This window comes from Capricornis sumatraensis, chromosome 6, assembly GCF_032405125.1.
Source record: "Capricornis sumatraensis isolate serow.1 chromosome 6, serow.2, whole genome shotgun sequence".
NCBI classification, from domain to species: domain Eukaryota; kingdom Metazoa; phylum Chordata; class Mammalia; order Artiodactyla; family Bovidae; genus Capricornis; species Capricornis sumatraensis.
Genome location: NC_091074.1, coordinates 74,076,483 through 74,148,571, shown reverse-complemented (window position 1 = coordinate 74,148,571; position 72,089 = coordinate 74,076,483). Strand labels below are relative to the sequence as shown.

Below are 72,089 nucleotides of genomic sequence, written 5' to 3'. Positions count from 1 at the left end.
CTGTCCTAACAAAGGCATCCAGAACATCTGTCAGAATCTCAGCACACTTATGGTGCCTTCACCCTAGAATAACTTGTGACAGCCTATCTACTTACTGGACCTTTACCCTAAAATGACTGGTGGGAAGACTGGTGACTAGTGACAGCCACCTCCTAAGGACAAATATATCCTTTCTTGTGTCAGAGTCCAGCCTCATGCCTTTTGCTTACATAAGCCTCTGACTCTTTCTCTGCCCTAAAACATTCTTGATTTTACCTGAATCTTTGTCTTCCAAACTGCATTTCTTAAGACCCCAAGTAAACTCTCTCCTTTTTTTTTTTAATTGGAGGATAATTGCTTTACAATGTTGTGTTGGTTTCTGCTTTACAACAACTGGAATCAGGCATAACTGTGTATTTATATCCCTTCCCTATTGAGCCAAAAACTTTTCTTATTTATAGGCTTCTGCATTTTGTTTTGTTTTGGTTGATATTAAAGACAAGCTAGCTTTCTTATTTTGTGATTATTAGTCCCTATAACCATATTTCATAAAAAAAGACTAAGTGGTACAGAAAAGGAAAATTTTTTATTTGAAATATTTTTCTGATTTTAAATTGAAATATGCATAATTTGTGAGTATATGAATATATTTATCTATTTTTTAACCTAAAAATTTATATTTTATTTGAAGATTTTCTTTTTCCTTTCCTGTACTCTGTAAAGACAAGTAACAGCCTTTGTGTTTTCTATTATCTGAGTTCCACACTGAAAACAGGATCAAAATTAGAATTTAGATTTAATGATAGCAAAATTAAAAGATGATATTTTTACAAGGTCTCAACATTTCTAAGCATATCGTGTGTCTCACAATAAAATTAATTTCTTTTTCTTGAGTATTCAAAAGGAGACTTTTAAATTCCTAATTCTGGTTTTGTACAATTGTATAATTAATGATGATGATCATATCAAAAGGGTAGATTTATATGTGTGGGGGAGGTGGTGGTGATGAAGAGGCCCAAATAGAAATTATCAATAAAGGAAATAAAGTTTCATTTTTTAGACTTAAAGTACAATCACAATATCTATGAGTTTTGAGTTAGGGATGTGTCACTTATAAAGAAAGACAGGCTTCTGGATTGGAAGACTGAAGCTAAACTGAATTTATTTTATAGCTAAAGAATGTGTAAATCAGAAGAGGAATTGATGGGCCTTTTAAACAAAAGAAAAGGAAACTTCCTAAAGAAAAATTTGGTCTGCTCATTTAACACTGCTCAGGGGAAGAAACTTACTTGGAAAATTTTGGAAATCACTTTCCTAGAGAAAATCTGACTTAATTTTGAAAGTGACTTACCAGTAATCGCTCAAGTTAATGTATTCCTTTTATTTTATCTCCATGTCCCCTATTCAGCCTTGTGGTCATAGTTTTTCTTTCTTCCCATGGAAAAATGCCTATAAGATAAGGCATAACAGGATAAGTCTTATCCATAACTGGATAAGACTGTGCTGGGTTTATTGCCTTGAGTGTTCTGGGCTCTGCAGCAGGTCTATTTTTTTGTTTTTCTTTTTTTTTTCTATTTTAGAAATCCAAACATTGACACTCAGTCTTTGGGCATTAGCTCCTTTGAGCGTGGTTAGTGAAAGCTTGCTCTAAGCCTGCCTAAGCTAACCTTTAAGCATTCAGGGGGGATGAATCAGACCCTGCAGGCACCTTAGTAAAGTTATCAAGGTAATGGCACAAATTACGTGCATTTTTCCCTCCAAAGAACTCTGCATCATAGTTTCCTTTCAAAACATCAGCACAGTTGTTGCTCATCTCATGAATCCACTGAAATATAGTACAATGATATTTATGGAAAGCTTTTTCTCTTAAGGTTCCCATTTATTACTTCACAGAATCAAAATAATAGGAACTCAAATAATTTTCTTCTGCTCTTTTAAAATATCTTTCTGTCCTGCAGATGAAGTGACCTCTAAGATGGAAAAAGAAACTGTATCTCTAAAATGGTTTTAAAAATTAGATGAAGATAAAATTGATGGAATATTCAAACTCGTGAGAACTATGGAAACTCCACAGAGAAATCAATTATTTGGGAGGTAAGGTTTTGAAAAGCATTTAAGTGTTTTGAAACAAACAGATGAGCAATAGCAAAATCAAATTATTTTGCAATTACTGTATAGAAAATTTAAGATTATTTTAAATATATTCTATATGTATCCCAATGGCTAATATTAAAATGTGAATCTTTTATAATAAATTGTACTCTGTGTGAAAACAATAGGTCTGTTCATTGGATAAAAAGTAAATTTGTCAGAAGTTATGTGGAAGTGCAATGGTAATATTACTATTTTACCATAAATGGTAAAATGAAAGAAGTAGCAATAATATGAATTAACATTTAAAATTAATACACCCTTTCAATGGACATGCACACCTGGATAGCCAATAAGAACCTACTGTATAGTACAGGGAACTCTGCTCAATATTATGTGGCAGCCTGGATGGGAGAGGAGTTTGGGAGAATGGATATGTATGGCTGAGTACCTTCACTGTTCACCTGGAATTGTCACAGCATTGCTTTTTCATCGGCTATATCTCAATACAAAATAAAAAGTTTAAAGAGTTAAAAAAAAAATAATGCTCCCTGTCTTTATTTGTCTCAAAAATTTGGTCTTTCCAACAGTCCTTACTGACATGTGAGACACCAAGGACCTGGAAAGGTTAAGCTGCCCATAATGCTAAAAAGTGGTGGACCAGGATTCTCACCTACAGAGCTTAGCTCCAGAGCTTCGTCTCACCATTAGTACAGTATGTCCCAGAGAACTGATGCTTACTTGAAAATGCAGCCTTTTGAATGTAGGTTTTGTTTGCGTTATGTAAGAGAAGTCTAGGTAAAGAATTGTTCACTGAGCTGTCAAGTGCAGATACAGTTTCAAGAAGGAACTTGAATACTTTCTGACTATCCTTTTGTAAAAATTTTTGGCTGCACCAGACCACCAGGAAAGTTACCTTCTGACTATCCTTGATGACTGTTGGTAAATCCATTCAAATGCTTTATATTTAATAGTACAAATATATGTGGTTAAAGTAAGTTTGAAGTCAGGAATGCCATATTAATTTCCTTCTCTATCCCTGTGCTCCCTTTCACAGCTAAGATTTTCACCAGAGCACTGGAGAATTCTTTTCTAAATATGTATTCCACAAAACATTATTCTCATGAAATTTTAAAATGCTTAATCAATAATTTTGGTAAATGGTGGACTAAATGAAAGAATAAAATATTGAACTATGCAGCATTTCCTATGTTTATTTAATCATGCAGGCCTTTCTTCAAATGAGCATCTTGGGGTTTAATGTTCCCCCAAACACCTTATTAAGAGCTGCCCTAAGCCAATTTTTAAAGCACAGTTATAAGGTTCTTTTTGGTAGATTCATGTAGCATTTATTAGTTAGAGTGGATGAAGACTAACTATGCCTCCTTAACCTAGATAGCATATTGAAAAGCAGAGACATTACTTTGCCAACAAAGGTCCGTCTAATCAAGGCTATGTCATATATGGATGTGAGAGTTGGACTGTGAAGAAAGCTGAGCACTGAAGAATTGATGCTTTGGAACTGTGGTGTTGGAGAAGACTCTTGAGAGTCCCTTGGCCTGCAAGGAGATCCAACCAGTCCATTCTAAAGATCAGCCCTGGGTGTTCTTTGGAAGCAGTGATGCTGAAGCTGAAACTCCAGTACTTTGGCCACCTCATGCGAAGAGCTGACTCATTGGAAAAGACTCTGATGCTGGGAGGGATTGGGGGCGGGAGGAAAAGGGGACGACAGAAGATGAGATGGCTGGATGGCATCACCGACTCAATGGACACGACTCTGAGTGAACTCCGGGAGATGGTGATGGACAGGGAGGCCTGGCATGCTGCAATTCATGGGGTCACAAAGAGCTGGACACGACTGAGCTACTGAAATGAACTGAACTGAACTGAAACTTGCCACCAGATTATAAGAAAAGCAAGTCTGGCACATAATTATGAAACATTTGCTAAACAGAAATTCATTATTAATAAAACATGCATGTGTGCTAAGTTGCTTCAGTTGTGTCTGACTCTTTGTGACTCTATGAACTGTAGCCCACCAGGTTCCTCTGTTTATAGGATTCTCCAGGCAAGAATACTGCAGTGGGTTGCTATGCCCTCCTCGATCTTCCTGACCCAGGAATCCAATCAGTATTTCTTATGTCTCCTGCATTGGCAGGTGGGTTCTTTACCACTAGGGCCACCTGGGAAGCCCACAATAATAAAGCATAAGGTAAATCTCAATAAAGTTCAGATCTCTGCTCTTTTAAATGCACTGATCACAGCATGCATGAAAGGCTCACTCAAGGCAGAACAATACAGGCAGAGTTAAGTTCAACTTTTGGACTCAAGATCTTTTACAGATCAAGCCTCAAGTACAATCCCTAAGGTTAGTGGCTACACAGTTTGCTAGATTTTATTTCCTGTTCAAAGAACAGAAGGGATTGTCTTAAAATATATCTGCCACATCAAAAGGCTTGAACAACACTTGTTTCACCAATGACAGTAAAATCAATTAGCATACTTTTATGTCACCTTGTCTATAGTGAATTATCTTAAAATCATTTCAGACATTGTTACACACACATTGGGACATGCCGTATGACATCAGTTACCCTAATTTGCATCTTAGAGCAATGTGGCTGTGGTGTGAAATTATGTAAGGGGAGAAGGGAAATAGCTACATCATCAACAATGTTGCCAAATGTGGTCTATGAAACAACTGCATTAGAATCACCAGTAGTTCTCTTTTGAAATGAAGATTACTCCAAGTAATTACATGTACACCCTATCTGAGAGTCACCGGCACTGAGAATCAGCCTAAATCTTCTGGAAATGGCTTCAAATTTTTGTATCTCCTCCACTTTTGGAGCCATTTTGTGCCGAAACAAAGGGAATATGACAACAGTGAAGATCTATAAAAATGTTAAAGGGTTACCTACTGGTAGATAAACTTACATAATTCAAGAAGGTCCCACAGTTTTCCTTTTCTGTATGTTGCCACCAGGAATAAGAGCCACGAGATTTAATAACTGATATGGCAATGGGAAGCTTCCCTGGTGGCTCAGAGGATAAATCATTTGCCTGCAAAGCAGGAGACCCGGGTTCGATCCCTGGGTCGGGAAGATCCCCTGGAGAAGGAAATGGCAACCCACTCCAGTATTCTTGCCTGGAGAATCCCATGGACCGAGGAGCCTGGTGGGCTACAGTCCACAGGGTCACAAAGAGTCGGACACAACTGAGCAACTTCACACACACACACACACGCACACACACACACACACACACACACACACACACACACACGGCAATGGGCACCAACCAACCAGAACTGATGCCTTCCAGCTTGCAGGATCAATGACTGGCAACTTCTTGTTCCTGTACATTATTAGCCCACAAATAACAATCAACCTCCCTGGCTGGCATACAGATAACTGCATATAAATAGTGGCAGGGTGATTTTTTTCCCTTTTTCTTTATAACTTTCATGTTGTGTTTTCTTTATTGGACTTGCTGTATACTAACAATTGGTCGGTTGGATAGAGACAGTAATGTCCTTGAACCAGGTCTTACTGACTTTGTAAAATCAATTGTTAGCATCTTTTCCAAACTCTACATTCAGTGATATCACACTGTTGCTTGAACTGGATCATTGTGGGAGTGTTTCTATCAAAGTGAGTACTACCAATATGCCTCCCTTGCATAACTGGTTGTTATACATTTTGCAGCACACCGCTGGAGAGAGAGATTATTTTTTTCACACCATTACTGTAATACATATAAATATATTAGATATAACATTTATCATTTTAAGCATTTTAAATGTACAGTTAAGTGGCCCTAAGTATGTTCACACTGTTGTACAACACCATCACCTCCATCTCCAGAATTATTTCATCCTTCCAAACTGAAACCTTGTACCAACTAAATCACAACTCCCCAGCCCTGGATAACCACTGTTCTACTTTCTATGAATTTGTCTATTCCAGGTACCTCAGAGAAGTGGCATGCAGTAATTGTCTTCTCATGTCTGACTTCTCTCACTTAGTGTAATGATTTCAAGGATCACTCATGTTGTAGCATGTTTCAGAATTTAATTCCTTTTCAAGGCTGAATAATATTCCATTTTATGTATATACCATATTTTGCCTATCTGTTCATATGTTGATAGATGTTTAGACTGTTCTATCTATGCAACTTTACTGAGGCATATTTCACATGTAACAAAATTATACATTTTAGGGCATACTGTTTGATACACTTTGAAAAATGTATACATCCATGCAAACACAACAAAGATACAAAATAGTTCCGCCACCCCCACCATGCTAGAAAGTTTCCTCCCTCACCTCTTTTTCTAATACTTAGTTATTTGCCTGCCTCGGGTCTTAGTTGCATTGGGCGGGCTCTTCCTCACCTAGTATTTGCAGTGCATGGGCTTAGTTGTTCCACAGCACGTAGAATCCTAGTTCCCTGAACCTGTGTCCCATGCATTGCAAGGAGAATTCTTAACCACTGGACTGTTAGGAAAATCCTTCATCCTTTACCTCTGTAGTCAACATGCCTCAAATCCCCTGTCTCAGGCAACTGCTGATGTGACTTCTATTAATACAGATTTATTTTGCTTGATGGAGAATTTTCAATAAAGTCAGACAGTATTATATTTGATTTGGGCTCGGCTTTTCCACTCAGCATAATGTTTTCAAGATTCTTTTGCACTGCTGTGTGTCTCAGTGATTCATTCCTTTTCATTGCTGAGCAGCATTCCACTGTCAAGGACTGTGAAGAATCTGAGATTTTATCCTATTTGCAAGCAAACAAGTTAGGCTGCCTCGGATTCATGCTTGTACCAGATCAAATATGATTTTGTTGCATGTAAATTATGCCTCAATAAACTTATACAGGTAAAAACAACCCAAATGTCCACACATAGTAAATCTTGAGTCATAGCTGAGGAACCCTAAGCTTAGAAAATCTCAGTCTTTAATAAGAGGCTGCAAGAAAATCTGCCCAACCTTTGTTCCCAGAAGGAGACATTATCTTCACTGTACTGGACTCCAAAAAACTTGCCCTCTGCTCCAGATGGAGAAACTGTATTTTCCAAGGGTATCTGCTATGCAGGTGTTTTTTTGAGAAGATTGTCTGGAGCAAAACCGTCAGTGCCTCTGTTCATAAGACGTGTGGAAACACAAGGGACCCATGGAGAATCATCTCCCATGTCTACTGTGTGAATGAAGTGGAGTAAAAGTGACTCAGTGTCTGACCCTTTGTCACCTCATGGTCTATACAGTCCATGGAATTCTCCAGGCCAGAATACTGGAGTGGGTAGCCTTTCCCTTCTCCAGGGGATCTTCCCAACCCAGGGATCAGATGGAACCCAGGTCTCCCGCTTTGCAGGTGGATACATCTGTTTGTGAAAGTAATGTTTGTGAAACATTTGTGTGGGAATACATTTGTTTATTCACTCTCCTATTGATAAACATCTGTTTATTCATCTCCTATTGATGAACGTAATTCACTCTCCTATTAATGAACGTGGAGATTGTTTACACTTTGGGCCATTATGAATAAAGTTGATATGAACATTCTTATACACACGTTTTGGCTCTCTATGTTTTAATTTCTCTTGGGTAAATACCTAGTAGTGCAATTGCTAGGTCATATGATAAGTCTATGTTTAACATTATTAAAGCATTGCCTGGTTTAAAAAATAGTCATAATTTTTTTACTTCTACCATTAGTGCGTGACAGCTCCAGGCGCTCCTCCTCTTTGCCAGTAAATATTAACATTTTATCGACTCTACTTTATTATTATTATTTTCTGTCTTTCTCTATACACCTCATCCCCACTCTTTCAGAGACAGTTGCAGATACGACAGCTCTTTACCCCTAATGTTTTGATGTGTGTTTCTTAAAAAAGACTTATATAACCACAGTACTATTACTAAAGTCAGGAAGTTAATATTGATACAATAGTGTTATCTAACTTAGAGATTTTATTCAGAATTCACCAACTTTGCCCACAAGGGCCTATTTTGCAAAAGAAAATCTGATATTATGTGTCATTTAATTTTGATTCTTAATAGAGTGATTTGTATTAGTTTTTACGTTAGGAGCAAATGGCCCTGTGATGTTAATCTCTTTATGCTTTTTTAGGCATTATGATCTCCATTCTAATCTTTATTTTTATTTATTTAATCTTTATTTTTAACAATTAACTAATTAATTACATAAAGCAATACATTCACGTGGCTCAAAATTTTTAAGGCATAAAGTATTCAAAGGGGAAAATCTCCTTTCCACCCTACTCCCAGGTTCCCAATTTCTACACTCCCCGAATAGGAATTTGTAACCCATCCCTAATTGACTATGTATACTTTTTTTTTTCACACAAATCTGCTGACTATTGTTTGCCAAACACTTGAGGAGGAAGAGCTCATTTTCTTTTAAAGCAATGAGGTAATCTGGCAATGAAGAGAAAAAGGATTGCTGTAAACCTACTTCCTCTTTCAAATTAAATTGATCTAATTCAGATTAAGAAGCTATTTCCTACTACCTGTCTGCTTACTTCTCCATCTCCCCCAGGAGACAGTCTCTGAGTGGGAATGTGTCACCAAGACCTGACACTGAAGCTTGTCGCAGGTGAGGGACTTGGTAAATGTGCACTGAAGGAAGAAAGAAACAGCTTGATCCACCCAGATGATTCTTCAAAAAATCCAGAACATCTTTGCCTTTCTCCTCTTGTTCTTTTGTTACTTGGGAGAAAGATTCTAGAGGACAGAACTACACAAGGACCATGTCTAATTTCTGGAGGAAGACCTTCTTGAAGGCTCTGGACTAGGACCCTCTGGGGTCGGTGACAGTGTTTTAGGCAAGATTTGCCTTGTATTCTGAGAATGGTAGCGTGGTAATGGTAAAATAGTTAAGTGTCACAGGCATTGGCAGCGAAGACCCAGGTGCACAGATGAGTCTTGTCACTTGCCCCTGGGTATGACTGTTATATTTTCCAAATACAACATATAAACCTGAAAGAAACTTTCCCAAATAACTGAATTTACTTATATTAAAATTTCCAGTAGGATAACCATTATATATAGCTATTTGTAGGTTGTTTATCCATTATTGGAAATCTTCTTACACTCTTATGACCTACTTGCTTTTTTAAAAAAAACCAATGGGTCTACTAGTTTTTTTCTTTTTCTTTTTAAGATTATAATATAGAAAATTTCACACACAAAAAATAGAACACAAATCTCTATATTCTCTGATCCTCCAGCTTCAACAGCTTTCAGCTCATGGACAAACTTTTTCTATTTCTGCTTGATCCACCTCACCCCCCAACCCCTCATAGAGATGATTGAAGCAAATCCTAAGCCAAAGCAAAGCAAATAATCTTATATCATTGTTTCATCCATAAATGTTTCAGCATGTTTTCTTAAAAGGCAGTAAGTCTTTTAAAAAATAATTAAAATTCCTTTATCATTATCCATGATTCCTTAATATTATCAAAGATCTAGTGTTCATATTTCCTTGATTGTCATAATATATAATTTAGTTTCTTTGTTTAAATCAGGGTTCTTGGTTGATGTATCACTTAAGATTCTCTGATCTTTAGCTTCCTGCTGCTGCGGCTGCTGCCAAGTCGCTTCAGTCGTGTCCGACTCTGTGCGACCCCACAGACGGCAGCCCACCACGCTCCCCCGTCCCTGGGATTCTCCAGGCAAGAACACTGGAGTGGGTTGCCGTTTCCTTCTCCAATGCATGAAAGTGGAAAGTGAAAGTGAAGTCGCTCAGTCGTGTCTGACTCTTTGCGACCCCATGGACTGCACCCTACCAGGCTCCTCCGTCCATGGGATTTTCCAGGCAAGAGTACTGGAGTGAGTTGCCATCGCCTTCTCTGTTAGCTTCCTACTCAATCTCTTTTTTGAGGAGGGTATTTATATTGAAGCATAGTTGATTTACTTCCCTGGTGGCTCAGCGGTAAAGAATCCGCCTGCAATGCAGGAGACACAGGAGACTTGGGTTCAATCCCTGGGTGGGGAAGATCCCCCGGAGGAGGGCAGGGCAACCTACTTCAGGATTCTTGCCTGGAGAATCCCGTGGACAGAAGAGCCTGGTGTTCTATAGTCCACAGGGTAGCAAAGAGTCAGACACCACTGAAGAGACAGAGCACGCATGAGCACGTAGTTGATTTGTTTCAGTATTACAATATAGTGAATCAGTGTTTTTATAGATTATACTCCATTTAAAGTTATTATGAAATAATGACTATATTCTCCATGCTGTAGAATATATCCTTGGGGCTTATTTATTTTATACACGGTAGTTTTTTATTTTAATTTTTTAAATTATGAAAGTACAATAACACGTTTACAGGAGACTGGGAAAATACAGAACAAGATTACATATAGCTATACTGTATGTTACAATTATTTTTTAAGAAGATAAATTAAGATTTTTAGTTGGAGTTTTAGTATCAAACCCTCAAAAATTAAGAGAATGAATATATAGAGAAATCGATATACTAGACCTGAAAAACACTATGAACCAATTCAATATAATTAAGACTTATACAATTTTTACAGAAAAGTAAGACACAAATTCTATTCAAGTTCCCATAGACTGTAAACTAGGAGACCCTGGAACTTATCCACGGACATAAAACAAGGTGTAAAAATTTCATGGTCTTAAAGGCATTGGAATCACACAGGGTCTGTTGTCTTATCACTGTGGAATTCTGTTAGAAACCAATAAGAAAAGATATTTGAAAATAACCCCCATCATTTCGAGTGCAATGTGACAATTACCAAGAGAGTTACTCAGTCTCTTTTCATTCCTTCAAATCAGCTTCTCCCCAGAAGAAACCAGGTGGTTTGTCTTGTTTCCTGCATCCAGAAGGTGCTGATTACATTGCCAGGGTGTCGTTTCTGCCCTTAATTTACATACATTCCATAGATCTAGGCTTGATCATATTCAACTTTGAATTTTTTGGTAAGTCTTTTATAAAGATAGTATTGCATTCTTTAATAAGGTATGTAAAGTTTGTTTCACCCTCCATAATTTAAAAGCTGTTTATGATCATTACCATTTGTTTACTAAGGGCTTTTGAAAATGGTGATGTTTTAATCCCTTCATTCCTTCTTCATTTATTAGCTGGAATATTTCTACCAAAAAAAAGTTCTCTGATCAACTTTTTGGTCTGATCCTTCCACTGAAGATTTCCCCACATCCCTAAATATTCTTAAAAGTATTTTTAATTTTTATTTACTTATTTATTTGGCTGTGCCAGATCTTAATTGTAGCACATGGGGTTGAAAGTGCTCTCCTGCATTCGGATAGTGGAGATTTAGCCACTGGAACACCTGGGAAGTCCCAAAAATACTTCAAAGAAAGGCTTCAGTGTATTCCTTCCTAAGGATTTACCATGCTTTCTATAACCGTTCCCTAACTGCTGCACGTTTAGACTGTTTCTGATTTTCCACTCTGTAAACATTGGTGGGACCAACAATCTTGTACATAGCTTATACATAAGCCTCTATTTATGTGTCTGGTTTTTCTTTTAGAATGGAGTCTTAGCAGTGGAAGTCTCAGAGCTAAAGTGTTGTAGTTTCTTACTGCATAGTGAAAAGCACCAGCTATTGTCTCCACAGATGAGAGGGCTGGTTTTCCTCTCTGTCCTAACCATTCTCACACACATTTACTATAAGCACAGCAGGAACAATCAAGGCTTGTTATTTTATTTTATAGAATGTAGAGAAGTAAGAAAAAAGCCATTGCTCACATTAGAAAAAATTAAAAATTAACCTGTACAGTTTCAAAACCGTGGAGAAATGTTGAAATATTGTTGGTGACACTCATGCTTACTCACCTATTGTTTTCAGAAACTAATGGCAAATATAGAATAGCTGTGCATGTGTGTGTGCAATCATTGTAAAGTTATGGAAATAAAGTTTTAAAAATGTAAATTTCTGACTATAGTATGTTAACTGCAAAATGCTGTTTTACGGGATAATACTTTGGAAATAATGCCCCAGGCTCTGTAACAGCCATTTGTTAATTTTAACATTTTCTCTAGTTGAGTATAATACGGAAGACTGTCTCATTTCTTTCCCTGTAAATTTAGGGGTTTTGATATCCGGATTCAGAGTTTATAGTTACCTAGACTTCATTTTCACTTTTCACTTTCATGCATTGGAGAAGGAAATGGCAACCCACTCCAGTGTTCTTGCCTGGAGAATCTCAGGTATAGAGGAGCCTGGTGGGAGTCGGGGTCGCACAGAGTCGGACATGACTGAGGCGACTTAGCAGTAGCATAGTTACATACACATCCTTGTATCTTAGTTTCCTCAGGGTTGATGTTCACTTGGGAGGCACTAGGCTGGCTGTCTTGGTATTTTGAAGCTGGGCCTCTGTGTGGATTGTCTGGTGTTGAGCTGTGTCATTTGTTAAAACTTTTGAACTGCCATCCTATCATCCTTGGGAATAAGAACGTTAACCTGGTGCTTGTGCCTTCTGACTTTCAACACAGAATCAAGGATACCTGCAGAGCCCTTTATTTACTCTCTAGCTGTGTATGAGGAGAAGGCAATGGCAACCCACTCCAGTTCTCTTGCCTGGAAAATCCCATGGACGGAGGAGCCTGGTAGGCTGCAGTCCATGGGGTCGCTAAGAGTTGGGCACGACTGAGCGACTTCACTTTCACTTTTCACTTTCATACATTGGAGAAGGAAATGGCTACCCACTCGTGTTCTTGCCTGGAGAATCCCAGGGACGGAGGAGCCTAGTGGGCTGCCGTTTATGGGGTCACACAGAGTCGGACACGACTGAAGCGACTTAGCAGCAGCAGCAGCTGTGTATGTGTGTGTTAGTTGCTCAGTTGTGTCTAACTCTGTGCAAGCTCATGGACCATAGCCCGGCAGGTTCCTCAGTCCATGGGATTCTCCCGGTAAGAATATCCCACAGAGCTCTTTATTCACTCTCTAGCTGTGGAAACTGCAAACTTTTCCAGTTTAGCAGAAGTAGTGAGAGGGTCAAAAGTGACATCCAGATGTGGAAAAATATTTACCGAGAGTGTGAAGATGTATAGGATTTGTAAGGTAACACTTTAACCTCTATGATGATTCCATGACTTTTTCAAAAAGTTTTGTTAAAGAATGTACTTTCTTACTTAAGTGGTCTGTTTGCTTTCTAGCTTTACTATAAATTTACTCATTTGGCTGCATCAAGTCTTAGTTGTGGTGGTTTAGTCACTAAATTGTGTCCAACTCTTTGTAACCCCATGGACTGCAGTCCACCAGTTTCCTCTCTGTCCATGGGATTTTCCCAGCAAGAATACTGGAGTGGGTTGACATTTCCTTCTTCAGGCATTTTAAGAGACAAAATTTTGATTAAGATGAATCTTCTCCAGAACTTTGTAATGGGACTTACAGATGTGTTGTTAGAGGGCATGCTAATGTCTCAAGTTTGGGGATATGGTTAAGTAAGCATTTAAAAATCAATGCTTGGACAAATAATGCACGATTCCACATACATGAGGTCTCTAAAACAGTCAAACTTCGAAAAGCAGAAAACTGAATGGTGGTTGTCAGGGGGTGGGGAGAATAGGAAATGGGCAGTGATATCAATGAGTATAAAGTTACAGTTATGCAAACAGATCTGCTGTACAACATAATGCCTATAGTTAGCAATTTGCTGTTGTGCATTTAAAAAGTTGCTGAGAGGGTAGATCTCATGTTAAATGTCCTCATCATAATATTTTTGTAACTTGAAAAAAATGTAAAGGGAAACAGGGAAACTTTTGAAAGTGATGAATATGTTTATCACCTTGTTTGTTATGTTTGTACCCTGGATACATGCATATATCCCAACACATTGTATTGCATACATTAAATATCTGTAGGTTTTTGTATGTAAATTATACCTTAAGAGAAAGTGAAAGTAAAAGTTACTCAGTCATGTCCGACTCTTTGCAACCCCATGGACTATACAGTCCATGAAATTCTCCAGGCGGAATTCTGGAGTAGGTAGCCTATCCTTTCTCCTGTGGATCTTCCCAACCCAGGAATTGAACCAGGGTCTCTTGCATTGCAGGCAGATTCTTTACCAGCTGAGCTATCAGGGAAGCCCAATACCTTAACAAAACTAAAAAAAAAAAAAAAAAAAAGTATCACTTCTTGTAGTAAAAACTGCTGAGGTCCAAAAAAAAGCTGTACCTGAGTTGATAGTATTATACCAATTTCCTGGTTTCAACAATATACTATGTTAAAATAAAAAACAGAACAGTGCTTAACCTTATGGTGTTAAATATTACTTTATTTAACTTTTTGATAACCTTTTTGATCCTTTCAATCATCTCTTTATGCTATTTCCATATCACTCTTTCCCTCTGGTTCTCCCAAGTAATTAATAACATTCTGACTTTTTTTTCATATTTTTCTCCATGTTTATGTGGTCATACACAAATATAGACATATATTGATGTTTATATTTTTGGTTTATTTCATAACAATGTGATTAGATTATATACATTTTCTTACTTGAAAATACATTTAAAAAAAGTCTCCAAATTAACTGGTATAGATGGAACTGAATCTTTAAAAAAAATATTTATTTACTTATTTGTCTGTGCTGGTCTTAGTTGCCATACAAGGGATCTTCAGTTGAGGCATATGGGATCTAGTTCCTGACCAGGCATGGAACCCAGGCCCCCTGCATTGGGAGCTCAGAGTCTTAGCCACTGGACTACCAGAGAAATCCCTTGATGGAACTGAACCTTTTCAATGGTGCCAAAAATATCAGTTATCACCGTTCATTCAATTATTCCCTTTTGATTACACGTTCATTTTTTTCCTAGTGCTTTGTTACTCAATTTTTGTTGTAATAAATATCTCATAAGTATATACTTCAGACTGGTGCTTTTGTATCTATGGGATAAATTCTCAGGGGATATAATTACTAGGTTGAAAGAGTATGAATTTAAAACCTTTTAAAAAGATATTTCCAGACTCCTTTCCAAAATGGTTGCAGTATTATATATTTCCAACAAAGTATGAAAAACAAAGCAGGGCATGAGAATACACTTCTCTCTTCATTCCTATCAGCAGTTGGCATTATTTTATCTTATAATTTTGCAAATTTGATAAATGAGGTGTTATAATCCACTGTTATTAATTTTACCTTTCCTTGACAACAAGATTGAACAGTCTTGCAAAGTTTATTGATCATTTGGATTTTTGGTGAGTAAATCATTAATAGTTTTCACCTTGTTTTCAATTGAATTCTTTTTGTCATTTTCTTGATAAGTTGTCAGAGCTCCTTGTATATTGCAGACATTAATAATTTACCTTTCGTATATGTATAGAATCTTTCTCCTAAGCTACTTTTTGCCTTTGGTTTGTATTTATGGCATCATTTGCCATACTGTGTGTGTGAAGTTGCTCAGTCGTGTCCGACTCTTTGCGACCCCATGGACTGTAGCCTACCAGTCTCCTCTGTCCATGGGATTTTCCAAGCAACAGTACTGGAGTGGATTGCCATTTCCTTCTCCAGGGGATCTTCCCGACCCAGGGATTGAACCCAGGTCTCCCACATTGTAGACAGACACTTTACCGTCTAAGCCACCAGGGAAATATATTTTCTAACGTTGTGAAATAGATCTATATTTTTCTTCAGTGACTTCTGTCTCCTATCTTCTTAATGAAAACGTCCCCAATCCCTTAATTATACTTGTACTGTATAAATTTTTTTCTTATACTTTTGTTATTTTGTTTAATGATTTACAGTTTTCATGGGGTTGAAGTGCTTGATTACTAAGCTACCTTCCCTTGGCTTCAAACCTATCCCTCTCTACTCTGCTTTGTACCTCTAGATACTCAGTTCAGTTTAGTTCAGTTGCTTAGTCGTGTCCGACTCTTTGTGACCCCATGGACAGCAGCATTCCAGGCCTCCCTGTCCACCATCAACTCCCGGAGTTTACTCAAACTCATATCCATTGAGTCGGTGATGCCATCCAACCATCTTATCCTCTATCGTCCCCTTCTCTGCCTGCCTTCAATCTTTCCCAGCATCAGGGTCTTTTCAAATGAGTCAGTTCCTTGCATCAGGTGGCCAAAGTGTTGAAGTTTCAGCTTCAACATCAGTCCTTCCAATAAATATTCAGGACTGATTTCCTTTAGGATGGACTGGTTGGATCTCCTTACCATCTAAGAGACTGTCAAGAGTCTTCTCCAACACCACAGTTCAAAAGCATCAATTCTTCTGTGCTCAGCTTTCTTTATAGTCCAACTCTCACATGCATACATGACTACTATAAAAACGATAGCCTTGACTAGATGGACCTTTGCTGGCAAAGTAATGTCTCTGCTTTTTAATATGCTGTCTAGGTTGGTCATAACTTTCCTTCCAAGGAGTAAGTGTCTTTTAATTTCATGGCTGCCATCACCATCTGCAGTGGTTTTGAAGCCCCCCAAAATAAAGTCTGCCACTGTTTCCACTGTTTCCCATCTATTTGCCATGAGGTGATGGGACCAGATGCCATGATCTTTGTTTTCTGAATGTTGAGCTTTACGCCAACATTTTCACTCTCCTCTTGATGAAAGCCTCCTTTCATCAAGAAGCTTTTTAGTTCCTCTTCACTTCCTGCCATAAGGGTGGTTTCATCTGCATATCTGAGGTTATTGATATTTCTCCCAGCAATCTTGATTCCAGCTTGTGCTTCATCCAGACCAGCATTTCTCATGATGTACTCTGCATATAAGTTAAGTAAGCAGGGTGACAATATATAGCCTTGACGTACTACTTTTCCTATTTGTAACCAGTCTGTTTTTCCACGTCCAGTTCGAACTGTTGCTTCCTGACCTGTATACTGGTTTCTCAAGAGGCAGGTCAGGTGATCTGGTATTCCCGTCTCTTTCAGAATTTTCCATAGTTTATTTTGATCCACACAGTCAAAGGCTTTGGCACAGTCAGTAAAGCAGAAATAGATGTTTTCTTGGAACTCTCTTGCTTTTTTGATGACCTCTAGATATAGGACTCTGCCAACCCCATTTCCGCTTTGTCAAGTAGCTCCCTGCTGGGCTCTCAGTGACAAGTGAAGAGTGAGACTGGAAAGATACAAAAGGAAAAGACTTGCTTACTCCTATTTGTCCTGCATTGCTGTCAACATCACTGCAGTATTTGGTCTTCATCCAGTGGCAACTAGCTTCAGAATAGCATCCCAATTTGCAGTTTTCCCAATACTTGGAAAACATCCATATCACACCACCACAGAGATACCAGTTAGGTGGCACCACAGAGATACCAGTTAGGTGTCCTGACCCTCTCTGTGGGTCTGACCTCCAGCTCACTGGGCTCCATATCCATCCTTGTAAATTTCAATAATCCCCACTCTCTCCCTCTTTTCCCCATCCCTTGGTGTGGTATCTGTTTCCTGCAGTTATTCTCCTAGGATATCTCAGATTCTCTTTCTGCCTTTTAATTTCTTTAGTACTTGGTTAACAGTTCTTTATATTAAATTCTCTCTTAAAATAACTAACTTGATTTTTGTTTCCTGATTTGACCCTGAATGATGCTGTTGAATTTTTAAATCTTTTCCTTTGGATTTTTTGTATGTTATGGCATGCTTTTGTTGTTAGGAATTTTCCAGAGGCTAATCCCACTTCCCTCCACCCCTTAAAGAGCTCATCAGTTGTCCTAACAGTGATCATTATGTAACCCATCTTTTTCTACTGTTTTTGTTTAAAATATTTTTGATATATAGACCTTAACAGCTTTTATGTCCAACTCAACAATTTTTTTTTTTTGGTCACTTTTTTCCTTTGCTTTTATGCTTTGAGAAGTCCTTTCCACCTAGAGATCCAAAAAAATACCATGTGGTTTTTCTTTCTGCACTATTGTTGCCTCAGTTTTTGAGCTTTTAAAAAGTTGAGAACCACTATAAGAATGTATTTTGCTTTGTCAATGAATATACATATACAGGTTTATATAAAACTGAAACAAAAATTATATCACAAAACCATGTTTGAGGTGGAGGATTTTACTACTTACAGAATATCTTTCACATTTCTCAGCTCCTATACAGTTAGTAGCAGTCTGAATTCTAGCCAAAGGCATGTAATCAGAAATACTATATGCAACTTCCAAGAAGTGTCCTTAAATGGAGAGACCATATCCTTCTTGTTCCTTTACCTTCACTTGCTGAAATATGAGTGTGATGGCTGGAGCTAAAACAGCCATCTTGAATCATGAGGTGACCTTGAGTCTGATGAAACAATAGACAAGTGGCCTGTGTTTGAGGGATTGCTGGTACAGAGCCACCTGAAGACTGGACTGCCTACATCTTGACTTTAATGCCAGGAATTAGCAATTATACTTTAATGTGAAAAAGTAAATAGTCATCTTGTGTTTTACTGTTACTTCCATCAAACTTAATTCTCACAAATACATCTTCTGTAGAGTTTATGCCAATTTATGTTTCCACCAACAATGTATGAGAGTGCTGCTTCTCTACAGTGTCAACTGTAGAGAATAGATGTGGTGTCAAAATTTGGATTTTGGGGCTTCCCTGGGGGCTCAATGGTAAAGAATCCTAGTGCAATCCTAGATCTGGGAAGATCCCACATGCCGTGGAGTAACAAATTCTGTGCACCACAACTATTGAGCCTGTGCTCAGAGCCTGGGAACAGCGACTACTGAGCCCATGTGCCGTAGAGCCTGTGTTCTGCAACAAGAGACTAAGTTCTAAGTAAGCTCAGTTGCTCACTCATGTCCCGACTCTGTGACCCCATGGACGGCAGCATGCCAGGCTTCCCTCTCCATCACCAACTCCCAGAGCTTGCTCAACTCATGTCCATCGAGTCGGTGATGCCATCCAACCATCTCATCCTCTGTCATCCCCTTCTCCTCCTGCCTTCAATCTTTCCCAGCATCAGGGTTTTTCAAATGAATCAGTTCTTCGAATCAGGTGGAGCAGCTTCAGCTTTAGCATCAGTCCTTCCAATGAATATTCAGGACTGATTTCCTTTAAGATTGACTGGTTTGATCTCCTTGCAGTCCAAGGGACTCTCAAGAGTCTTTTCCAACACCACAGTTCAAGAGCATCAGTTCTTCGGTGCTCAGCTTTCTTTACAGTCCAACTCACACATTCACACATGACTACTGGAAAAAGCATAGCTTTGACTAGACAGATCTTTGTTGGCAAAGTAATGCCTCTGCTTTTTAATACGCTGTCTAGGTTGGTCATAGCTTTTCTTCCAAGGAGTAAGAATCTTTTAATTTCATGGCTGCAGTCACCATCTGCAGTGATTTTGAAGCCCCCTCAAATAAAGTCTGCCACTGTTTCCACTGTTTTCCATCTATTTGACATGAAGTGATGGGACTGTATACCATGATCTTAGTTTTCTGCATGTTGAGTTTAAAACCAGCAAGAGAAGCCACTGCAACGAGGAGCCCACACACTGCAACTAGAGAGTGACCTCTGCTTCCCACAGCTAAAGCAAAGCCCGCACAGCAACAAAGACCCAGCACTGCCAGAAGGTAAAAAAGAAATGTTAAAAGAAGTTTGGACGTTGATAAGCGTAAAAGTGAGGGGAAAAAATCTTATTTTAATTTATATTTCTCTTTTGTGAATTAGGCTGAATATCTTTTATGTAACAATGATATTTATTTCTTTTCCTGTAAACTGGCTGAAAATAAATATTTTTCTAATGAGTCCTTGATTTTCCCCCGTTCGTTTCTAGGAATTCTTTGTATATTAAGAAAATTAATCATTTACCTATGATATGAGTTGCAATTTTTTTTTCAGTATTTGTCTTATCTTTTGATTTCTTTCTCTCTCTCTTTTTTTTATGGTCGTAAAGAAGATTTCTAAAGGTTTTGGGAAAAGCCTGTAATCAAATTTTAAAAGTTTTCCCCTGGTATTTAAGTTTTAAGTTCTAGAAGAAATCCAAAGTTGTAAAATGATACACTCATTTTGTTTGCTGGTACTTTTATGGATTTGTTTTTTAAATTTACATCTTTGAATGTAATACATGAAATATGAGCCCAACTTTATGTTTCATTAAGTGGTTGGCTCCCTATATGCAAACTGATTATGTTTATACCATTTATATGAGGTGTTATCTTTATAATGTACATATAAAAATTTTTTAATTTATAAATTCTCAAGTTTATTTGGTTCTATTTCTAGATTTTGTATTTTGGCCCACTGGTTTGTCTATTCGTATGCCAAAACTATGTTTGAATCACTGAGGTTTTATATTTCCATATCCAATAAGGTTGGTCCTCCTCATTGCTTTCCTTTTAAAAAAATTTGTTGGCTATCCTTACTTGTTTAATTTTTCATATAAAAATTTTAATCAGTTTGTGTAGGTCTATAAAAAAACCCTGGTGACATATTTATTGGGATCTCATTCAATTTACCAATTAATTTAGGGACAACAGGTATATTTGCTGCTAAGTCGCTTTAGTCATGTCCAAGTCTGTGCGACCCCAGAGATGGCAGCCCACCAGGCTCCCCCGTCCCTGTGATTCTCCAGGCAAGAACACTGGAGTGGGTTGCCATTTCCTTCTCCAATGCGTGAAAGTGAAAAGTGAAAGTGAAGTCGCTCAGTCGTGTCCAACTTCTAGCGACCCCATGGACTTCAGCCTTCCAGGCTCCTCTGTCCATGGGATTTTCCAGGCAAGAGTACTGGAGTGGGGTGCCATTGCCTTCTCCAACAACAGGTATATTTAGGAAGTTAAATATTCTAATCAAATTTTTTATTCAGTTCTAGGAATTTTATAAGTTATTGCTATTGCAAAAGGTGCCTCCTTTTCTATCCTGTTATCTAACTGGTTATTGTTAGTGTATAAGTGTTAGTTTTATACTGCCTCACAGAGAAGGAAATGGCAACCCATTCCAGTGTTCTTGCCTGGAGAATCCCAGGGACGGGGAGCCTGGTGGGCTGCTGTCTATGGGGTCGCACAGAGTCGGACACGACTGAAGCGACTTAGCAGCAGCAGCAGCAGCACCCTTTAAAAATTCTCTTATTGTTTTTAGTAGCCTTTCAGTTGATATTTTTTAGGCATACAATTATTTCTAGAAATGTAGATAATTTTACATCATTTTCAGTTCTTGTGTCTTGGACAGATTTTGTAGTGTAACAGTGGTGGTACTCCTGGCTCCTGAGTATTTTCCCTCCTTTCTCTTATCCAAGCCTGGATCGGCAGCCTTTCTCACCTTTCTGTGTTAGTCAACATTCTCTGAATAAATTCCTTTTAATTTAAAGTCAGAACTGGTTCCTTTATCCAAGAAACTTGACTACAAGTTTTCATTTTGCACAAACCCTGTCCAATGAACAGGAAAATCTGTTGCCATTTATTGAAGGCTTGCTGTGTGCCAGGCAGTGTATCAACTCATTTGCATATAATGTATCGATTAATTCCTAGAGAATGCACTTTTCCAGTCCCTGATCATTGTAGCAAATTTGAACTCTTCCTTTTCACATTTCTTCAGAGAGTCTCTGGTTTTGTGTTAGTAGTAGACCTGAAATGTAAGAGCCAGGTTAACATGTTTACGCTTTTATTATCTGTCTTGACATTATAAAAGCTTCCCTGGTGGCTCAGATCGTAAAGAATCTGCCTGCAATGCAAGAGACCCAGGTACAATCCCTGGATTGGTTTCCTGGAGAAGGGAACCGCTTACCCATTCCAGTATTCTTGCCTGGACAATTCTGTGGACAGAGGAGCCTGCCAGGCTACAGTCCATGTGATCACAATTAGTTGGACACAACTGAACAATTAACACATTATAAAATCAAATTTATTAGATTAATAGAGCTTCAACTTTTTTTTTTTAAGCAGAGCCTAGTATACAGAACAAAGAAGATGCAAAGTTTCCGTAGATGTTGTGGTAATAGGTTAGAATTTTGTGATGCTTCTGAGCATAGACAAAGAAAGTAAAGATGTTCAGAAATATAAGCCATTCCTGGACACAGATTTTACTGACTGTTAAAGGTTGAATTGTGTCCCTCTGAAAAGACATGTTGAAGTCCTAACCCCTGCTACCTCAGGTGACTTTATTTGGAAATAAGAGTCTTCACAGAGGTAATCAAGTTAAAATGAGGTCATTAGGGTACGCCCTAAATGACATGTGTCCTTATAAATAGGAAATTTGGACACAGACACACAGGAAAGGAGGACATTGTGAAGACAGAGAGAACGCCATCTATAAGCGAAGAAACATGTAAAGCTTAAGCTTGGAGAGAGGCCTGGACCAGATTCTTCCACTGAGCTCCCAGACATCACTGCTGTTAATCCCTATCCAGCAAACTGAGGCTCACTCCTTATTCGCTTTACTAAGTCTTATAACCTGGTAAACTGTAAAAACAAATTTAAATCAAGTTCTAAAATCCATATCTGGGGCTCCACGCCTCCTGCAAATCTTTGGCAAGGGTATCTTTCAAAGACGCATTGTCTTTGCTTTCCCACTTCCTTTCTAGGCATTCAACTTTCTCTCTTAAATTCTCTGGGCCCACTTGATTTCAGCAGCAGGAACCCTACCTAGTGCAGAGAAACTAAATATTAGATAAAATCCTCAACTAACACTTTCAGACTCCAGATGCTAGGCGTATTTTTCCCTCTTGTCAACTAATTCTTAATTGCTCCATCCAGGTTAAAGTTCCCAGGAATTCTAGGGTTCTTGCAGTCCCAAACTTTTCCTCTTTCTCAATTCAGTTCAACTTATACTCTTATTTGAATGTGGCTCCAGGTCTGAAGAACAGTGTTCTAGCAGGGAGAGAAGACGCCAGCCCTCAACTACCTGTGACCAGGGCGACACCCATCAGTAAATGCACGCCAGGGAAATTCAGGGAGGGTCAAGCTTTGTCCTTGGATCCTGCGCTCTACGATCTCGGATTCCCGGAGCGCGGGGAGCTTCCGGCGCGGGCCCGCCCCCTCCTCCTGGGGGCGGAGCCTGCCGCTCCCGCTCCCGCCTCCCCGGCTGCGCGCGGCTGCGGGCCGTGATCACGTGAGCGCGGCGCGGCGGAGGAGGGGTCCTGATTTCCGGGCGGCGGAAGGAGACGCGGCCGCGTGAGGACGAGGCGATTTGAAAACACGCTTCGGGAGCGAGAGGCTGAGGCCGGTGGCGCCCGCCGTTGCCCACTGGGCTCTTCCTCGCACGTTCTTCCCCTCTGCCTCCGCGCCCGGGTCCCGGCCGGGTCCGCAGGTGAGCGGTCGCCCCCGGTCGGGCCGGGCCCTCCCGGGGCGCGGGACGGCGCGCGGCCGTTGCCCCGGGCCGTTGCCCCTCGGTCCGCGGCCCAGGCGGGTAGGGCGGGCTGGGGTCAGTCTGCGTCCCCCGGGGGCCGGGTCGTGGCGCTCCGACAGAGCAGGGCCTGGGTGCGGAGAGGGGCAGCGCGGGGGCGGGGCGCCCCGCGGGCATTTGAAGCGTTTCAAGTGACTGGGCGGGTTCGCGCGGTTTCGGGTCTAGGAGACTTTTAGGCCGGTGTGCGTTAATTGGGCCCCGCTTCCTGGACTGTGGTCCGGACCGCCTTCCTCTGTGGGAGAAGGAAAGATAGTTTCTTGAAAACCACGGGGTCTTCGCTTATGGGATACGGGACCAAAGTCTGGGGTTGAGGATGCGCAGTCGTCTCGTACTCAATTCGGCCCTCGCAGTCCAGGTGTGGAGTAACCAGCCGAGCAAGTTCAGACCATCGGACGTCTCGAGTGGTCCTGGTCTGGGATATTTGTTCTTTGGAAAGTCAGGTGTCTCCGATTGGCCCCTAGGTAGAGTTTGGAGGAACTCGTGAGCGTAAAGGGTTAGAGAGGAAATTACCAAAGGCCGAGTACAATGTGACTTACTGAGGGTTTTTTTTTTTGGCGGGTGGAAAGAAGTTGGAAATTAGGAGAGGGTAGTGAGGTGGCAGACAAACTAGCTGAAATTCGGTTCGGTTGAAATCCTGGTAGACTAGACTCTCCTTTTTATTGAAATTAGAAAGCCTGTAGTTGGAGCATATGAAATTCATCTTGAAAACTTTTGAGGCTCACCTGCTTCAAGTGATGTGAGAGCTCAGTCCCTGAGGTTGGTGTTCCTACCATCTATTCGATACCAGCTTCTGAAAAAGTGGCTTGTGTTAGCTTCTCAGTTGTATCCGACTCTTTGTGAACCCATGGACTCTAGCGTACGCTCTCCAAGGGATTTTCCAGGCAAGAATACTGGAGTGGGTTGCCATTTCCTTCTCCAGGAATCTTGCTGACCCAGGGATCGAACCGGGTCTCCTGTGTTGCAGGCAGATTTACTCTCTGAGCCACCAGGGAGGCCGTTTGGTTTGCTGTATTATGAAAATCTTGCTTTTAAGCGAAAATAACAGTTGCTGTAGAACTCTGAGTTCCTAGTATAATAATGTTCCCTGTGTACCATAATAATAATCTTATTAGCTTGAAAAGTCAAGGAGAGGCGGTCAGTCTTGTTAGCTTTCCTAACAGAGGGAGAACAGAGTAATTAATACTGAGTGGTGGGTAATGCTTGTACAAGCTTGACTGTGTGTTGGACCCTGATCAGCTAGTTAGTGGCTAAAGATAGCACAGAGAATAAGGGGGTGGAGGGTTAATTGATTCGATTTTTCTGAATATCTTGTTCGACTTGTTTTCATCTCTGGTACTAGATAGTAATTGTAGTGAAAGCTCACAAACTGTGCTTGCTTATTTCAGAGAGGCCAAGTGAGTATTACAGCCCTCTTTGTAGTTTTTACCTACTCGTATTTTAGACCAGAATAACTAGAGGTGTGGGTGGGCTGAAAATTTGATATTGGAATAAATGAAATAAGGCAAGCCATTTTGCCACCTTTCCCCCAATTCTCACCAGGATTGCAGTATATATAGCATAAAGTTGGTTTTGATGAATTCAGTCTTATTTACAAAACCCTCTTTCAAGTCCTTAGTAAAGGACTGACACATCTTTTAAATGGTTTTAGCATCACCCTCCTTGCATGGTCTTGTGAGAACTGAATGCTTTTGTATATCTGCTATTATGCTTGATATGTACTGGTCATGAGACTAAGAAAATACACCTTTGTGCTTATAGCATATCTGTTGACCGTGCCAGGCACAGTTCTGAGTATTTTACACATGAGCTCATTTGCTCCTCATTCATCTTACCTAGTAACAACTCTATGAGGTAAGCATTATTATTAGCCCGGTTTTGTAGATAAAAACTGAGACAGATGGTTTAACTATGGCTATAAAGTGCAAGAGTCTGGATAAGAGCTAGTTGCTCTCTTGTATCTGCTCTTAACCTATGTAGCCAAACCCTAGGTGATAGGGCTCTAATGTGTTAAAACCTTGTAACCATGTGAATTTGAATGTAATGTCATAGGTGATTAGCTTCTAGATTCCTGAAACTTCAAGTTTCTGGTCTTGCACCAGCCATTTTATTAATCTTAAAATAATTCAAACCTTCATTTTGTTCAAATTTCTTGAACTCCCGCGTGTAGCGTTGTGACTTAAAAAAAGTAGCTAGGCATAGGATAATTATGATAGGTCAGGGGAAGTTTTATTTATTCCAGAGACACCTACTCTGGTGGGTATACAGTGCAAGGTAGGGTTTATTATTTTTGTGTGGAAAAGGCTTCAAGAAGGGCTGAGCCAGTTCCAGGTATAGAAGGCTATTTTTTTAGATAGAGGTTAGTTGATGGGAAGATAAAGCTGTAGAGGAAGTTAGGAAGGATCGCTGACCGTCAAACCCAGGTGTTTTTACTGTAAGCAAGTAAAAGCAGCTGAAAGCTTGTGAGCCTTGATCAGATCTGTGTTTAGAAAGAGCCCTTTGGCGATTATCAAATGGACCATGAAGTGGACACTAGTGACAAGGCAGGAATGCTGGTGGGGAAACTTGAACAGTCTTGGGTTGAAATAAAGGATTTAAGCAGGGAGTGGGAATGGGGAGAAGGCACAGATCAAAGATTTTGTGTGTAAGTGGGATAATCTGTGTGTAAATTGAAAGAATATGATGGAGAAAGAGAAGTGCAGTTCAACAGGGTTATACCTGAGTGGTTATAATAGCGGCCTAGCTGGTCTTTGTTCCTTAGCTCTCTGTTACACTGTATTTCCTTTTATATTGCTTTTTTTCCCTCCTCTTTTTGTTTCCGGTTTGTATCTAGTCTGAACTTTTCCTGGTGTTCAGAATGCTAGTACTTTCATTTTTGCCTATACCAAGCTTATCCCCTTTTCTTCATCTCTACTGTTTTCCTTGCTCATGAAATGCCCAGTGCCTGTCCTTGCTGCATATCTGAATCGTCCCCATTTTCAGGCACTCAGCTTAGGTTCATGAAATTTTTCCTAGCTATTACAGGCTGCATTCAGTAATAAAATTGGTTTAGACTTTGTTTTGCTAGAGTTTCTTGGGGGTTTCTGGGGGCCAGGAGCTTCCCAGTAGGTGCAAGGTATACCTGTAGCAACTCTGCTATCTCCCTCTTGTCCTATGAAAACAAAAAATTTTCAGAAGTTTTTTTTCCTTTTTTATTGAAGTATAAATATATTAATTGAAATATACACAAGTTTTCTACTTAGCACATTGCTCGACCCAAGATTCCTATTTAGAACATTGCTTGACAAAAGGTTGCATAGTGAAAAATATCTTAAGTAAACTGACTTTGTTGTTTCTTTATAAAGGTATTTTCCATTTAATGTTTTGATGCATTGGCATGGTTATTGTTGATCTTGATAATGTTAGAGTAATGTAAAGGTTAGAAAATACCTTCTCTATTCTTCTATAATTTATCTTTGGTCTGTATTCATTGTTTTTAAATTAATTCTTTCATCATAGTACTCAAGAATGACCAAAAAAAGAAAACGCCAAGATGATTTTCAGAAAGTAAAACTAAAAGTTGGTAAGAAGAAGCCCAGGTCAGAAAATTCTACTCTTACAAACTTTAAAACGAAGACTATACATCTGCCCGAGCAGCTCAAAGAGGATGTAACACTTCCAACAAACAATAGAAAACTTAACATAAAGGTAAATCATAAACATTTTTTTTGATAAGATAGGATTTTCCTTAAAGTCATCTAGAATGGTGTACTTTTATGGAAAGTTGTTTTAACTTTTGAAAGTGAAAGTGAAGTCGCTCAGTCGTGCCCAACTCTTTGGGACCTCATGGACAGTAGCCAGCACCAAGCTCCTCCGTCCATGGGATTTTCAAGGCAAGAGTACTGGAGTGGGTTGCCATTTCCTTCTCCAGGGGATCTTCCTTACCCAGGGATCAAACCCAGGTCTCCTGCATTGCAGGCAGACGCTTTACCGTCTGAGCCACCAGGGAAGTGGCTGAACATTGGAGTTTATCTGTTTTTCAGAGGTCATGCTGGCACTACAACTTGCCCACTTCCTCCAGAAACACTTGCTCAGCTAAAGTCAAAGTGATTTCTCCCTTGGGTATTCATGTGATAATTTAATACGTCATCTGGAAGTAATTTTTATATCTTTTTGATGTGTCAAGTTTTTGATGTGACAGGTCTTCAGCTGTTTTTATAGCTCATTAGGATAGGACCCTGTCTTACCCATTTTTGAACCTTTACAATGCATCGCTATTCCAGATTCATAGTAAATGTGTGAAATTAATTGAAATTTAAGCAGTATTTTTGCTTAAAAATGTAGCAGCTTTATTGAAATGTAATTTGCACATAATATTTATTATTTAAAGAGGACAGTTCAGTGGTTTTTAACATATTTACATTGTTAGGCTGCTATCACAGTAATCTAGTTTTAAAACATTTTTGTCACTTTAGAAAGAAACCTTATACCTATTAGAAGTTGCTCCCCATTTCTTCCCCACACCAGACAGCCACTAAGCTATCAGTAAAGATTTGCTTATTCTGGACTCTTCATATAATGGAATCATGAAATGTGGTCTGTTGTTACTGGTCTTTCATTTAGCATGTTTTTGATGTTCATCCACGTTACAGCACATATCAAAACAATACTTCATACCTTTGATGTGTCAGATAGTATTGCAGTGCAGAGCTGTGTTATATTTTTTCACTCAGCAGTTGATGGGCATTTGCTTACTCCCACTTTTTGACTCTTATGAATAATGCTGTTAGAGACATTTGTGAACAAATCTTTGTGAAGATACACGTGTTCTAGTTTTGCTTTCTAATGTCTGCAGGTTAAATAATATCAAAAAGATATTTGAAGTTGTGGTTTCTTTACAGATTATATAAATTATTCTAAATAGAATTGCCGTATGTTACACTCTGAATAAAATACACAGACACCCTGAAAGACCACTTAAAATAGGCAGAAAATAGTGTAAATATGTATATGGTACATAGTAGGTCTTTAAGTGATAATGATGATTGCTATCAGTTTAAACGACAGTGTGCCTAATCCTGTGTAATTTCAAAACGAGAAAATACTGACTGAAAGTTAAAACAATTCTTTTATGAAGCCAAAGCTACGTTAAAGCTAAAACTGTTCCTGATCTTAACAAAAGGTACATTTTTCTCAAAGTAACACTTGAAAAATACCTACTGAAGCAGCCCTTGACACCCACTGAAGTGTCACTTTATTAGCATAGTTTCAGTTAGCACTGTTTATTTGAAAATGATGTGTATGTATATGTATATACCTAAAACCTGTATTTTTATTTATAGGATTTGCTGTCACAGATGCATCACTACAATGCTGGGGTTAAACAAAGTGCTCTTCTTGGACTTAAAGACCTTTTGTCTCAATACCCATATATAATTGATGCACACCTTTCAAACATATTAAGTGAAGTGACTGCTGTGTTTACAGATAAAGATGCTAATGTACGATTAGCAGCAGTTCAACTTCTTCAATTCCTGGCCCCCAAAATACGAGCTGAACAAATTTCTCCATTTTTTCCTTTGGTAAGTGCCCATCTCTCTAGTGCCATGACTCACATTACTGAAGGAATTCAGGAGGACTCTTTAAAAGTTTTGGACATTCTGCTGGAACAGTACCCAGCTCTGATTACTGACCGTAGCAGTATATTGCTTAAGAATTTTGTAGAACTTATTTCTCATCAGCAGCCGTCCAAAGGACTGGTAAATAGAGACAGATCCCAGTCCTGGATACTTTCTGTAAATCCTAATCGGAGACTCACTTCTCAGCAGTGGAGGCTGAAAGTCTTAGTGAGACTCAGTAAATTCCTTCAGGCCTTGACAGATGGATCCAGTAGGTTGAGAGAAAGTGAAGGACTTCAGGAACAAAAAGAAAATCCCCATGCCACTAGCAACTCCATTTTTATCAACTGGAAGGAACATGCCAACGACCAGCAACACATCCAGGTTTATGAAAATGGGGGTTCACAGCCAAATGTCAGTTCACAGTTCAGGCTACGGTAAGGATTTCAGTTACGTCCACACTCAGTTTTCCTGTATTGAATTATAACTGCTGACCATTGATGGCTAATGGCGGGAGACACGCAGGTGTCTTCCAAAGTTTCAATAGTTACTCATAATTTAATTTTATTTACTGATGGGAGGAGTCATTTCAAAGTATACTAATTTACTCATTTCTAGCAAAGCCTAATGGAAAGTAAAAATTGATCATCTTTTGGCTTTGTCTTAGAGTTCTGTTTTTCTTGCTAGTGTTGATCAATGTAATTATCAATTCATGGTGCTTCATTTTACTGGTACTTAATATATTTAAGATTTAAATTAAGCAAGGAGTAATATTTTTTAATTAAAAATTTTTCATTCTTACCTTTCCTTGCTAGGTATCTGGTTGGAGGACTAGGCACTGTGGATGAAGGCCTGTCGTGTACTGAAAACTTGAAAGGATTTATTGAGATAATAATTCCATTGCTAATTGAGTGCTGGATTGAAGCTGTGCCTCCACAACTAATGGCTTCTGTTGGAAATGGTATAGAACGAGAACCTCTGCAGGTTATGCAGCAAGTTCTTAATATTATTTCCCTTTTGTGGAAACTCTCTAAGCAGCATGATGAAACTCATAAATTGGTGAGAACTATTGGGTTATTTTCTGAGTAATGCCTTTTATCATAACTGGACAGATTAAAAATCAGTGTATTACTACTAACTGGTTATGCATTTTCCAAAAAATTCCCAAGATTTAACTATAAACTTGTAACATTTGCTCAAAACTGCAAATTAAAATAATTCTTTGAGTTTGTTATCTGTTTTAATTTTTAAGTGAAATGTACAGCAAGGTGCTTGATTTCTTTTTTTATTAACTATAATAATGTTACATTGTATTATTTATGGCAGATTGATTACATAGGAACATTCTAGTGTCTGGAGACCTCTTACTTGATTTAAAAAGTTGGTTATTAAGCAGTGTCTTCCAGTTTGGGCCACGTTACAGAGTTTATGCCAAGAAATGGATGAAACCGAAGATCTCATATCTAACCCTGAGTTGTTTTTAAACTATTACATTTCAGGGAAGAAGCTATATGTAAATTTGCTTGGTGTATGCTTTTTTGTTTTCTTCTTGATAAAGAATGTAAATTGGAAAGCATTTCTTAAAGTTACTTTTACTGTAGGTAAGCTGCAATTGCTGGTATGGTGCAAGTGACGTTAACCTAAGTAATTCCAAGTCATAGAACAGTTTCCAGCTAGCAAACATGTTTCTAGATGAGTGAATTTACCTCCTGTTTGGGGAGATTTTGAATATTGGTGGGCTTTTTAAAGGTGTTTTGTTGTGGGGAATATAATACATAGTCCATGGCACAAGTAAGGAAGAACATGCTTGAGTGATGCTGGATTAATGTGGTTAATCTTAAAAAAGGCAGCTGCTCGAACAATACTTTAAAGCTTGGAGCATCGTTTTATAGGAGAATTTCTGCAATGACTTAACTAGGAAGTTGTGACTCTTTGAAGTTGCCTACATATGTACAGAATGGACAAGGCAGTTTTTTAGTTTTGTTCAGTTCTTTTTATTTCAGGCATTTGGGTGTTTAATTATTCATGGGCACCTTAATGCTTATTATTGCTTTAGTAATATTTGTAATTAGATAGAATGGTAGGACTAAACGCAGATTCATTAATTGTGTAGTTTTGGATCATCTACTGTCATTCAGATAACACTGCTACTGCTGCTGCTAAGTCACTTCAGTTGTGTCGACTGTGCGACCCCATAGACAGCAGCCCACCAGGCTCTGCCGTCCTGGGACTCTCCAGGCAAGAACACTGAGATAACACAGAATCTAAACACTGCCTTAGTTTTATGAATATTTAAAATAGTATGTTTTAGAAATATTCTGTGCTATTACAACTAAAATTATTTATTAGTTCATTAACATAGGATACTAAATTCAGACGACTGTTTTGCACAGACTGTTGAAGGTTATGTAGAATAGTAAAGTGGGATAGTGTATAAAATTGAAGTAAACCGAGGGTGGTTAATTCAAATAGAAATAGTATTTAAAAGCATCCATTGGTAGAATTCTCTAATTTACCATGGCAGATTTGAACTGTAATAACTGAATAAGGTAAATCTATTACTTTGCAGACAGAGTATAAATATGTATGTTACACCAGATGGCATTAAAATGCCTGTTATTTAATTTTTCATTACCATTCCTGCTGTTCCTCTTTCTCATTCACCTTAGTTATAGCTTCGTACTTAAGATGTTGAGCAGTCAAAGTTCAAACTTTAGGAGGAATGAAATGGCATTCCTTGGTCTTCTAATTATGCACCACAGGCTGAATTTTTTTCAGAAAATTCAGAAAATGTGTAGGTTTTCTGTTGATAAATTGGCATCTGTATTTGGGTGCAACCTAAGGGTAACTGACTGCTTACTTTTTAAGTTTTGCTAAATGCATATAGTGTGTTTGTATTTTGCTGCATAATTGAGAGGTTTCATTTTTGTCCAGGTATTTTTTTTTTAAAAACCTTTTTAGGAATTTGAAATCTTTCATTTTTGGAAAGAAATTTCAAGTTAACACTAAATCTTATTTGCAGTGGTTGAGTACTCAGATCCTGACTGAGGTGGTTTATTTCTAATACACTCTTTGTATCCTTAGTATCCTTAATTTAAAGTATACTGTGTTTAATATTTTTAAGACACACAGTTGTTTTAAAATATAATGTAACATTAACTTTTTAGTTAACTTCAGTTTTTGGAGGCCTCTATTAATAACTTTAGGTCAGTATTATAATTTTATACACTACGGAGATTTTGTTGTATCTTAGCTTTGTATTTTAATGCTTGCTACTTTCAGTCTAAATGTTTCTTTATTGTTTCATTTTTACCATGAAGATCAGAATTTGTGAGAAAGAATTGGATGCAAAGGTTAATTGAGCATCTGTAAATTTGGCTGTTTAATTAAAATTCAGTTTCTCAGTAAACAGTGGTCACATTTCAAGTGCTCAGTAGCCTCAGGTGGCAGGTGTGTTGGACAGCACAGATATAAAATAGCTCTGTCACTGCAGAAAGGTCTTTTGAATAGCACTGCTTTGCAGTAAGTTAGGTTCTGTGCTAGACTGGGAATACAGAGATAAACATGACTGACAAGGCAAATACTTAGCTCCTGGTGGGGTTGAGAGATGATGTCCAACAAATAGATGATGTCCATCATGTCATCATTAGGAAGAAAGATGAAAGTGGGATAAGAGAGAACATGTAATGAAACTGCAGGGAGGGGATTGTTAAATAGGTGGTCGGGAATGCCTTCTTAACATCTACATGTCACTGAATGAAGAGAAGGAGCAAGTCTTGTGAAGACCTGTGGAAAGAACCTTCTAGGCACAGGGAACAGCAAGTGCAAAACCCTGAAGTGAGAACAAATTTGACATATTTGAGAAATGGCAGCAAGGCCTATGCAAGTGCGGTCCTGGGACAGTGGTGGATGATGAGGGGGGAAGTGACAGTAGCCACATCGTGTGGTTCCTTGTGGTCTGTGGTAAAGAGTTACAATTTTAACCACATTGGAGGGTTTTGAGCAGAGGAGTGGTATGATCTAAATTATGTTTATTTAACTTTAATATGTCACATTTACAAATAAAACAGTAATAAACTCCCATGTCCTCATTCTCCAGCTCTAGCAAAACTGGGGCCCAACTGAGATCATTGATCCCATGGATGACCTGTCCTTCCTTTATATACATTATCTCGTTTATCCTTTCCTGTAATATTTTGAAGTGTGATTTATGATTTAAACGATCACCCTGGCTGCTGTGTAGAGAATTAAGTTTAGGGGGGCAAGAGGAAAAACATGAGGACCATTGGGAGACTGAAACAGTAATCTTAAGTGAGAGGTGATGGTGGCTTGGAGTCCTACGGTAGCTAGTGGTTGAAGTGATGAGAGGCAGCTGGATTCTGGTGAAAGCAGCTTGAATGCTGGTGTATATAGTAAAGAAAAGAGGAGCAGGAGTGATGCCTGTATTAATGGTCTAAATGATGGTGTGACCACACATAGGAGAGTTCAGTTTATTCATGTTAAATTTAAGATGCCTGTTAGAAGTCCAGGAGTTGTCAAGTACATGTTTTTAGGTCAAGAAAAAGAGAAGAACCTAGTGAAGGTAACTAAGGAGATGTACTGCAATAGCTAGCTATTGATTTATGGTCTGAGTTTGGCCTCCAGTTTTGCTGGAGCTGGAGCTAGCTATTGTAGCATCTCATGTCCCATATCCCAAGCAACCCCTCAGTTACTGGCAGACTGCAATGATTGGTCCTCTGGATAGCAGGAAATCAGTGTTTCAGGTAGGAGAACATGATACATTGAAGAATACTGCTGAAGAATTTTAGACAAGTACAGTGACTTGTGAAGGTGTGAAATGCCTTTAACAAGCAGTAGCATTTCTAGAGAATAGTTACTCTTAAATGGAATACTAGGGAGAAGATTTTCTTGTATATTTTATAAATATTAGTAGTTTGAATGTAGAATTTTAGTAAATCTTAACTTTCTCCCTTTTTTCTCCTTCTAAGTAGATAAATGCATGTAAAAATAAAACCAGCAAAAAGAACTGTGGGTGAAAATTGGATGGCCTAACAGTTTATTCAGATTTTAAGATATTTACATATTATATCATTAGCAGAAGATGTATTATAAGGGTAAATTTGTAAGTGAATATTGACAAGTTGTTGTTTCTGCTTAAAGTCTTATTTGCTATTTTAAGTTATTGTTTCTTATAGATTTTCTAATCTGTGCTTATTTTACTAGGAGTCATGGCTTCGAAAGAATTACCTTATTGATTTCAAACACCATTTTATGAATAATTTTCCATATGCCTTAAAAGAAATAACCAAGCAAAAAAGGAAAGAGACAAATAAAAGGTATTGCCATTCTCTTCCACTGTTTAATCTGACATTTTCAGAAAACAGTCTTAAACTGAACTTTGTACACTGTGAGGTGTTTTTATATAGACTTTGTGAAGTAAAGATAAAAGCTATAGTATCTGATGTTAAGTCACTTTAAGCCCTGGACTTGCAATTTTACTTAACTTTTATTTTTATTTTTAATCTGTAAAGTGAATGTTTTGTGCTAAATGAGTGTCAGCTATCAAATTGTATAGATAAGAATTTAATAAAAATTTGCTAAGAGTGGATAGTTTATTTGTGAGAGGCGCTGTGTAATTACTGAATCTTTGAGAGCATAACATCACTAGTTTCTGCTCTCATTTATATACACAGGGAAGCGTAATATAACTATTATCAGTATCCTGATGGAAGAGAGATAATTGGAGAAAAGTAGCTCTCTTTTTTAAAATAAGTGGAAAGAATGAATTATGGATGAAGTTTCACTGGAAAAGTGTAAGCCTGGAAGTTATTTCAAATGATTACCTGAAGTAAGAGCAGATAAACGTAAAAACAAATTACCCAATAAAATTTGACAAGCAGATACAAGTTAGAAAACTCAAGGTGTAATTCCCCAAATGAGCAAACACTTGAACAGATGTTAAAGTTTGTCAGAAGGTTCTTAAATTTATCAAAAGGAAGAACAGTGAGGAGAATCAGTGAGGCTCTTTGGGCAGAGTTCAGAGGATGTGCTCAGAAGTGAAAAGTATGTTGTAGGCAGATAAATTTCATTCATTCACCAAAGTTTTTTGGTCTCTCACTGTAAGTAAAGTATTATGACAGATAATTAGATGTCCTAACGTATACTCTTTGATCTCTTAAGTGATTTCATAAATTGCAAAAATCAATACAAAATCTTAAAATTGATAAAAATGTGTGTCAGACTCTAGTCATGAGATGGAAATCATACCAGTGATTTTCACAGAGAATTTAATACAAACGGGTTTTAACTAGGTATTACACTAGGTATTTCCTAGTTTGATGGAAAATGGAAACTAGGTATTTCCACTTCATAGTGGAAAGGCGAATGGGAGCAGTACGGTACTGCAGAGGTAGGCCTGCAGGAAGCGGCCACTGCCTCTCGACTGGGAGAACAGAGAGAAGAGGGCAGGTATCTTGAGTCGCTGTCTGGAGCCCAAACTCAGCCCTCTAGGACGGGGTTTGCACTCAGCTGGGACTGATGTCTGAGATCAGGAGAGGGGCCTAGTGGGATAGGGGTACAGGATTCAGCAAAGGGGGTTCTGGCTGGCTGGCACTGGTGTTCCAGGGGCACAATGATGCTGGTTCTGTGTCAGGGAAATACAGACTGGAGCAGACTCTGGCTGCTAGAATGAACTGCTGCTGGCCTGAAGAGTGGTTGGGTTGCACTGGTGGCAAAAGGGAGCAAAAACTAGAAGTAGGAAGCAAACAGAAAGTGCCGCATTTTCCTCTTACAGCTTTCCAGTCTCAAGTACCTCTTTGCTTCCCAGCTGGCTCAGTGGTAGAGAATCCTGCCAATGCAGGGGACAGATTTCAATCCCTCGGTTGGTAAGATCGGCTGGAGAAGGAAATGGCTACCCGCTCCAGTATTCTTGCCTGGGAAACCCCATGGACAGTAGCCTGGCGGGCTGCAGTCCACGGGGTTGCAAAAGAGTCTGACACAGCTTAGTGACTAAACAATAACAAGTACTTTATTGGCAGAGCCTAACAAGAAGCAAACTGTAAAGGAGAAAATGTGACTCACTCCCAGAATCACAAAGTAAGAGTGTGGAAGGGTGGTTTTAAGGCTGAGAAACAAAAGCTCAGTAACTTGCAGGAAGAAAAATGAATCTACATACTTAACACAAGGCATATTTAAATGTCATTAGAACTTTATGATTAAGAAATGCTATAGGAATTCATAGGAGGAGACAGATCCTTGTTAGGATAAACAGACAAAGCAGTGTTGGAGAATAGTGTTTTAACATGAATGTGACTTTAGCAGGCAGAAGTGAAGTGGAGGATGATTGTAGTAATGGAAGGAGATATTACAGGGCATGAGAAAGCCATAGAATGGTGTAATGGAGAACATGGGACAGACCTGCATCACATCAGTTTCTATTGATGAATACCCTTAATGTTGAAAGTCATTTTTTTGTCTCTGACCCTCATTTCTCTTTCATCCTTGGTCCTTTTGGCATTGAAGACTATTGGTTGGATCAAAACCATGTTTTAGGACCATTAATTTAGAGTTTCTGGAATTGGAGGTGACAGAACCAAATAGGGAGATACTTTCTTGAGCAAGTAAGTTGTTAGGGTTTGTTTCCTCCAGATACAGTTTTCTTATTGACACAGAAGTTTTTAATCAGATGCGTGGGATAAGCTTTAGAATATCCTTCAATGTGTGAATATAATTATATGTGTTTTTTATGTTGTCAAGTAAGAGGTTTCAGATATAATTTTTATCAAAATGAGATAGAATAAAAGGATGTTTGGAATTTGGTAGACCATTAAATGTAAGTAAACTAAGATCATGGCATCTGGTCCCATCACTTCATGGGAAATAGATGAGGAAACAGTGGAAACAGTGTCAGACTTTATTTTGGGGGGCTCCAAAATCACGGCAGATGGTGATTGCAGCCATGAAATTAAAAGATGCTTACTCTTTGGAAGGAAAGTTATGACCAACCTAGATAGAGTATTAAAAAGCAGAGACATTATTTTGCCAACAAAGGTCCGTCTAGTCAAGGCTATGGTTTTTCCAGTGGTCATGTATGGATGTGAGAGTTGGACTGTGAAGAAAGCTGAGTGCCGAAGAATTGATGCTTTTGAACTGTGGTGTTGGAGAAGACTGTTGAGAGTCCCTTGGACTGCAAGGAGATCCAACCAGTCCATCCTAAAGGAATCAGTCTTGGGTGTTCATTGGAAGGACTGATGCCGAAGCTGAAACTCTAATACTTTGGCCACCTCATGCAAAGAGTTGACTCATTGGAAAAGACCTTGATGCTGGGAGGGATTGGGCGCAGGAGGAGAAGGGGATGACAGAGGATGAGATGGCTGGGTGGCATCGCCGACTTGGTGGACGTGAGTTTGGGTAAAATCCTGGAGTTGGTGATGGACAGGGAGGCCTGGCGTGCTGCGATTCATGGGGTCGCAAAGAGTCAGACACAACTGAACAACTGAACTGAAACTACTCGAGCATATGGGTGTACTGTCATTATTCACTTTATTGGACACTTAATATGTTGAAGGCACTTAGGAAAAAGAATAGGGTAACAAGAGTATATCAATGTAGTAAGGAGCTGGTCTTGCTCTTTCATGGGGGGCATAGGTCCTAGAGAGGGCTGCCTGCCTAGGGAGTAATTTGTGCCAAGATATAAAAGGTGAAAAGAACTATGAAGAGACTGAGGTGGTGAAATTGTGGAATTCTTAACAAAAGTGGATTGACAGTGGATTGACTATCATAAATTTCCCTAGTGATTTGTTTTGAGGGTCTGCAGGCTGCTCTTACACTTCCATAAGGAAGTGCATTGACTATTTCGCATGTAGCCTTTGGAGGCTATCTACTAAATTCACAAGTTAAAGTTGGAGGAGCCAATGTGGCCTAGGCCAGTGGTTTTCAATTTTGACCTGATGTCTAGATTTTTTTAATCTTGGGTGGAACTGTGGAGTTACAAAAGATACTATTTTCATTGTGGTAGAATGTCGATAGCATAAAATTTAACATTTTGACCATTTTTAAAGTGTACTGATTGGTGGCATTAAGTACATTCACGGTTTTCATGTTACCAAACTGAAACTCACTACACATTAAATAATAACTTCCTATCCTCTTCTTCCCACAGGTACTGGGAACTGCTATTGCACTTTTCTTCCTTTATTAATTTGAGTGTTCTGGGTACCACATACCAGTAGAAACTTAAAATATTGTTTTGTGTCTGGTTTAACTTCACTTAGCATGATATCTTTAACGTTTATTCATGTTGTAGCGCTACTAGCATTTCATTCCTTTTTTTTTAAAAATGGAGTTTAGTTTTTAGAGCAATTTTAGATTCATAGTAAAATTGAACAGAGAGATGGAGTCCTCGTATACTGTACTCCTGCCTCTGTGGATGCATGGCCTCCCTCACTGTCAGCATCCCACACCAGAGCTGTATATCTGTTGTAAAATACGAACTTGACACATCATTTATACTCAGAGTCTTTGGTTTATGTTAGGGTTCACTCTTGGTGTTGTACAGTCTGAGTTTTGTGTAAGACACGGTGTCATACATGGTATTTTCACTGTCCTAGAAGCAAGTTGGGAGAAGGCAACGGCAACCCACTCCAGTACTCTTGCCTGGAAAATCCCACGGACAGAGGAGCCTGGTAGGCTGCAGTCCATGGGGTCGCCAAGAGTCGGACACAACTGAGCGACTTCACTTTCACGCATTGGAGAAGGAAATGGCAACCCACTCCAGTGTTCTTGCCTGGAGAATCCCAGGGATGGGGGAGCCTGGTGGGCTGCCGTCTGTGGGGTCTCACAGTCAGACATGACTGAAGCGACTTAGCAGCAGAAGCAAGTTGCCCTCCAAATATGCAAGTTCTGCATCTGTGGATTCAGAAAACCACAATTCATAAACATGATACCCCATCTGCGGTCAGTTGAATACGTGGATGCAGAACGGTCTGGAGGGCTAACAGTATTCTTCACCACCATGCATTCACAGTTTAAAAGAACATGCCAGTTTCACTTAAAATTGTTCTTAAGTGGTAAAAATTACTAATCTTGTGAAGTCACAGTCCTTGAAAACACATATTTTTAATATTCTGTGTGGTGAAATGGGAAGTATGCCTAAAGTATTTTGGCTGCATACCAAAGAATGATGGTTGTCTCAAGGAAATGCACTTGTCATTCTGTTTGTATTTTCTGTGATGGACATGATTTTAATTTGAATGACTAACTGTGGTTATTCAGACTTGGGTATTTGCAGATGTTTTTCTCAGAAATGAATAAAGTAAGCCTATCAGTTCCAGGAAAATAGTGTCTGAGCTAGAGATAAAATTTGAATCTTTAAGCAAAAATGAATATTTTGGGAGAACTTGTATCCACCATCTGTATATCCTACTTTTTTGCTCTTCATTTTTTTCATCTCTCTTCATTAGGCTTATTTAGAAGCTGCTAGATGGTTTATACACACACACAAATACATATATGTATAATGAAGGAGAATATATGTATTCTCCTTTATTTCCAAGGACTATTTTAACAGAGCACAGTACTTGGGTTTGGCAGTTTTCTTGTTTGAGCATACTGACAGCAACACTTGGCTCTCTCTTGGTTTCCACTGCTGTTAGGAAGTCAGCTATGAGTCTGAACTATTGCTACTTTATAAAAGTTACTCCCCCCTCCCCTCCCATAAGACTTTTCTCCTTGTCTTTTATTTTCTGCAGTTTGATAATGATGTATCCAGGTGTGGTTTTCTTTTTTATTGATTTTCCTTGGAATTCAGTGAGCTTCTTAAATCTGAGATCTTGAATGAAGTGTGTAAACACATCTGAAAAAGATCTCATCTTCAAAAAAATATTTGTGCCATTTTTCTCCTTCCCTTTAAAGATTAATTGAATGTGTATAAGACCCACTTACTGATTTTTCTGTTTCTCTTTATCATTCAAACATATATTTGTTGAATTTGTTTTGTTTTTATTTTTCAGTTCTAGAGTTTCTGTCCAGTTATTCTAGCACCGTTTGTGGAAAAGACTATTGTTTCTATTTTGGATTGCTTCTGCTCCTTTGTCTAAAATCATCAGTTGACTGTACTTGCAGACCTCTCTTGGGGTTCTTGGATTAACCTATGTTTGTCTGTTCGTTCACCAGTACCATACTGTCTTGATTACTGTAGTACAGTATGTCTTGAAATTGAGTGGTTGTGAGTCCTCCAACATTGTTGCGCTTCAGTCTTATATGGGGTAGTCTAGTGTTTGCTTTTGTGTATAAACTTCAGAAATCATTTTGTTGGTAACTATAAAGTAACTGGCTGGGGTTTTGATTGGAATTGTGTTGAATCTATAGATCTAGTTGGGAAAAATTGTTAACTACTGAGGTGATGCATAACTGGGTCTGTTTTATGTAAGAGCTCTCTTTACTTCCAGTTCACCTGTACTCTGAAAGGGAAAGCCCTTAAGGGTCCAGCTTGAAGTAGGAATAATATACCAGAGTCCCTGTGTTTGTCTGGCTCTGGGGTTTGACTTTTCCCTGTGAGGCCTCTGAAAGGTTACTTCAGTTTTTTAGCCTTTTCGTTGGAATTGGCAGCAGCCCTTGGAAGTTGAGTGCTGTGGCCTTGCTTTATTTGGGGGACCCAGCAATTGATCATCATCTTGTTCCTTCTTGAATGCTTTTGAGTTGTTAAAAACTATTTCATCCAGCTTTTAAAGTTATTTTCAGGAAGGGACTCAGTTCTAATTTCCTCCTCTATCATTGCTGAAAATGAGTTTCCCCAGTTTCCTGCCTCCCTCATAGAATTGGTGGTCAGTGTATTTAGACTAAAATTTTGTGTAAATTCTTGGAGGAGCAGGATGAATTCTCCCAACTTTTCTATGTCTGTTGACACCTTCCAGACAGTAATAGGTTATACTGCTTAAGATAAACTAAAGTAGATCTTCAAAAGCTTTACCTGTGGTGAAGAAATGTTGCAGTCGAGCTTTTGTGTGGTCTGGTTAGTAAACAATGTGCCTTGGTTTTGGACACTGAACAGTTGGGCAAAGAACCTACCAGTAGTTTTGGGTTTGTAGTATATATATTGCTAGTCATCTGTCCCAGTTTTCATTCATTCTTCCTCTTTGTTATAGAATTCCCAGTTTTTTGCTGGGCATTTGCTGTGCTGTGCTGTGCTATGCTTACTCTCAGTCATGTCCTGACTCTTTGCGACCCCATGGACTGTAGTTTGCCAGGCTCCTCTGTCCGTGAGGATTCTCCAGGCAAGAATACTGGAGTGAGTTGCCATGCCCTTCTCCAGGGGATCTTCCCAACCCGGGATGGAACCTGGGTATCCCACATTGCAGGCGTATTCTTTACCAGCTGAGGTACCAGGGAAACCCAAGAATACTGGACTGGGTGGCCTATCCCGTCTCCAGGGGATCTTCCCAACCCAGGAATCGAACTGGGATCTCCTGCATTGCAGGCGGATTCTTTACCAGCTGAGCTAAAAGCTCACATGCATGTATGCATTTAAGCAGACTTCAGATCCAGCTAACTTTTATTCTTCCATACATCCCCCTTTCTCCTAGTCTGTACCAGCATTGTTTCTTGAGCTCGTCACGTCTTGCCTGTATTGCTCAAATAGACATACAACTACTTTGTTTAGAGTCTTGTAACTGATTTTTTCTTTTTCATCAGCAGAAAAGAAAGAACTTTTCAACTATGTTACTCCTGTGCTTGCAGAATTGATTTCAGTGTCCTTAGCTTTCAACTCTTTGTGATCTGGTCCCATTTGTCATTCTTAACTCTACATTTGATACCCTAATAACACCAAATGTTAAAAATTTCCCTTCCCTTGTATTTGTGGTTTGTTACTACTGTGTCCTTTCTCATGCTTAATCCAGGGTTAACTTTTTCTTTTAAAATAAGTTAGTTTCAGGTATTTTTTTAGTTTAATCAACTTCCGTGTTTCTGGACATGAAAATAAATAGGCTCTGCCCTGCTGTTGAATGCAGTGTAGCCTGAAATCTACAGTGTTTATATAGTGTTTATGTATCTAGTGGTTTATATCCTTAGTTGCAAACTTTGTTTTTGTTAAGATAATCTGTTAGAACCTTTTTTTGAAATTTCTTTCAAGCTTTGAAAGAAATGTGTTTTATATGGCTAGGAAAAAGTGATTTCAATATGTGAGTGATAAAATTAAGTTGTTTCAGAATCGGGCTTATTTAGACCAGTCTTCACACATAAGGAAATTGTGGTCAGGAGAAATCAGTGATTCTGTTAAGTCAAAATTAGTTAGAAGCAGAATCAAGGTCTATTGTGAGTTTCATCCTAATATAAATATCTGCTTAAAATCTTCAAGTGTGTTGAAGTTTTCAAGTGTTCTTATCCCCACATTACATATAGGATTACCAAGCAGTGTTTCAAGGGCCTGTATTTTTTGTGTGAATAGCAACTTGGGTAATGAACTGAGCAGTATGCATTCTTAATTTATCCCTTAACAACCCTGATTCTGTAATGAATAGTTTACTTACAGTCGCTTTTATATACCTACCTTCTTGGCAATTCATTCTGGGAGGAATGAAGTGAAAGTGAAGTCACTTAGTGGTGTCCGACTCTTTGTGACCCCATGGACTGTACGTAACCTGCCAGGCTCCTCCATCCATGGAATTTTCCAGATAAGAATACTGGAGTGGGTTGCCATTTCCTTCTCCAGGGGATCTTCCTAACCCAGGGATCAAACCTGGGTCTCCCGCATTGCAGGCAGACTCTTTACCCTTTGAGCTACCAGGGAATCTGGGAAGAATAGTTAAGTATTTTAGTGAAGCAGGCATGGTAGATACAACACGTAACAGTTATGTATGTCTTTGTTTTTAGCATCAAGCATTGCACGATTCTCTCGAATAATGTAGATCATCTTTTACTGAATTTAACACTGTCTGATATCATGGTCTCCCTGGCAAATGCCTCAACTTTGCAGAAGGATTCCAGTTGGATAGAAAGGATAAGGAAATTTGTAACAGAAACCCTTGAAGATGGCTCTAGGCTAAATAGTAAGCAGCTGAACAGATTGCTTGGAGTCTCCTGGAGGTTAATGGAGATACAGCCAAACAGAGGTAGGTGTTAATGCTCTGTCCTTATTTAAGAGAGGAGCTCTTATGCATGCTATTAACATTTAGAGTCTAACTTTGAGTTCATAACTGTCAAACATTTCACATAGTCATTTACGTTCAAGCCATAAAAGGTAGCTAGCATAATCATGAAGGAATATCTCCTTGAACCCTGATTGCTGAGAACACCCCTTTTTCAGTGAGTAGGTCCACTCTGAAGCTGATGGGAAGGTTTTCTAGTAGATTATATAGTTGGAGTGAAAGGAGGTATGTTTTATTAAGAGGAAGTGACATTGAGCCTAAGGATGAAGAAGTACTCTTTTCTGATCTAATTTGACTAGAAATTGATCCTTCTCTCTTTACCTTTCTTGCTACTTGAAATTATGTTGCATTGTCAATTTTTACTGTGACTTAATAATTCTTTTCATTCAAAACAGCTTTCCTGGTTGGTTCCTGGCTTATCCACCTTTCTAGTATTCTGTTTTTCGCTGTCCTTTCCTAGGTTTGTTGTCTCTTAGGAATATTTGTACTGTAATCTCTGGTTGGTTTGACTTTTGTATTAGGCCATTGATGTAGGATTTTGATGGTAGTCATCAGTTTGTGGCTAAAATCTGCTTTGTCATAGGAACAAGGTGCTTCTGTGCTTTTTAGAAGAATTATGGTGCTGGTAAAGAAACATTTTGACTCACATGCAGTTGTTTTCTCTTGTTTTTAGAGGCGACAGAGTCTCTCATAAAGGCAGTTTATACATTGTATCAGCAAAGAGGCCTGCTCATTCCAGTTCGGACTTTGTTACTGAAGTTTTTCAGTAAAATCTATCAAAAAGAAGAACTGAGATCTTACAGAATCCGGTACAGTTCCCTATGTTATTTTGCTTTTCTTTTTCTTACCAGGTTACTTTGTAATCTGTATAATAAGATGATAGAGTGATTAAATCTTTGGAGAAATTCTGTCTTTTATCCTTTTTGGTTTCATTAAAAAATTTTTTTTTATAAAGAGGTGTACATAATAGTTCCAGTAACCTTTATACACATAACTGAGAAGGTAAACGTCTCTTTGAGCATATATTTCCACTTGTCTGCTTAACAGCTAAAGGACAATTGGAACCACCTGTAGCAGCCTCAGCTTTTTCTTTTGCTTCCCGTAAATTTTATGGAGGTTTAACCTCTGGCCCTTAGTGACATATTGGGACATATGGTATAAGAATGAGGGCAGTGGAAGAGGAGAAGTGTACAATAGGTGAAGGAGATTAAAAGGTACAAACTTACTTATAAAGTAAATAAGCCATGGGGGTGTAATATACAGCATAAAGAATATGACCAGTAATACTACAGTAACTTTTATTAGGACAGGTGGTTACTAGACTTGTGGTGACCACTTGCAGTGTGTACAGTTGTCAGATTATTATGTGATATATTCCTGAAACTAAGATAATACTGTGTGTCAAAAATGTTTCAATAAATTTTTAAAAATGGGAGTATTTTAAAGTGAGAAAGTTCCTGGCTTAGTTTGGTGCTGTCTGGTGACATAGACAACACAAAGAGTAGAACTAAGGAATCCGTTTTTAGATATGGTGAGTTTGAGGTTTATTTGGGATAGTCTGGAAGAGATGTTTGGGTTAAGATAAGAGATTTGGGATACCTCAGCATACATAGGTAGTTATTAGAACATATTCGAGTCTTTACTGTGAGTCAGGGCTTTTCTTAATTTTTCAGTAATTCTCATACTTCGATGTAGGTACTGTTGGTTATAGAAGGAAGCTTAGGTTAAATAAGTTGGTGAGTGTCATGCTGCTAAAGGGCAGCCAGACTGAGACTTAAGTTCAGGTCTGTTAGACTCCAAAGGTCATGTGTAAATCACTAAGCTCTTGGGGGACAGCAAAAGTGATTGCTGTGTCCGAGATGAGGCATTAGAGAGTTAGCAAGTATAGGAAAGAACTGAAATAACACAAGTTTGAAGCCACTTAATGTGGGGCACCCTATACTGAGTGCATCAATAATAAAATAATTATTACAAATTAGTGTAAATAGTTCACAAGAAGTGAAGTAGAGTTTGTGTCCTTTAAGATAAAACTACAATTTACATAGTGCCCCAAATTACATAAACTTTTCAAATACAGTGGGATAAACCTTAGAGAATGCTATAGCTGAATAAATGATGCCAGCCATCTTATAGGCTCTCAAATGTTTAAATAAATGTGTTGTATTTCTCTTCTCTTTGATGGCCTTAGATACCGTAGTAAAGTGTTATCACGTTGGTTGGCTGGTTTACCACTGCAGCTTGCTCATCTCGGCTCCCGAAACCCTGAACTTTCAACACAGCTTATTGACATTATCCATACTGCTGCAGCCCGAGCAAATAAAGAGCTGCTCAAAAGTTTACAAGTTACTGCTCTCCGAATCTATGGTAAGAGTTTTGTGTACCTGTGTAAGTAGTAATCTGTCTGCCCCAACTTAGGAACGATGTTGCAAAGGGGAGATCTTTAGGTTTTACTTTTGCTTCAAATTAGGCATTAATTATACCATGGTAAAATGAACAAAATATCAACCAGTAAATTCATTTTCAGTAGTATTACTTAATACAATAGTTTTAGAAAATTAAAGGTTGTAGATGTTTCTTCAAATCTTAAATTGTCTTTTAAGCCATGAAACTCACAAATTCAAAACTGATCTGGTATTCTTACAAAATTCTTTTAAAACTTTGGCACATTTTACTTATTTAATCATTATCAATATCTTGTGTGGCTTTCATATATTAATTTTTTATTCACCCCTAAAACCTTTTCATTCTTTAAGCAAAAATATCAATAAAAACATACTGACATATATACATATGTATAATTAGTATTTATTATTGGGACACAATTCATATACCATAAAATTGGCCATTTCACACTGTGCAATTCATTAATTTTTAGCATATTCCCAAGATTGTGCAATAGTCACTATTCTCTTATTCCAGAATATTTTTATCACCTCAGAAAGAAACTCTACCATTAGTAGTCCGTCCCTATATCCTCATTTCTTCCTTCCTCAGCTCCTGGCAACCGCTGCTCACCATTTCTGTCTCTTTGTATTTGCCTATTTTGGTCATTTCTTAGATGAAATTGTATAATGTGGGTCTTTTCAGTCTGGCTTCTTTCACTTAGCAAACCAGGCTGAGAAACAATGGACATAATGTTGAAAAATACTATAGACAATGGACAGCAAGGCTGGACGTCTAGACCAAGACTTTTAGAAGGGTGCTTGTAGGTAATAGACAGTGTTGCACGATTTGACCAGAAAAATGTGCCTGTCAAGCCATAGCTTATACAAAAAAATTTTTCAGCTATTCCTAGGATAAACTAAAGAAGCTAAAAGTAGTATGATGAATTAATAAATTATTATAAGTGTTTGAATTAAAGAATATGAGCAGACAGTAGGAGGGCAAAAGAAGAAATTGATTTTTATAAGTAGGATTTATAAGGAAATAGATTAACATGGGAGTACTCAAAGTCTGCAATAACTGAAAGGCATCTGAAGAATGATCCTATATTTTAGAGACTGAGAAAAGAGGAAAAAGAAGCCTTCAGAGTCAGTTACTTTCAGAAATGACAATGATTTTTACTCCAAAAACATTTGCAGTGTTTACTGCCAACAGAAAGAGAGAACCCAATAGGAGCTAGACAGAAAGTGCATACCTGGGGCACACAATCTTTGGTGTGGTGGAGGTGGCACACGTTCCATTTTCCTCCTCTTTCTCTGAGGGATAAGGTTCATCTGGTCTTTCCCTCTGGAAAGTCACAAAAACGTTTGTGACAAGATTGGGAGGGATGGGTAAGACCTGGACACAGTGGCGGAGAGCAGGTCTTCCTCCCTGCTTACTCCTCTGACTTCATCAGAGCAGCACCTGCCTAGTCTTCCCACCCCTCTCAGAGAATTACAAGGTCTTTAGAACCAGGTGAGCTGCAACACTTTTTCCTCAAGTGGTTTTCTCTGCTGAGTACCCCAGCTGCCAGAAAGGGAAACAGGCAACACCACAGATGCAGGAATCAGTAACACTCAAAATTCTGAAAGCTAATGTGTCACTTTGCTGTCTATCCAGTCTTTATGACCATTGTCTTAGAATCAAGGATTCAAGACAAGATGTGGACAATGACTAGAGTCACTCTGACTCGCACCCCCAGCACTCAGGGACAGCACAAAGCTGTGAGATATGTTCACAACAACTTTGAAATGAAGTTGTTTCAAGTTCATTGAAAGAACCTTTCTACCTGTGGGAGTGCCCAGGATCCCAAGTGTCCAGGATACTATGAACCCAAGATCCTTTCCTATGCATGGTATTGTACAATCTCCTGTTTGCTTTTTTTAAACTATTGGTTTTAAGTAAAGTATGTCTTTTTGCCCTATTGTTTTTACTGAAAGGCAATTTTTAAGTCAAGTTTGTCAGTCTCCAAAACGCACATCATATTGCTATGAAAAATTCCCTGAGATTGTTTATACTACTTGCAAGGTGTTAAGCTTCACAAAAAAATTTTTTTAATTGGAAATACATTTTTTAAATTTTACTTTACAATACTGTATTGGTTTTGCCATACATTGACATGAATCTGCCATGAGTGTACATGAGTTCCCAATCCTGAACCCCCTTCCCACCTCCTTCCCCATATCATCACTCTGGGTCATCCCAGTGCACCAGCCCCAAGCATCCTGTATCCTGTATCAAACCTAGACTGGCGATTCGTTTCTTACATGATAGTATACATGTTTCAATGCCATTCTCCCAAATCATCCCACCCTCTCCCTCTCCCACAGAGTCCAAAAGTCTGTTCTATACATCTGTGTCTCTTTTGCTGTCTCGCATACAGGGTTATCATTATCATCTTTCTAAATTCTACATATATGTGTTAATATACTGTATTGGTGTTTTTCTTTCTGGCTTACTTCACTCTGTATAATTGGCTCCAGTTTCATCCACCTCATTAGAACTGATTCAAATGTATTCTTTTTAATGGCTGAGTAATACTCCATTGTGTATAAGTACCACAGCTTTCTTATCCATTCGTCTGGAAATACATTTCTATTTAGACAAATTTCACTTAGATTTGCAGAAGAGTTTCCAGGAGTACAAAGAGTTTCCTTATATCTATCCTTCATTCAGATTCCCCCAGTGTTACCTTACATAACCATTGCACATTTATCAATACTAAGAAATTAACATTGATACATTACTATCAACTAAATTTTATTTCAATGTAACCCATTTTTCCACTGATTTCTCAAAACCACATACTGCATTTAGTCATCACATTTCTAAATATTTTTTAATCAGACAGTTTATCAATCTGTCTTATTTCTCTTGATGCTTTTGAAGAATACTGGTCAAGTATCTGGTAAAATGTCCTTCAGTTTGGGTTTGTCTATTGTTGTCCCTTGATTAGATGGAGTTTGGAAAAATTGGAGGGAGAACTTATTTTTATAAAAATACAGTTAGGGTGATTTGCCTGTCTCATCACATTTTATCAGAAGATGTATGATGTCAAAATGATTTGTTACTGGCAACCTTAATTTGGTCACTAGGTTAATTGGTGTCTGCCCATATTTTCTGCTCTGAAGTTATTATTTTTTCCTTTCTGTTCTCTATTTATTAGAAGACAGACACGGTCCAGCCCACACTTAACAGAGGGGAATTTACCTTCACCTCCTGGAGAGAGAAATAACAAAGAACTTGCAGACATATGTCACAATCACCATAGTAATTAATAAATATTTGGCATTCATCCATGGATATTGCCTCCAACAATGTAACTGTGATGTTCTAGTGGTAATTTCCGGTTTTCCTCATTCTGCCCACATTTATTAATTGGAATTCTTCTGTAAGGAAGCTTTTTCCCTTTCCCTCTCTTTATTTACCTAGTTATTGGAGACATAATTGAACTCTAAATAGATTAAAGAGCAAAAGTAAGAAGAAAAAAAAAAAGCTAACCTAAGGATAGGGAAAACCATATAAATACACCAAAAACATTAAAGACAATCAACATTTTCAATCAACAGTTGATACCCATAGAGTGTTTTAAAACACTTTAACAGACAGGGAACAACATATATGAAGCATACTGTAAGTTTTTGAGACATATGTAAAAGACAATAAATCAAAGTCTAAAATAGGCAGGAGAAGAAGGGGACAACCGAGGATGAGATGGCTGGATGTCATCACTGACTCGATGGATGTAAGTCTGAGTGAACTCTGGGAGATGGTGATGGACAGGGAGGCCTGGCGTGCTGCGATTCATGAGGTCACAAAGAGTCGGACACGACTGAGCAGCTGAACTGAACTGAACTGAAAATACCCAAAAATTCTTACAAATGAACTACCAAGATGATGACAACAACAAGATGACAACAAATAACAACACAAAAGCAACAAAGTTAAGGAGTTCCTATTTTAAAAAAGCAACAAAGGATATGAATGGGCAATAACAAGAAAACTACTTTAAAATTCCACTTGATAAACTAAGATATGTAAATTAAAGCAATGAGATACAAGGATTCTTGTCAGTCAACCTTGAGGACGTGAGTCACAATATGCATGCGGATCCTCTGTTCTAGCTCAGCTTGAAGAAGACTGTTGACACACAAGTTGGAATGACTCTGACACCCAGCCTTGAAAAACGCTTCAGAATGACAGAATTTCCTTTGTAGGAATGACAAAGGACGTATCAGGGTTTTGCACTTAGACCAACAACTTAAGATTGTTAGCCTAGAAAATTCTGAGAAGACAACTATGGTTCTTGCTTGCGGTTTTTTAATTTCAGTCATCAACATGCACCTCAGGTTGTTTGAACTGGTCAAGAACTACATGAACACAATAGGAAAATATACAGTTAGACAAGGCACAATTTATCCTGTCAGCAAGGTATATAAGAAGCATCAAACTCTTCTTTGCCCATTGCCGAGTTATCATTGCATATCTTGCCACCAAGAATTCAAAGTAGGTGGAAGTGGGTGCATGGGAAAACCTTCAGAAGGAGTGGCTAGAGACTGCTAAGGTGCTCAGACACCATCGAGAGAAATTGGAGGCTAGGAGCTGTGATCACCAGAAGGACTCACCTATGCCAGAAAGATCGGAATGTAGGAGGAAGTTGGCTGAACAAAGTCAAAATTTTAGTCAAAAGAAATCCGTCGGGTCAGAAGCAAAAGGTGTGCCAAAGGTAATCTTGCTGTGTGGGGCAGATTTATTGGGGTCCTTTGGTGATCCCAACCTGTGGAAGAATGAGGATTTCACTCAAATTGTAAGAAAGTATGAGCTCATAGGTATTACTCAGGCTGGAACTGTTGTTCAGAAATTCATCTGTGAACCAGATGTTCTGTGAAAACATCAGAACAACATTCTTCTGGTGAATGAATGGATCACCAATGACATCTTATTCACAAAGACCCAGCAAGCCCTCAGAAGGAGTTAGAGCATTCACTATTTGGTACTAGATCTTGTCCAAGAGTATACTGAAAAGCATAATTTTTATGACTCCAAGAGTGAAGAGAGGCATTTTGGGATGATACTGGCTCCTTCACAGAAAAATAGTGCAGATTCTAAGTCATAAAAAATTCTACAGCATGATATTTTGGATTTCCTTTGGGGAATTTGAGACAATCAAAGTGTTAGTAACTGGGGGAAAGAATTGTGATCCTGTCACTTAAACTAAATATTAAAAGTTTGATAAAAATCAGTAGTAAGTCAAAATCAGTTTTGTCTGTCTATCAGAAGTTGCTAAGGTGAATGTTTTCAATATGGTCTCTCTTTTTCAGGATGTACAAATCCTTTTATCTCTATTTTTGTCTTTCCAGCTGTGTTGGGGTATAATTGACATACAGCACTGCCTAAGCTCTGTATATTGTCACCCTGCTTACTTAACTTATATGCAGAGTACATCATGAGAAACACTGGACTGGAAGAAGCACAGGCTGGAATCAAGATTGCCGGGAGAAATATCAATAACCTCAGATATGCAGATGACACCACCCTTATGGCAGAAAGTGAAGAGGAACTAAAAAGCCTCTTGAGGAAAGTGAAACAGGAGAGTGAAAAAAGTTGGCTTAAAGCTCAACATTCAGAAAACGAAGATCATGGCATCTGGTCCCATCACTTCGTGGGAAATAGATGGGGAAACAGTCAAAACAGTGTCAGACTTTATTTTGGGGGGCTCCAAAATCACTGCAGATGGTGACTGCAGCCATGAAATTAAAAGAGCTTACTCCTTGGAAGGAAAGTTATGACCAACCTAGATAGCATATTCAAAAGCAGAGACATTACTTTGTCAACAAAGGTCTGTTTAAAGGCTATGTTTTTTCCAGTGGTCATGTATGGGTGTGAAAGCTGTACTGTCAAGAAAGCTGAGCACCAAAGAATTGATGCTTTTGAACTCTGGTGTTGGAGAAGACTCTTGCGAGTCCCTTGGACTGCAAGGAAATCCAACCAGTCCATCCTAAAGGATATCAGTCCTGGTTGTTCTTTGTAAGGACTGATGCTAAAGCTGAAACTCCGATACTTTGGCCACCTCATGTGAAGAGTTGACTCATTGGAAAAGACTGATGCTGGGAGGGATTGGGGGCAGGAGGAGAAGGGGACGACAGAGAATGAGATGGCTGGATGGCATCACCAACTCGATGGACATGAGTTTGGGTAAACTCCAGGAGTTGGTGATGGACAGGGAGGCCTGGCATGCTGCAATTCATGGGGTCGCAAAGAGTCAGACATGACTGAGCAACTGAACTGACTGACTGACTGAAGCCTACAGTATAATTATTTAATTTAAATATATCATGAAATGATAACTGCAGTAAGTTTAGTAAGCATCATTTTCTCATATAGATACAAAGTAAAAAGAAAAAAAATAAGTTTCCTTGTGATGTGAACTCTAGGAATTACTCTCTTAATAATTGTCATATATAATACATAGCAGTGTTAATTATATTGATCCTGTTGTACATTACAACCCTTGTACTTTTTATCTTATACCTGGAAGTTTTTACCCTTTGATTCTCTTCATCCAGTTCCCCCATCTCTGGTAACCTCAAATCTGATCTCTTTTTTTAGGAGTTTTTCTGTCTGGTTTTTGAAGTGTAATTGACCCACAACACTGTACGCAATACAGTGATTCAGTCCTTTTATACATTACAAAGTGATTACCATTGCTTTAGCTTTAAAACAAGGGATCAGCAGCACTACAACCAGAAGAACATTTAATCAAACTACAAAAAGAATTCAAAATGAACATCCTGGCTTTACCACATAAGAGAAGCAGAGTGACAAGCACGGGTACATTTAAGATCCTTACTTCAGTGATGAAGAGAACTAACATTTTATGCATACATTTTTCTATGCAGTCTTCCCCCAGGATGACCAAAGAAGTAATTCTTAAAAGAGCAATCTTGTAAAATGCACCACTGATCAGTCATCTCCAGCTCTGCAAAATACAGGCTGTAAGTGCTTCTGGCAAAAACTTTATACCTATAATTTGTTCTCCAGCACACGTCTGAAATCCAGTGAAACTTTGCCAAGACACACTTGCCAGCAGCACCACCTTTGGAGGAAGGGAGAGGGGTCTAAGTCCTTTAGAAAGCTGCACAGGGGTTTTTGTCCCCCTCTGCCTGCACCACCCCAGAGGTAGAAAGCCTCTCCCTTACATGTCTTATGTACATTCTCTTCACACTAATCTGTTGTGGCTCATGTTCTAGTACTGGTCATCCACCATTGGTCTTTAGGATGACATCATCCTTCCTAGAACAGAAGGAACCACAGAGAATGACAGATCTCACTCAAGGATTTTATGAAATATGAATGCTTTTAGCCTTTCAGTTCAGTTCAATTCAGTCGCCCAGTCGTGCCCGACTCTTTGCGACCCCATGAATCGCAGCACTCCAGGCCTCCCTGTCCATCACCAACTCCCGGAGTTCACTCAAACTCAGGTCCATCGAGTCGGTGATGCCATCCAGCCATCTCATCCTCTGTCGTCCCCTTTTCCTCCTGCCCCCAATCCCTCCCAGCACGAGAGTCTTTTCCAATGTGTCAACTCTTCGCATGAGGTGGCCAAAGTACTGGAGTTTCAGCTTTAGCATCATTCCTTCCAAAGAATACCCAGGACTGATCTCCTTTGGAATGGACTGGTTGGATCTCCTTGCCTTTACTGAGAGCTTAATCATCAAAAAGATGAATGGATGTGAGAAATGCCACACTGGCTCACCCTGGAAGATTCTTCAGCTCAGGATTTGGGGCACTGATGAATGACTTGTAGAAGAACAACCAGTGATCTCAATCCAAAACTCTGGAGTTTCTGAAGAGCACTACTATTTCTATTCCAGCTCACTCTGAATCTGCCATTTGTTAATTTACACAGAAAAAGGGTCTCTTTTCTTATGCTTTTTTACTTCTTGTCCTTTTATATAGACTCTAATCAAAGTAGAATTCCCAAATAATAATTAAAGTCATTGTTGTTGTTTAGTTGCTAGGTCATGTCCGACTCATGACCCCATGGACTGTGGCACTCCAGGCTCCTCTCTCCATGCAATTCTCCAGGCAAGAATACTGAAATAGGTAGCCATTCCCTTCTCCAGGGGATCTTCCCAACTCAGGGATCAAATCTGGTCTCCTACATTGGCAGGCAGATTCTTCACCACCGAGTCATCAGGGAAGCCCCAGTTTAGCTTTATACTAAAAACATAAGCTTGTTATATAATTTTCTATTGACTAAAATTTTGTGGAGTGTTCACCAACTTATAAAGCAAGAGGACCAAGTTAGCTTTTTATATACTAGTTTATGTTCATGAAAGTCATTCTGTGATAGAAACAGGACTAAAGTTAAATTTGCAATGAAAATGGAATAATTTACTTTTTTGCAATTTATATTTCATACCTACACCTGATGAAGGGTTTATAATTCTGCAGAGAAAAAAATACTTAAAATTGGGCAATCATATAGTCAGATCTGAATCTATAGTTTAAAAAGAGAAAATGTTAAATAAAGCAAATGCAAAACTAGCAACAACAATGAGCTACACTTCACATCCATCAAAATGACAAATAAGGCCAATAAAGAGGAACTGTGGTTCCTGAGGGACGCTGGATGCAGAGAAACTGAAGATGTAGTTGACCAGATTTTGGAAATAACTACAACAGGAGGTCTGAAAAACAGATTGTTTTTATCTCATCAGTCCTAGATGAAGAGGTCAAGCCATAAGCTTTTGGATTGGGAACATACTCCAAGACCTTAGACTACCAGAGAACTAACCCTCAGTTCAGTTCAGTTCAGTTCAGTCGCTCAGTTGTGTCTGACTCTTTGAGACCCCATGAATCGCAGCATGCCAGTCCTCCCTATCCATCACCAACTCCTGGAGTTCACTCATATTCACGTCCATCGAGTCAGTGATGCCATCCAGCCATCTCATCCTCTGTCGTCCCCTTCTCCTCCTGCCCCCAACCCCTCCCAGCATCAAAGTCCTTTCCAATGAGTCAACTCTGCGCATGAGGTGGCCAAAGTACTGGAGTTTCAGCCTCAGCATCATTCCTTCCAAAGAAATCCCAGGGCTGATCTCCTTCAGAATGGACTGGTTGGATCTCCTTGCAGTCCAAGGGACTCTCAAGAGTCTTTTCCAACACCACAGTTCAAAAGCATCAATTCTTTGGCACTCAGCCTTCTTCACAGTCCGACTCTCACAAACCTAGAGAGTATCAAATAGTGAGAACTCACACACAAAAAAGCCACTCGAATACAAGACCCAGCATCACGCAACCACCAGTAGCACCCTGTGCAGGGCACCTCATCTAAACAACAAACAAAACAAAAATATAAAAAAGTCATCAGAAGACAGGATTACCACCTCACTCAGCCTTGCTGATCAGCGGGGGAAAAAGGAAAACAACAACAACTCAGCACAAATCTCACCCTATACGAAGCTTACACAAACCATTGGACCAATCTTAGGAGGGCAGAAATCAAAGGGAAGAAAGAATTCAACCTTGAAGTCTGGGAAAAGGAGATCTCAGACAAAATAAGTTTTAAAAAAATAATGAAAACGCAGAGAAATACTACACAAATGAAGGAACAAACTAGAAACACAGAAGTCCAAATAAATGAAGAGGAAATAGGCAAATTACCTGAAAAAATTTTCAGAATAATGACGTAAAGATGATTTAAAAAAGAAAAACCTTGAAAACAGAATGGAGAAAATGCAAGAATCAATTAACAAAGACCTAGAAGAATTAAAGAATAAACATACAGAGACAAACAACACAATTACTGAAATTAAAAATACTCTAGAGGGAGTATTCAGAAGAATATCTGAAACAGAAGAACAAATCAGTGAACTAAAAGATAAAATGGTGGAAATAACTTCTGAAGAGCAGATAAAGCAAAAAAAATGAAAAGAACTGAGGATAGTCTCAGAGACCTCTGGGAAAATATCAAACACAGCAACATTTGAATTACAGGAGTACAAGAAGAAGAAGAGAAAAAAAGGTATGAGAAAAATTTTGAAGTGATTATAGGTGAAAATTTCCCCAACATGAAGAAGTAAATAGTCAATCAAGTCCAAGAGGTGCAGAGTCCCATACAGGATAAGCCCAAGGAGAAACACACCAAGACACATACTAACAAAGACTAAACACATAGAAAAAATATTAAAAGCAGCAAGAGAAAAGCAACAAGTAACATTCAAGGGAAACCCCATACGTTTAACAGTTGATCTTTCAGCAGAAACTGCAGACCAGAAGAGAATGGCAGGATATATTTAGAGTCTGAAAGGGAAAAATCTACAACCGAGATTTCTGTACCCAGCAAGGATCTCACTCAAAATTGATGGAGAAATAAAAAGCTTTTCAGACAAGCAAAAGGTAAGAGAATTCAGTACCACCAAACCAGCTTTACAACAAATTTTAAAGGGACTCACAGAGTAAAGAAATACAAGAGAAGAAAAAACTCTACAAAATCAACCCCAAACAATTAAGAAAATGGCAATAGGAACATATATATCAATAATTACTTTAAATGTAAATGAATTAAATGCTCTGACCAAAAGACACAGACTGGCTGAATAAATACAAAAACAAGACCCATATATATGCTATCTACAAGAGACCCACTTCAGACCTCAAGACACATATAGATTGAAAGTGAGAGGATGGAAAAATATATTTCATTCAAATGGGAAGCAAAAGAAAGCTGGAGTAGCAATCTTCATATCAAACAAAATAGAGCTTAAAATAAAGAAGATTATAAGAGATAAAGAAGGACAGTACATAATGATCAAGGGATCTGTCCAAGAGGAAAACATAACAATTGTAAATATCTGTGCACCCACATAGAAGCACCTCAATACATAAGACAAAAAATAACGGACATAAAAGGAGAAACTAACAGTAACACAATAATATCAGGAGACTTTAACACCCAGTCACACCAATGGACAGATCATCAAAACAGAATATTACTAAGGAAACACAAGTCTTAAATGATACGTTAGATGAGATGGATCTCATTGATATCTTCAGGACATTCCATCCAAATGCAGAAGAATGCACCTTTTCAAATGCACATGGAACATTCTCCAGGATAGACCACATCTTGGGTCACAAATCAAACCCCAGTAAATTTAATAAAATTGAAATCCTATTAAGCATCTTTCCTGACCACAACACTATGAGACTAGATCTCAAGTACAAGAAAAAGAACTGTAAAAAAAAAAAAACACAAGCACATGGAGATTAAACAATACATTTCCAAATAATCAACAGGTTACTGAAGAAATCAAAATGGAAATTAAAAAAAGAGTCTACAAACAAATTATGATGAAAACATGACAACTCAAAACCTATGGGATGCAGCAAAAGCAGTTCTAAGAGGGAAGTTTTTAGCAATACAATTGTACCTCAAGAAACAAGAAAACCATTGAATAGACAACCTACCTTTACAGCTAAAACAGCTGGGAAAAGATGAACAAAAAAAAATTAGTAGAAGGAAATAAATCATAAAGATCTGAGCAAAAATTAAAAAAAAGAAATAGAAGAAACATTAGTAAAGATTAATAAAACTAAAAGCTGGTTCTTTGAGAAGATAAACAAAACTGAAAAAACTTTGGCCAGACTCATCAAGAAAAAAAGAGAGAAGAATCAAATCAACAAAATTAGAAATGAAAAAAGAGCAGTTACAACAGATAATGCAGAAATACAGAGGACTAGAAGAGGCTATTATGAACAATATATGGCAATAAAATGGATAACCTGGAAGAAATGGACAGATGCTTAGAAAAGTTCAGTCTTCCAAGACTGAACAAAAATTATGAACAATCCAATTACAAGCACTGAAACAGAAGTTGTGATCAAAAATCTCCCCAAAAACTAAAGCCCAGGACCAGATGGCTTCACAGGAGAATTCTATCAAACATTTGGAGAAGAGCTAATGCCTATCCTTCTAAAACAACTTTCAAAAAATTGCAGAGGAAGGAACACTTTCAAACCCATTCTATGAGGCCACCATCACCCTAATACCAAAATCAGACAAAAACAACACACAAAAAAGAAAACTACAGGCCAATATCACTGATGAACATAGATGCAAAAGTCCTCAACAAAATTTTAGCAAACAGAATTCAGCAACACATCAAAAGGCTCATACACCATGATCAAGTTGGGTTTATTCCAGGGATGGAAGGATTCTTTTAACATAGGCAAATCAATCAATGTGATACACCATATTAACAAACTGAAAGATAAAAACCATATGATCATCTCAATAGATGCAGAAAAAAAAACCTTTGACAAAATTCAGTACCCATTTATGATTAAAACTTTTCAAAAAATGGGCATAGAAGAAACCTACCTCAACATAGCAAAGTCCATAAATGATAAGCCTACAGCAAACATTATTCTCAATGGTGAAAAACTGAAAACATTCCCCCTAAGATCAGAAACTAGACAAGGGTGCCCACTTTCCCCACTATTATTCAACACAGTTCTGGAAGTCTTAGCTACAGCAGTCAGAGAAGAAAAAGAAATAAAAGGAATCCAGATACAAAAAGAAGAAGTAAAGCTCTCACTGTCTGCAGATGACATGATACTGTACATAGAAAACCCTAAAGATAGTATCAGAAAATTACTAGAGCTAATCAATGAATTTAGCAAAGTTACAGGATACAAAATCCATACACAGAAATCACTTGCATTTCTATATAATAATAATGATGAATCAGAAAGAGAAATAAAGGAATCAATCCCATTCACCATTGCAAAAAAAAAGAATAAAATATCTAGGAATAAACTTACCTAAGGAGATGAACTATACAGAAAATTATAAATATACACAGAAAATTATAAGACACTGATGGAAGGAATCAAAGACAGCATAAACAGATGGTGAGATATTCCTTTTTCCTGGGTAGGAAGAATCAATATTGTGAAAATGACTATACTACCAAATGCAATCTACAGATTTAATGAGATACCTATCAAATTACCAATGGCATTTTTCACAGAACTAGAACAAAAAATTTTGCAATTCGTATGGAAACACAAAAGACCACAAATAGCCAAAGCAGTCTTGAGAAAGAAGAACAGAGCTGAAGAATCAACCTTCCTGACTTCAGATTATAGTACAAAGCTACAGTCATCAAGACGGTATGGTACTGGCACAAAAACAGAAATATAGAACAAGATAGAAAGCCCAGAAAAAAAAAATGTGCCTAAGGGTACCATATTTTTGACAGAGGAGTCAAGAATATATAATGGGGCAAAGACAGCCTCTTCAATTCATGGTGCTGGGGAAACTGGACAGCTACATGTGAAAGAATGAAATTAGAACACTTCCTAACACCATACACAAAGATAAACTCAAAATGGATTAAAGGGCTGAATGAAAGGCCAGAAACTATAAAACTCTTAGAGGAAAACATAGGCAGAACACTCAATGACATAAATCAAAGCAAGATCCTCTATGGCCCACCTCCTAGAGTAACGGAAATAAAAACAAAAGTAAACAAGTGAGACCTGATTAAATCTAAAAGTTTTTTCACAGCAAAGGAAATTATAAGCAAGGTGAAAAGACAACCCTCAGAATGGGAGAAAATAATAGCAAATGAAACAACTGACAAAAGATTAATTTCCAAAATATACAAGCAGCTCATACAACTCAATACTAGAAAAACAAACAACCCAATCAAAAAATGGGAAAAAGATCTAAACAGACATTTCTTCAAAGAAGTCATACAGATAGCTAAAAAAACACATGAAAAGATGCTCAACATCATTCATTATTAGAGAAATGCAAATCAAAACTACCATGAGATATCACATAACACCCTTCAAAATGGCCATCAACAAAAAGTCTACAAACAATAAATGCTGGAGAGGGTGTGGAGAAAAGGGAATGCTCTTGCACTGACGGTGGTAATGTAAATTGATACAGCCACTATGGAAGATGGTATGGGGATTCCTTAAAAAATTAGGAATAAAATCACCATATGACCCAGCAATCCCACTACTAGGCATATACCCTAAGGAAATCAAAATTGAAAAAGACACATGTATCCCATTGTTCACTGCAACACTATTTACAATATCTAGAACATGGAAGCAACCTAGATGTCCATTGACAGATGAATGGATAAAGAAGTTGTGTTATATATACACATGGAATATTACTCAACCATAAAAAGGAACACATTTGAGTCAGTTCTAATGAAGTGGATGAACCTAGAGCCTTTATACAGAGCCTATTATACAGAAGTAAGTCAGAAACAGAAAGATAAATATCGTGTCTAACACATACATATGGAATCTAGAAAAATGGTACTGAAGAATTTATTTACAGGGAAGCAATGAAGAAATAGACATAGAGAATAGACTTATGGATATGCAGAGAGGAGAGGAGAGGGTGAGATGTATGGAAAGAGTAGCATGGAAACTTACATTACGATATGTAAAATAGATAGCCAACAGGAATTTGCTGTATGGCTCAGGAAACTCAAACAGGGGCTCTGTATCAATCTAGAGGGGTGGGATGAAGAGGGATTGGAGGGAAGTTTAAAAGGGAGGGGATATATGTATACTTATGGCTGATTCATGTTGAGGTTTGACAGAAAACCACAAAATTCTGTAAAGCAATTATCCTTTGATTAAAAAATAAAAATAAAATAAAATTAATGACATTTAAAAAATGACAAAGAAGATGGATAATGATAATATGTGTTGGCCCAAAATGTGAAGAAGCAGAATTTTTCAAGCCCTTCTATGTGAGTGTAAATTACAGAGCCTTCTGGAAAGGAATCTGGGAAATATTCAATGAAATAAAGTATGTATCCTATGACCAGTGATCCCACTTCTCGGTATGTATGCCAGAGATATTTTTATACAGGTCCGTAAGGAAACATACACAAGGGCTTGGTTTGTTGTGACAGAGAATTTGAAATAATGTGATCTTTAATATTAGGTGAATGGATGGGGGAAATCTGTGAGTGGTGCAAGCTATTGAATACTCTGGAGCAAAGAGCACTAAAGTAGAAGTACATATGGCAACATAGGCAGATCTATAATGCTGAAGGGAAAGGGTAAGATACAGAAAAAGGGTTGTTGTTGCTATTGTTGTTCAGTCACTCAGTCACATCCAACTCTTTGAGACCCCATGGACTGCAGCATACTAGGCTTCCCTGTCTATCACCATGTCCCAGAGCTTGCTCAAACTCACTTGCATTGAGTTGGTGATGCCAACCAACCATCTCATCCTCTGTCAGCCCCTTCACCTCCTGCCCTCAGTCTTTCCCAGCATCATGGTCTTTTCTAATGAGTCACCTCTCCACGTCATGTGGCCAAAATACTGGAGCTTCAGCTTCAACATCGGTTCAGGGTTGATTTCCTTTAGGATTGACTGATTTAATCTCCTTGCAGCCCAAGGGACTCTCAAGAGTCTTCTTCAACATCACAGTTCAAAAGCATCAATTGTTATGGTCCAACTCTCACATCCATACATGACTACCAAAAAAAACATAGCTTTGACTATATGAACCTTTGTTGACAAAGTAATGTGTCTGCTTTTAATATGCTGTCTAGGTTTGTCACAGCACTTCTTCCAAGGAGCAGGTCTCTTAATTTCATGGCTGCAGTCACGATCTGCAGTGATTTTAGAGTCCAAGAAAATAAAGTTTGTCACTGTTTCCATTTTTTCCTCATCTATTTGCCATGAAGTGATGAGACTGGATACCATGACCTTAGTTTTGAATGCTGAATTTTAAGCCAAGTTTTTCACTGTTGTCTTTCACCTTCATCAAGAGGCTCTTTAGTTCCTCTTTGCTTTCTGCCGTAAAGGTATTGTCTTATATCTGAGGTCATTGATATTTCTCCCAGCAATCAGGATTCCAGCTTGTGTTTCATTCAGTCTGGCATTTCACATGATGTATGCTGCATATAAATTAAATGAACAGGCTGACAATATACAGCCTTGAGGTACTCTTTACCTAATTTTGAACCAGCCCATTGTTCCATGTCCAATACTAAGGGTTATACTAATGGAAAATTATTAACATAGATTAAAACCACATGCTCAAAACAATCACATATTTCACAATGCTGCCACCACATACCAAACATTAAAATGAGAGTTTTTGTGGAGAAAGGAATAGAAATAGGATGAGGATGAAGATAGAAAAGTAACGTAAGAAACCACTGGTCTTTTGCATACACAAGATTATATTCAGTTCAGTTCAGTCACTCAGTCGTGTCCGACTCTTTGCGACCCCATGAACAGCAGCACACCAGGCCTCCCTGTCCATCACCAACTCCCAGAGTTCACTCAGATTCACGTCCATCAAGTCAGTGATGCCATCCAGCCATCTCATCCTCTGTCGTCCCCTTTTCCTCCTGCCCCCAATCCCGCCCAGCATCAGAGTCTTTTCCAATGAGTCAACTCTTCACATGAGGTGGCCAAAGTACTGGAGTTTCAGCTTTAGCATCATTCCTTCCAAAGAAATCCCAGGGCTGATCTCCTTCAGAATGGACTGGTTGGATCTCCTTGCAGTCCAAGGGACTCTCAAGAGTCTTCTCCAACACCACAGTTCAAAAGCATCAATTCTTCGGCACTCAGCCTTCTTCACAGTCCAACTCTCACATCCATACATGACCACTGGAAAAACCATAGCCTGGACTAGATGGACCTTAGTCGGCAAAGTAATGTCTCTGCTTTTGAATATGCTATCTAGGTTGGTCATAACTTTTCTTCCAAGGAGTAAGCGTCTTTTAATTTCATGGCTGCAGTCACCATCTGCAGTGACTTTGGAGCCCAAAAAAGTAAAGTTTGACACTGTTTCCACTGTTTACTCTGTACTAAAGAATTTGATTAGCTTGATTTTAAGTAACTGAATGAAATTTTCTTTAATTAGGAAGCTTTATTATACAAATGCCTTAGGGCACAGGAGAAACCAGTACCTAAGGAGAACTGGGTGAAGACGGAAAATCCCACAGAGAGTATATTCACGATATAGATAAATAAAATGTGGTCTAGCCATATAATGAAATATTATTCAATTACAATATGTAATAAAATTCTGAGACAAGCTCCAGCAAGTTGCAACATGGATGACCTCAAAAAAAAGAAAAGGTAAGTAAAAGAAGGCTGATGCTAAAGATCACATATTTAAAATTCCATTTACATGAAATGTCAAAAATAGGCACATCTAAGAGTATATCATGAGAAATGCTGGGCTGGAAGAAGCACAAGCTGGAACCAAGATTGCCGGGAGAAATATCAATAACCTCAGATATGCAGGTTATACCACCCTTAGGGCTGAAAGTGAAGAGGAACTAAAAAGCCTCTTGATGAAAGTAAAAGAGAAGAGTGAAAAAGTTGGCTTAAAGCTTAACATTCAGAAAACGAAGATCATAGCATCTGGTCCCATCACTTCATGGGAAATAGATGGGGAAACAGTGGCAGACTTTATTTTTCTGGGCTCCAAAATCACTGCAGATGGTGATTGCAGCCATGAAATTAAAAGACACTTACTCCTTGGAAGGAAAGTTATGACCAACCTAGATAGCATATTAAAAAGCAGAGACATTACTTTGCCAACAAGGGTCCATCTAGTCAAGATTATGGTTTTTCCAGTGGTCATGTATGGGTGTGAAAGCTCTACTGTCAAGAAAGCTGAGCACTGAAGAATTGATGCTTTTCAACTGTGGTGTTGGAGAAGACTCTTGAGAGTACCATGGACTCAAGGAGATCCAACCAGTCCATTCTAAAGGAGATCATTCCTGGGTGTTCTTTGGAAGGAATGATGCTAAAGCTGAAACTCCAGTACTTTGGCCACCTCATGTGAAGAGTTGACTCATTGGAAAAGACTCTGATGTTGGGAGGGATTGGGGGAAGGAGGAGAAGGGGATGACAGAGGATGAGATGGCTGGATGGCATCACCGACTCGATGGATGTGAGTTTGAATGAACTCCGGGAGATGGTGATGGATGGGGAGGCCTGGCATGCTGCAGTTCATGGGGTCGCAAAGAGTCGGACACGACTGAGCAACTGAACTGAACTAAACTGATAGATACAGAAAGCAGATTAGTGGCTGAGAGAGAGGGGATAGGAAGTGACTGTTTAAAGGTATGGGATCTCCTTTGGGGGCAATAAATCTGCCTGCAATGCAGGCCTGGTTCAATTCTTAGGTCAGGAAGTTCCCCTGGAGAAGGGCATGTCAACCCACTCCAGTATTCTAGGCTGGAGAATCCCCATGGACAGAGAAGCCTGGTGGGCTACAGTCCATGGGGTTGCAAAGAGTCCGACATGACTGAATGACTAAGCACATAGGGGTAATGGTTGCAAAAAATCATGAATGAACTAAATTCCAATGAATTGTGTACTTTAAAATGGTAAACTACATGTCATGTGAACTTTACCTCAATAAAAAAACATAATCTTCACAGATATCAGGGAAAAGGGTAGATAACTTCTCTCTGAAGAAATGTAGCCTATTATAAACTAAATTAGTCTCAGTCTTCAAAACAGGAGGAAGCCCATCACCCAGACTGGATCATTTAAAGGAGAAGCAGAATACATTTCATGTCTCCGTAATGTGTTTTTGGACCAGGATGCATATAATCAATTTCAATAATGTTTTGACTGTTTTATTATGTTTTCATTAATGATATTTATCTCACTTTACCAACAAAGGTTTGCATAGTCAAAGCTATGGTTTTTCCAGTAGTCATGTATTGATGTGAGAGTTGGACCATAAGGAAGGCTGAGCACCAAAGAATTGATGCTTTGGCCCCCTGATACAAAGAGCTGGCTCACTGGAAACGACTCCAATGCTGGGAAAGGTTAAAGACAGGAGGAGAAGGGGGCAACAGAGGATGAAATGGTTGGATGGCATCACTGACTCAATGGACATGAGTTTGAGGAAACTCTGGGAGACAGTGAAGGATAGGGGAGCCTGGTGTGCTGAAGTTCATGGGGTTGCAAAGAGTCAGACACCACTTAGTGACTGAATAACAACACCAACTAGTTCTTTCAGTGGTTGTATATATATGTGGATATTATCCATAATGTGCATCCAAGGTTGCTTCAGTCCTGTCCAACTCTTTGGGACACTATGGACTGTAGCCTTCCAGGCTCCTTTGTTCATGGGATTCTCCAGGTGAAAATACTGGAGTGGGTTACTGTGCCTCCCTCCAGGGGATCGTCACAACCCAAGAATCAAACCTGCATCTCTTATGTCTCCTGCATTGGCAGGTGGGTTCTTTACCACTATTGCCACCTGGGAAACCCTATTATCCATAATATATAAGTATGTTTATGAATTATATAATTATTACACACATTAAATACAATTTTATCATTATAATGAACACTATACCTATACAATTGACCCTTGGATATCTCAGCAGCCCACCTAAGCTCCTCTGTCCAAGGGATTTTCCAGGCAAGAATACAGGAGTGGGTTGCTATTTCCTACTCTAGTACTTTATGATATGTGTATGTATATATAGCCACACTTCTATACAGTGGGGGAGTGTGACATTGGAAGTGGAGTTTGACACCTTATCCTGAAGACTCGTGCAGGTTTTGTTAAGGGTCTTTCTTCTTTTTAGCCCATAAACAATGGAAAGCCATTAAATGTATTATGAAGGGGGTTGACCAATTTGATAAACATTTTGAAAAGACTACTCCAGCTGTGATTGGAAAAGAGATGACAGGAGTCAAATGTGGTTGCAGGTGTAACAGTTATGAGTCTCCTGCAGAAGTCAAAGAAAAGAGGTAACTTGGATTTGATTGACATTAAGGAAGAAGATCCAACCAGTCCATTCTGAAGGAGATCAGCCCTGGGATTTCTTTGGAAGGAATGATGCTAAAGCTGAAACTTCAGTACTTTGGCCACCTCATGCGAAGAGTTGACTCATTGGAAAAGACTCTGATGCTGGGAGAGAAGGGGACGACAGAGGATGAGATGGCTGGATGGCATCACCGACTTGATGGACGTGAGTTTGAGTGAACTCCGGGAGTTGGTGATGGACAGGGATGCCTGGCGTGCTGCGATTCATGGGGTCACAAAGAGTAGGACACGACTGAGCGACTGAACTGACTGAACTGAAGGAAGAAGAATTTATGTAGCCAAATTTGAAATATAATTACGAAAAGACCAGGATTACTGCATATTAAGAGACAAAGATGTCAGACATGACTGCTGGGGTTTTATTTAGCCTAACCTATTAGATAATATTGCCAGTTGTGCGATCATGCATTCAATTTCAAATATGGCAGAGTGGATGTGTATTTGATGATCCCTAACATGGCTGACAAGTGATCAATACTTTCAAGTTGAGGCTGAGGCTGTATGATTGCTCAGCCCATAAGTGTTAACTGAAATCACTGGCATGAGAGCGATGGATTACAGGATTTTAAAGTGAAACCAGCATACGTTTCTGGTTAATGACTTGGGGAAGGATCTTCAAGCATATGTGAATTTAAGTTTTTATGCCAATATTTAAGTTAAAGGGAGTAAGTAGTTAACATTTAGTCCAAACTCAAAGTGGTATTTGAATATCATCCAACCTTTTCAGCCTTTTGTCACATTCTAATTAGTTCTGTATAACAAGTACAAAATCCCTTCTCTCAACCAGGGTGAATCTGTAAAAAAAACTTACTATGTTTACTCCCATTAAAAATAAAACACTACAGGAACCTACATCCTGAAAGAGGAAAATCCCATAATCCTTGGCTTTCTATCTCTTTATAGCTTATTGTCCTTGTCCTGGGCTGGCTTCTGATAGCCAGATTCATGTCTAAATCTTCATGACAAGACTAACTGCTGGCCACTTCTGTGTGGACTAGATACATGAGCTTTCAAAGAGAATTCTTTTTCCTTAACAAATAAAAAACTATGGGGGACTTCCCTGGTGGTCCAACGACTAAGACTTTGTGCTCCCAATGCAAGGTGCCTGGGTTCAATCCCTGGTCAGGGAACAAGATCTCACATGTCACAACTAAAAATTCCCAGATGACACAACTACATTGTCTTTCAGAAATGAAGGAGAGACAGAACTTTCCAGATAAACGAAAAGTGAAGGACTTCATCACCAATGGATCAATCTTACAAGAAATGTTAAAGGAAGTTCTACAAGCTGAAATAAAAAGATGTTAATTAGTAAAAGAAAAATATAACAAAGTGTAAAACTCCCTGGAACAGATAAGTAAACAGTTAGATTCAGAAAAGTCCAACATTGTAAGGGTGGTGAGTAAAGCATTTATATAACATATCATTATAAGTCATGTAAGTATACTAGTTATAATTCCAATATGAAGAAAAAGATTAAAGTATTAAAAATAAGTATAACTATAAAAAACTAAAGGAACCATATTTAAAGAATTAGATGAAAATATGATAATAAGGCAACAAATAGAGAAACTCAAACAGCTACAAATTAATTAAAAATGAAGCAAATATAAATTCTGGAATTGAAAACTATGATAATTTAAATGAAAAAATGATTAGAGAAGTTCGACAGCATGTGTAAGATGGTAGATGAAAGACTGTAAACTTGAAGATGGATTAATAGAAATCAATGTAAAAAATGAAAAGATTTTGAGAAAAAATGAGCAAGGGGACCCATTAAGCACACTGGCATATGTGGAGAGAGTATCAGAAAGCAGGAAGAGAAAGGGGAGGAAGAAAAAAATACTTGTAGACATAATGGCTGGAAACATCAAGTCTAATGGAAAACATTAAAAGGCAGCAAAATAAAAATATTCTCAGATAAACAAAGGCCAGGAGAATTTTCTGCTAACATTCCAACTTATAATAATTACTGACGGAAGACATTTGCATAGGAAAAATAAAAAAGCTTGATTCTCTTAGATTTGAAAATACTGGACTGATTCATTAAAGATGAGTATGTATCTGTACAAAATGTTCCAAAAGTTTTTGTTGAGTTTATTGATTTCAGAAACAAAGATGCTGGAAACTTATGAAAAATCTACTTTGAAGCTTTAACTATTAGAATTTGTTTTATACTTCATAACTTTGTAAATTTCATATGGTTATTGATTTAATTCCAAGACCTTGTATCTGTATCTAGCAAAAATTAAATGAAATTTTACAATTTTCTTAATATTTTCAAATTTCACATGGCTAAAGAAATATGAAAGAAATTTTAGTTCAATGCCCACATGGGTGCAAGGCAAAAATATACTATGTAAGGGAATCCAGAGAGTGAGAATTCCTGGAATCAACCAAAACTATAGGGACAACTCCAGATTTTCAAAAGCCATTTATGTGGCTCAAGTAGAGATTTGATGGGGGTGGGGGGAAATCCAGTATTTTCTGAGTTCCAGATGCAATGCATTGAAACTTAACTAATATTTCTGTCTAACAGGATGAGAAGGTAGGATGGGAAGGCTCAGAGAAGGGAGATGCATGAGGCTGCAGGGCTGGATGGTTAGGGACGGGCTATAGTCCAGCCTCCTCCTCTGCTACTCCCTCTTACTCCCAAGGGCCCTTTGTGACCAGACCACAGCTCTATGATGTGAGCCTAGTACTTTAGTCCCCAGGTGCACACCCTGGCTCAGTTTCCTGAGGGTAGTTGTGTGATTCAGATGAAGGAGAATCCTCTCTTTTTTCTGAAAAACACTTCTGATATTTGGCTGAACTCCAGTTCCACTTCCTGGGTGATCGATACCATCCTCGCCTTTCTGTGTGGACTGGGGCTCTTTTTCCTGATCCTTCCCTATCTTGAGAGTAACCCATCCTTTGCTCCCCCTAGGAAACATGGAAACATCAGAAAAGTAAGGAAACTTGGCCCAGACCCACAAGCACATGATTCTTTCTTCTTTTCTATTATTATTTCCACTTTTCTAAATCAACTAGAGGCTTTTGAAATGAGAAAGAACAGGGCATCTATTCTCAAGGAAGAGTAGAACATCATGCCTCTAGGGACAAACCAGGCTGGGCAGGGGAGAGAGTGAACGCTAGGATTTCTACCCAAAGATCTCAGACCAATTGTCCTGGTGTGATAGGGACTCCATAGCATGCCCCAAACAAAGTGACCAGGGGCTGAGGATTGGATACTTATGTTAGCCAAAACCACAGGCTCTAGGGCACTCGAGGCTGAGCACCAGTTCACCAGACAATTGTTAAACAATTGTTTAACAATTGTTTAGCAAACCAGTCATGAACAAATGTCAAATCCTAAGAGCCTCAGAGCAGGGGCTGGAGTGGAGTTCTGGCTTCAAGAAGCAGAGAGTTACCTGATGGATCTCAGATTCACCCATAGGTCTGTGAGTGCATGTGTTTTTTGAGCAGAGCAACAGTGATGAACGATCCAGGGTGAATCTCACTTGAAAAGCCTTGTGAGTGAGTGAGTCAAAGTAGCTCAGTCGTGTCTGACTCTTCGAGATCCCATGGACTATACAGTCCATGGAATTCTCCAGGCCAAAATACTGGATTGGGTAGCCTTTCCCTTCTCCAGGGCATCTTCCCAACCCAGAAATCAAACCCAGATCTCCCACACTGCAGGCAGATTTTTTACCAGCTGAGCCACAAGGGAAGCCCAAGAATACTGGAGGGGGTAGCCTATCCCTTCTCCAGCAGATCTTCCCAATCCAGGAATCAAACAGGGGTCTCCCACATTGCAGGCAGATTCTTTACCAAGTGAGCTATCAGGGAATCCATGAAAATCCTTATAGTCTTCAAAAAAGGGAAATAGAAAATATTTTTATACACTTTAAATATGAATTTAAAGAATGAAAGATCACAGAGCTCTGTTAGTGACACATAGAACGTCATATTATATATGGACACTGTTTGATGCTTGTCTAGAGAGGAGAGAGAATTGGGTCTTGGGTCCTGGTTCCTGGGTCCTTGTTTTTTCTATCTCTCAGCATCAAGTGGAGTGAAGGGGAAGAAGCAGGAGCAGTACAGAAATGGAGCTTTGAAAGGTAAGCTCTGACATTCAGTCCTGTGTGCCCCAGGTGTTAGCCCTCACTTCTTCAGCCATGATGGCCCAGTTCCACAAATTTCAAGGAGACCAGTGGCGGGGCCATCCCACAGTAAACAGAACACCCAGGGAAGCTCTGGGAAGGAGAGCAGAACGCAGATATTTCCTAGATTCTGTGTGTAGAATGAAGCCATAAGGGGTCTGGAAATGGGTGTTGCCCAGCAGACATGTGTGGGCTTCACTGGACCAATGGTGCCTGGATTGGGAGGTAGGACCTCTGGGTCCGACTATGGACACCTTGTTTAACTTTGCTCAGATGTCACTGCAAGGTGACCCATGCCCATTCTCCCCAACAGGGGATTATGAGAGTAGCAGGGAGCAAAGAATATGGAAACACTTTGTAAAAGATAAACCCTTTCATGAACTTCACTTCAACATCACTGTCAGGGATCATGTGGCCTTGGATGCTGGTACATGGGCTCCAATCTCCCAGTTGCAACCCCTTCAAGGGACCTACACTCAACCTCCCATAAGTCCCCTAGGCTCCTGCCTTCATCCTCATGATGTAGTCTGCTGACTTCCAGCTTGCAGAGATTGCCTGGAAGCACTGGAAAAGGTCTGGGACCTGACTTCACTTCTGCAAAGGTAAAGAATCTTCCCCTTCTCTCCTAGGTGGTTCTTCCTCCTAGAGCCTATAGTATGACCACGGGACTGCAAGCACCTTGGGGCTGAGCTAGGAGAGGGGAGCACTGGGGCAGAGTATGGCTAAAGCCTTGGAGGGAGGGACAGCAGGAGCATTGTGAAGTCAGTAGGGGGACCGTGCAGGGCCATGGGCTGCAGGTGCCAACCGCTGCCTGGCCTGCCCAGCCTGCCTGTCCCCGGGGCTCCTGGCTACAGCTTGTTCTTCATGTCTTCTGCAGACTTCTGAGGAGGTTCCCTGACAAGGGTGGCTTTTATCAGGTATCCAGTCAAGATGCCCCTGGGGATATGTGCAAAGCAGTGCTGGCTGGAGCCCACTAGCCATGTAGGGAAGAGGCCACTCCCACCATGTCCCCACCTTCTCTGATCAAATGGCCTCTGTCTCAGAGCTCCACCCATTCTCTACACTCAGTGTCTTCCTTAGATTCTGTTCACTCACTTTCATCTGAAAGTACCTCTTAGCGATCAGAGCCTTTCTTTCTCCTGGACAGCCTTTCACCCTGGCCACTTGCTCTTTCCACTTCCCCACCATGCCCCAGTAATGGGGAGCCCTGTCCTCCACCTCTAAGAGCCTCCTCCGACTCCCCATCACTAGGCTCTGTGCTGAGTCTCAATCAGAGTGCCTCCATGTCACTCCCACTGGGCACCATCCCACACAGCATGTCTCCGCAATCTCCTTGGAGACCAGCCATCTCACGGCTTGTCCGCCCAAGCTGTCCCCTTTCAGCCCTATCTTGGTGGCATGGGGCTGCCAAATCTTGGAGACTCTCTACCATGACAAATTTTGAGTCCCAGCAAAAGCACCTTCCCTGCCATCTACCAGAGACCTCATTTTGGGCACACCCCAAAAACAGGCCGATAGAGGTCAGTACCCTCTCGTTTATCAACCCGGATGTCCAGAAGCTGCTGGAGATACTAATCACCAAGACAGTAGAACTGAAGACTTGGAAGGAGAAACAAATCAAGGAGGAGGCAGGCTACCACCCGAATTCTTTGGGGAAAAGGATCAAGTTACAGGGTGACAAGCAGGACACGTTGGGTCACCAACACTTCTGGTGCATAAAAGGCAAATCAGAACAGCTGCTTGGTCCCGAGAAGCCCCCATATCCTGACACTTTGGGGGACTGTCTACAGAAGACATGCAGCCAGCTCTTCTGGGGTCTCCCCTTTCTGCATAGTGAGTCTCTGGTGGCTACTGTCACAGTACCTGGGTCCCCTCTACAGTTATGCCCTATCTTATTCAATGAACTCTAAGGCTGAAAAATTTCAGATTCAATCTAAAGTAACTTCACAACTGTCATTGGCCCAGCCCTTGACCCACTCTGTGGCCCGGCTCAACCTCAATCCTTGACTCCAACCATGCCCCAATTGCAACCGTCACCTGTGGATCACATGCAGACTCAGGCCTGACCCCTACCCTTGACTTCAACCATGTTCCAGTTTCACTCACCATCTGGGGCTCACATGGAGACCCAGGCTCCACCGCTACTCTTGAGTCCAGCCATGCCCCAACATCAACTATGACCACAGGTTCATGTGGAGACCCAGGCTCAATCCAAACCTTTATTTCCAATGATGACTCACTTTCAGCCACTACCTCAGGCTCACATGGATACCCAGGCCAGACCTCAACCCTTTGCTTCAACCATGACCCGGTGTCAATCACCATCTCAGGCTCACATGGAGACCCATGCCCAACTCCAACCCTTGAATCTAACCATGCTTCATTTTCAACCACCACCACCTCATGCTCATTTGGAGACCCAGACCCGTCCCCAACCCTTGACTCCAACCACAGCTCATTTTCAACCACCACCATCTCATGCTCATATGGAGGCACAGCCCGACTCTAACCCTTGAATCCAACCATGCCTCAGTCTCATCCACAATCTTGGGCTCATATGGAGACCC

The 72,089-nt window shown here is 39.1% G+C and overlaps 1 protein-coding gene and 1 pseudogene across 3 annotated transcripts; both read left to right on the top strand.

Annotated features, from left to right (window-relative positions):
* The first annotated feature begins 23,137 nt into the window (after window positions 1-23,137).
* On the top strand, window positions 23,138-52,766 carry LOC138080908 (testis-expressed protein 10-like). Of its 3 annotated transcripts, none has more exons than XM_068973793.1 (9): window positions 23,138-23,251; window positions 26,843-27,031; window positions 28,666-29,378; window positions 29,757-30,000; window positions 34,165-34,277; window positions 42,811-43,049; window positions 43,759-43,894; window positions 45,274-45,449; window positions 50,867-52,766. In XM_068973793.1, the coding sequence occupies exons 2-9, from the start codon at window positions 26,852-26,854 to the stop codon at window positions 50,884-50,886; spliced, it is 1,821 nt and encodes a 606-aa protein (XP_068829894.1). In that variant the 5' UTR covers window positions 23,138-23,251; window positions 26,843-26,851; the 3' UTR covers window positions 50,887-52,766. The 3 variants fall into 3 exon arrangements, with proteins under 3 accessions (XP_068829894.1, XP_068829893.1, XP_068829892.1); XM_068973792.1 differs by lacking the exon at window positions 50,867-52,766 and adding an exon at window positions 48,676-50,626; XM_068973791.1 differs by lacking the exon at window positions 50,867-52,766 and adding an exon at window positions 48,673-50,626.
* Window positions 49,216-50,622, top strand: LOC138081212 (nicotinamide/nicotinic acid mononucleotide adenylyltransferase 1 pseudogene; annotated as a pseudogene).
* Window positions 52,767-72,089: the final 19,323 nt, after the last annotated feature.

What these genes read in the sequence shown, in the direction of transcription:
- LOC138080908 (XM_068973791.1), top strand. Translation starts at nt 26,852, where the DNA reads ATGACCAAAAAAAGAAAACGCCAAGATGATTTTCAGAAAGTAAAACTA. An exon ending in AGTTCACAGTTCAGGCTACG is followed by an intron (nt 29,379 to 29,756) that starts GTAAGGATTTCA and finishes TTTCCTTGCTAG; the next exon opens with GTATCTGGTTGGAGGACTAG. An exon ending in GGAGATACAGCCAAACAGAG is followed by an intron (nt 43,050 to 43,758) that starts GTAGGTGTTAAT and finishes TCTTGTTTTTAG; the next exon opens with AGGCGACAGAGTCTCTCATA.